Here is a 72,089-nt window from a genome sequence, read left to right as displayed (position 1 = left end):
TCGTTACATTAAAATTTTGTATTTTTTAAACAGATAGAGAAAGAAACTCACATATTTTAAATAGATAGCGAGAGAAATTCATAGATTTTGAAGAGATAAGAGGAAAAAATTCAACATATAAATATAAATTTAAAAAGATAGTGAAATTTTTTTGAACAAATAGTCAAAAACATTTGAACAGATAAAAAAATAGTCAACAGAAAAATTGAAGGGGTAAAATTGGAAACAAAATGTCTGCCACAACTAATAAAAGGACTTTTCACCAAATTATTTCATAAAAGGTGGACCTCTCACTAATAAAAAATATTCACTGGACCTAATGCCTTATATCCTCCTTAGATTAAATTTATCACTAATTTTCTCTTTTAAAAATTCACTAAATATGAAAGGAAAATACAAAAATTTAGAAAAAAAAATTTCTCAGATCTTTTTATACAATTTGTAGATACATTTAGGCTAGGTGCATCTAAAAGAAGGTTTAAAAAAATGACTAAAATATTGGGGGGAGAGAGGGAGAGAGAGAGAGAGAGAGAGAGAGAGAAATCTAAAGACAACATAACACAAAAAATAAAAAACTCAAAACCAAACAAAATATTATTTAGTTTAAAAGATGTTTTTCTTTATAGAATTTGCAAAACTTAAACTTGTAGAAGTGACCCATCTATAAAAATTTATAAAGTTGCTTGTTAATTTTTAACTCAGAAGCTTCTAACAAAATTTGCACTAAACACTTTGGCACAAGCTTTCAACATATATTATATATATGAGTAGCTCCATAAGTTGGACTACCATTTTAACTTCTAGGGTCTTTCAAGACTATTTATGGAAAAAATCAATTTGATCAGATAATCATAGCATTATTGGGATTCTGAATCCCACCCATGCCAACAAAAAGTTAGGGATCATGAAAAAACTTTCATGAAAATAATCATGAAAGATTTATGACTCTTGGATTAGCTTGATTAATGTGTGGTGCTTTGTTTTAAGTGTAATCCAAGGATCATAAATCTTTCATGATTATTTTCATGAAAATTTTTTCATGATACCTAGCATTGCTCATAAATAAGACACCAATATTTAGGTGGTTTGGCACCAATTTCCTACATCCACGGGTATGAGAAATCCACTAAAATATGGGTGATTATAAATATGAGATTAAAAAAAAAAAAAACCAAACCCAAAACCCTTTGCTTGTTTGTAATTTTTCGCTCATCTCCTACCACTCTCTTGATTCTCACCACCTAAATCCATTCCGCCCCCTCCCCCCTCCACCAATTTAGTTATTTATAAACAATTCCAAAGAATCCTAATCCCATATAATTAGGAAACTAAATCTTACACATATTGGATTCATAGTAAATTTCAAACTCTACTATCACACACCAAATACATGTATAAACCAAACAAATAACTAATGAACCCCACTTGGGTAGACTAATTCTAACAATCACTCCCACCACACATGTGGGGTGATCTACGTTTGCACCTCCAAACCTAGGCACCTTGTACCCTTTTGCCTAGGTTGCCCTACAAAGCTCACTTTGCAAATTGTAGTGACTTCTTATGCACATTTGGAGCGATCACCACCCGAATCGTCAAGATTAAATCATGTCCATAGTTCAATTCTCATTATCCATATAATTAACATGTGAATGCAATAAGTATTCTTGACAAGTCATTGATCAACATTACTACTAAAACTCTGTATTTCATTCATGAATTTTAATTGAGATTTACAAAAGAGAATCACATGCAATTATATATTTACAATTCTTAAGACTTGAATCTATAGCATGTGATTACAAGGGATAAGATTGAAATAAGTACAAAGAAATGCCATACAGGCTACAAGTTCCAAGGGCTTTGCTTCGTTGAAACAAAAGTGGATTTTAAATCCAAGACAAATTAGCCCTTGGCTTTACAAAACATAAAGTAAAAGAGATGAGCTTCACGCTCCAAAATCCGCCCAAGTCATCACCTTAGCAAAGGCATACCGCCAGCACTTGAAAATAGTTTTTCATATAAGGATGAGTATAAAACCCAGCAGAGATAATCTTAATAAAGTGCATAAAGTTTAACAATATCGCAAGGTGAATGCAATGAGATGTCATGCCAAAAATATAAGTTTTCTTTTTGAAACTTCATGTCGTGCACTTTTCCAAAACTATAAACCAACAATTCTTTCATTTCAATAAAAATACGCTACAACAAATACGACTCTAACAATCTCTAGATACGTGTATGCAAGCAGTCTCATAGAGGACTACCAAAACTACATTACATGTTCGTAACTGAAAGGAAATTAGAGAGTGTTTTAAGACTTTTACCATGGACCTCAAGACAACTTAATTCTAAACAAACTACACCCCCTAATCAGATTCACCAAGGTATTTACCTCATTTCTCAGTGCATTTCTCAAAATGCGATAAAAGTTGAAGTCATGAAATCATGCGATGCTCAATGATATGTATGTCTTTGTAAGAGTTTCAATGTCCTTAATTCGCATGCAATTTCTACAACACGTCAATGTAATCCTCCACCGATTGTTAAAACAATTATCTCAAATTCAATATTCCAAAATAGGCAATATATAAAGCATAATTTAATAATTCTCAACAATTTCAACATAGGAGTGATTTTCCAAAATCATAATCTCATCATTCACAATATACCTAATGCTTATAATTTCTCAAGAATTCGATAGATTTTGCAATACACAATTAATCTATGAATCTCAACATTCTAGGGTATAGGAAAATTGGGAATTTCTCATTTTGAATGTAATTTTTCCCAAATTCAAGTATTACACAACCACTATAAGCATACCAATTGAAAACTTAAAAAATATTTATGAGTTTTCCCCCTTCTATGCATTAGATATCAAATCAATAAAGCCCTAATCTCCAAATATCTATAACTATCAAAATAGCAAATAATAGAGCTAAAATACACACACAACACTAAGAAAATTATACCTCAAAGCTTAGAAGAGAAAGGAGAGAGAAGCCCCGAATTCGATGTCGCCAAAAATTTGATTTGATCAGTCAAAATGTAGCCCTCAATGTGCTCGTCAATTTGGTCTCAAGAACTAGGGTCTAAAACTTGATAGATTTTGGTAGATGAAGGAATTTGTGAGTTTGGTAAGACTTTGCAGAGAGAAGAGGGAGAGAAATGGTTTTAGAGAGAGAGAGAGAGACAGAGAGAGAGAGAAATAAAAAGTGAGGGAAAAGAGAAGATGAAATCAAATTTTAGTGTTTGGGTCCAAAAATCGAGGCAAAAACATGAAAGACCGCACATATGGAGCCTTTAGCTGCACGTGCAGAGGACCCTTGCCTCACATGCAGGAGCCTCCCACCCCATGTATGGTTTGTTGTAGTATGATCCAAACTATGTTGTACCCCCTAACACGTGCTGCCCCAACTCCCGCACATGTTGGCCCAAACCCAAAATTTCAATCTTGAGCCTACACCAAATCGCACATGCAGGCCCACCTACCGTACGTGCAGGACTACTCCTTATGGTCAAAATTCTCCTAAGGCATTCCCACACTATTCCGTTTCGTTCTTATGTCCAAAACTCAAAAATTCAACTCACCAAAACATTTGAAACCACGAGGTGCAACTCTAGCTGTGATTACTCAACATAAAACAATGTATATGGGTTTCGAAAACAAGATGATAAGTCTAAATAGACGTAAACAAGCTAGCAATCATTAACCCAAAAATACCGAATTTAAATTACAAGCAATTAAAGAAATAAGCCCAATAGATTGCCTAAACCACACATGGAAATACAAGTATAAACCTAAACCAAATGTGAATAGAATCTGTATGAGCATGAAAGCACGAAATAATCTTCTCATATAATCCTGTTGATCAAGTTTGTACTCCTCCAAACGTCGTCGCTTTGTCACCTGAAAACACAAACGTGAGCTAGTCGGCGGGTGTGTGTGCCGGAAACCTCTCTGATGCCTAAATCAACAAATAGACAATAGACACAAAAACTCTGTGTATTCTAGGATGAGAATTGTGATACCTGTACAAAGGTCTGTCATGAGCTTTTGTAGATTATGCCTGACACAATCCTAGTAGGATTCCAAGTCTTCACATACGAGTCCTTCTAGGAATCACACTTCCAAGGATAATGCCTATTCTGACAACACCCTACTCACTGTTGACCAAATGAGACCGTTTTTACCTTGGCATAGTTGGTACGGTTTTAACCGAGCTAGCCTGTCTTCACCGTGCTCTCAACAAAGCAATGAGGTAGATAACGTTCGGTCGAGCTAAACTTAGCTCGGCCCTTACCACTGATGCGTACCTCGGTTGGCTACAAGGCTTCCTTTTGGGCAGTTTAAGTCGAAGCGTGGGCAGCGCAACCGGCCGAATTGACGTCAGTCCGCCCAAAACCGAGCTACCAAAGCCCCTACTATAGCCTATAACCTGGTCATTAGCACGGCCCAATTTACCTATATAAATTACCCTCTCAATTGCCTCTTAATTCCCTCTGCGAAACATGAACGGGATTAGACTTCTCAATTCAAACCAACCGAACCAAAATAATCAACCCAACCGAGCTAAAAAACAATCCATTCCACCGAACTAAAGACGCTCCTACTATTAAGAAGCTCAGCCTTCAAGGATCACACCGGTCGTACAGCCCGTCCTTCTGTGTAACTGACATCGTGTCCTTACTGGGACACGTGGCATGCGCCCATTGCCTCTTCGTACAATGACAGTCATCTCACACTAACCAAAAAATTTCTAAAAGTCCTGCCATTGTGCTTCTATGTCATACAAAACCCATTTTTTCTTCAAACAATAATCCTTATTGTTCATCTTCTAGCTTGCAAACCCCCGTCTTCTTGAGCTCTCATCCAAAAACTACTCATCCCAATCGCAAGTGCTCCTTCTGACGACTGGACTCCGATTTACACCTTAAAACCGTAAGTTCCTCATGCCATTTTCTCTTTTCTACTGTTACACGTCTATTTATTTCTTTAAGAATTGCATTTCTGCACCACATATACATTTAAGGATTGAACCAGTATTAAGAACTTTGAAACTCCATGCGTAACCGTGGGAACACATTTAACTGGGACTAAACTCAGTCTTAGAGCTATGTTTTCAATCCAAAACCACGCTACGACTGAAATAAAATCCCGTTCGCGGCTTTACGCTCAATTTTGACTGGACTAAAGAACACTTGCTGAACAAACCGAGCTAAGATGCTGCCCAAGTTCCTTAACCGAACTGATTATACCCCGGTTCTCCTAACTTGCTTCTAGAACCAAAATATTTTTGTTTTCCAACTGTTCCTTAGCTGAACACAAACCCATTATATGCCCACATTCTGCCGAGCTTAGACTTCATTAGTCTTAACTTGTTATTTAGCCCGGTTTAATGACTTGGGCATAACCCCTTTCTATTTCCACTTTGCAGACTTGACTAGGTTGGCCAGGCACACCCTTGCACTTTGCCCCTTGGCGATATTGCTCAACCGAGCCCACCTCCGTTTGTCTCATTGCCGCACTAGGCCACCGTATAGCCTCCTAGAACACTAAATTTGAACACATGAGCAAGTACTGATTTATGGTAAGCTCACCAGGCGCGATAGTTGAGTTTTGGAGGGAATATAGCATCCCTAATAACATCTAATTCACACTAGCCGAGCTAGAAACCACACCATGGGGCAAGCCCGATTTTGTCCCTTTCACCTTTTTATCCATTATTGAACTTTGGTTCCCCATCCAGCCTTTAATATGCAAGTTCCTAAGACAAACCCGATTATGCCCCACCTAGTTATCCACCAATAGCTATAGAATAATCAATGGCTTGCCCAAACTAAACCGCCATCTAGGCCTCAACCTAGGATTGGCCGAGCTTTTCCACCAATATTCTCTCATTCAAAATGATGATGGTTGGGTCTACTACCTACGAATCAGAAAAGGCCAAGAGAAAATTATCAAAGGCACACCAAACAAGGATTTGAACGATGATGATTTTCTTTACGTCAGAGGTAACTTTGAGAACAACGAAGCCCCCATACTGGGCCGAAATATTAACTGGAACAAGGGGACCGCCGGTAAGAACAATTCAGTTTGGTTCCTTCGTTACTTCGCGTACTACTACCATACTAACACTTGGCTATTTTAATTTTTGCATATTTGAACCACCTTAAGTCTACCTACGCTTACGTGAACCAAGACGCCCTTTGCACCGCGCTACGTTACCTCAACCGAGAATGGACCGAGCTTTTAAATTTTGAGCCGACCTACCGGTACAGTGGAAAAAGAAAAACCAAAATTACTGATTTTCTCCTTGAACCATTACTTGAACCGGACCCAAATCTTTCCCAAATCAACCTTATTCCTCTTACTGAAGAGCAAGAAATGGCCAAGCAACGAGTCGTTTGTGTCCTTATCACCGAGCAAACCTCAACTTCCACTACTGAGGTTCAAGCTGAGATACCACCAGCCGGTCAGTCACGCGATGCTATGGTGGCCCTTCCAACTACCTGAGCTACCTTATCTCAGCCAAACAAATGGCCCCGTAGCAGCTCTACTGCACCACAACGCCTAACGAACAAAAATGACATCGAGCCGTTGGAAATCGAGCTACCAGAAGTCAGTCTACCCTAAAGTCACAACCTGCCAAGCCATTCCAATCCTCCATCCCCTCCGGTGTGGGCACCAACCGTATCCTTCAAGGGTCATGTTGTAACCGCCCAAGACTCTGCCAGTTCTGAGAAGGATCACCTTCTAGCTTTCAATTTAGCAAAAAGCGTCTGTCTGCCGGCCGACATGGAGTGGCACAAGGGTTTGACCAAGCTGAAGGCCATTCGCTCGACGTCCAAGTCTATGATATTGATAAAATCTGAAATCCCTACAACTCAATAATTGATACCGACATTGACCCAATGCTTGGTTTTTATATAACCTCTTTGAATGTTGTGCAGGCCCTATAAAAGAGCCAAGTGGCTCACAAACGTGTTCTTGGTCTACAAAAAATGGCTCGATTAGCCATCACTAATGCTGATGCTAAAGCGGCCGAGCTAAATGAGGCAAAAGCGAAGCTAGCCGAGGTGAATGCTGAAAATGAACGACTGGCTGAGCTTGTCAACATGGCGGAGATTTTTAAGAAAAAAGCTTTGGCCGATAAAAAGAACGCTACCTATGAGAGCTCGCCAAACTAGAAAAGAAATTGAAGGCCGAGGTGCGAGAGTGGAAGAAGATGCCGAAGATCGAGGTTTCAAATAGGGTGAAGAGACATATGTTTAACAGTGTGATACAGCAAAGGACATTTTCTTCAAATGTGGCTAGAAGGCTACGACTGCCAAGCTCAGTCAGGGATACGACTCTGAAATCTTTCTGAACCCTCCCCCTCACTTTATTCCGAGCTACATGACAGACTACGCTAACGCGGTCCAATAGAAGTTTCTCCAAGAGGGGGAGGAAGAAGAGGAGACCCCTGATCTAGTTGATGCCCCTCCTGTTATCACTGATCTCGGTCTTCAGCCTTCCCCTCCTGCTCGGGTGGATCAGCTCAACCAAACTTTACCCAACATGGTTGATGGAGTGCCCGTCATCGATCTTACCCAAGAGGCTAAAATCGGAGTCGGCCTGTCCAACGTTGAAGCACGTGGTGACCTAGATGTAATGACTCAGATTCTAATTCACATCGGATTGGTGTAAAGTGGTGCCCTTCACCTTAAAACTTGTATGGTTGTCGGACTCTTGGTATTGATGGGTTGGCAAGTGAACTCTAAATATAATAATTGAGGACCCTTGGGTGATGTTTGGAACCCTGATTGAAGCCTTAACAAGGTATTTAGGCAAGACTAGATCAAAAGCCCCAAGTTTGAGTTTTCATTTTTGACCAACCTTCACTCTTTTGCTCTTTTCTCCTTCCAAATTTAAATATGAGGCTAAAACCATTGGAAATCTTTTTTTCGGGGCTTCGATTTGGACACAAGAATGACCTAAAACGGAGTCTGAACAAGAGAGTTATACCTGTTTGAATTTTGAGTTTCTGTGCTGAAAGCATGCTCGCTCAAGCAAGTTTTTCTTCACTCGAGTGAACTGCACGATTTTCAAAAATTCTGGGAGCTTGTTTTCTATGCTCGAGCCAAGCTTCCTTGGCTCGAGCGACCAAGTCACTAACAGGCATTATAAAGTGACTTTTTGGCCCAAAAACCTTACTTTTTCATCCTCTCTTCTTCTCCCCTCCTCTATGTCCGAAATCCTAGCCCTTAAAACTTTGATTTCATCCATTTTTACCAACAATCCATCATGGATCTTGCATCAAAGATGAAGAACAAGAGAAGATCAACATTTTCAACTGATTAGATTTTGGATTTTCGAAAGAATGCTCTTGATCTAGCTTTCTTGCTTCCAATCTTGAGGTAGGGATACTTTTACCCTAGTATTTCTTTATTTTGAAGAGATTTCATAGTATTGTTGTGACCTATGAGCTAATTTCAGGATATTGTTGGGTTAAACCCATGTTTTACATAAATAAACAATTTTACTTGATATTGCTTGAAATTTCTTAAATCCAATGTTGTTGAAACCCATATCTATGATGAAGGAGAAAAACCCCCAAATTTGGTAAAACCCTAAATTTTCAATTTGAGTAGAAAACACTAAATTGAATGGAATTTCCTTTGATTCAAGGAATACTATGAACAATAAAGAGATGAAAAATGTGAATGTTGATATAGTAGAGGAATTGTGGTTTGGATGTTATTATTCTTTGAATATTATGTGTTATTTCATCTATTGTGATACTGGATGCTTGTTGATGAAATTGAAATGTGGTAAAATTGTTAATTGGGCACGAGTCTGGGTAAGAGTCGGTTTTGGAAAAATGTGGTGTTGTGTTGGTACCCGTACGGGGAGTTTAAAAAGGTGCCCAAATGCCCTGTCTAGACTTATCGCTGGACAAATGTGGGAAAGATGCTTTTGGGTGTCCACACAGTCCTGCCGTATTGTAGTCGGCGAAAGTAAAAAAACGGATGGTTTTCTTGAGAAGCCCACTTCCCGCCATATAATGGCCGACAAATGTGGGGATGGTTTTTGAAACTAAAGCAACTTGTGTTGGACTCTTTGTAGACCCGACTTTCTTCGCACGCCCCCTTTCGGAGAGGCGCGAATTGGTCCTACAGTTCGGACTCCTGTCACGGTTCTGAATCTAATCTCACAAAGTGCAATGTGAGACTAATAAACACGAAAGAGTCCAATCCGGCAAATCATTTTGGAAAATCAGATTTCGAATCAAATAATGCCAAAGCTGGACTGCTTTGCCAGATTACAGAGTCACCATCTAAATATTTTATTTTTGAAAAATTTAGGAAACCCTGACTCGTGCCAAAGGCCACGTGTCCGTCATCACCAAAGTTACCTCGGCTCGGGAACTTGGGTACGAGAGGGAAAGGTCATGAAATGAGCACCCCTGCTCGCCCGATCGAAGGATCGGCCTCTACTAAGTATGATATGTTGTTTTATAAATACATGTGTTCTTGTTCTGATTATTAATCTAACTTTACTATGTGATGCATACATACAAGTATAGACTAAAATCGCGAGAATTGGAACAACTCAATTCATGTTTGTTTTCGAAAATGGATTGAAAGTGCCACCCTCAAGTGGGCTAAAGCGCGGATTTGCCACCCTCAAGTGGGCTTAAAACATGATGATTTGCCACTTCGTAAAGTGGGCTTAAAACTCACATTTATCGAATTGTTCCAATTCAAGCAACAAAGACTTCATCCACAGGCATTCATGCAGTTAATCACTTTAGCAAATAGCCTCATGGCAAGCATGCTATCATGGCATCGCTTACACTCATGCAAGTATGCTAAAGCGTAAAACTTACAATGTACTCCAAGCCAAAACAAAAGCTAGTTAGAAATATGCATGATCCTAACCATACAAGATGCCCAATGCAACACATGCAATAGTGCAACTAATAGGCTCGGTTACCTAAGATGGCATATGAATGCAATAATTTGATACACGTATTCAAAGAAATATTGAAATACGATGCAGTTTGCATGATGCGCCGAGCCCGGTGCATGCAAGACAAATGAATGAATACAAACATGCAAGCATAAGGTATGCTAATCAAAACATGCCCTAATCTAACCATCGAAAGCAGTTAAACAAAAGGAAAAAAGACGTGGGGTTGGGAGACATGCACACACGCACGCACGCATATTACAACATTGCGCCCTCGCAAAGGAGGGTCCGAATAAATAAGCTAAGCTAAGCTAATTATTACAAAATCAACTAATTAACTATTTTAGCTAATTAATTACAACATAACTAGCTATGCTAAACTAATTAAAATATTACAGAACAGATTAAGCTAATTAATTACAACACATGTATTAATTAACTACAACTAGCTAATAAAGTAATAAAAATGGCCTCGCGGGCGAGGGATGCATGCATGCTCGGTTGGTTTCCTTCCGAAAATCCACCGCCTTGCCTTTGGATGCCTTTGTTTGCACTTTGCTTTGATCTCTGAACCTTACATCAATTAACAGACTGCCTTTGCTCCAAAACAAAAACACTTTGAACAACTTTTCAACTGGTGGCCGGTCGGCTACCATAGGTGGTTGTTGGCCACTACCACTGGCCAGTTGGCCATTATTTGTGGATGTCAGCCACCACTGGTGACCGGTCGGCCACCCTTTCCCTGGAATTCTTTTTTTGTTGCAATGGAGAGCAAACAGAGGCAAAGTAGTGTATTCTTCAAGGAATGTGTGTACTGCCACCCTCCTTATCATGTCTCAAGCTCAAAGGAGTATGGCACTTGACTCTCAAGCCACCAGTCAAGCATTTTCATGCATGGTGGCCGAATAGTCAAGCTTGTACAAGCTTAATGAATACGCACATAGGACTCAAACAACCATCATCCTATCATGCATGATCAAGGATGATGGCGACCAAGAAACGTGACACGTTTCATCACTTCGAGTATGAACGTCCCATATTTCTTGTGTTTGGATTAACGTCCGATCCAAACACATGCACTACAACACAAATGCTTATCTTGTTCATGTTTTACTTTGCTCATTTTATTTACACATTTTAGCATTACCAAGCCATTCTTTAGTCAATTTGTCCAAAGTGATTGTCCTTTAATGAGAGAGGGGTCAACCAAAGGATGGTTTAGGACATGAGAGAGATCATGCCTTTGGCTAGGAGGAACCCTCAAAAGAGAGTTAAAGCCATTGAGCACAAGCTCTATCTTAAGCTTAAACACAATCATAAGGTCAACCAACCCTCAAAACAAATAGAAAAATGAAGAAATGAGGAAGGTTGCAGAATTTTCAGTGTTGAAATGGCATGAAAAATAATGCTAAAACATGCAAGCAACACATGCACAACATGTTAAAAGCCAAAGACATCAAAGCTAGTGAAGAGCATTACACTAGAGGCATGTAATACTAAGCTTAAATGACCAAACTAGCTCTGGACAGAGCTAAAACATGCCAAAACAGTAGCCAAAACATGTTGAAATTTAGACACGAAAGGCAAGAAAAACATGCTCGCATATTGGCTTACAAACGAGACACAAAGCACAACTCTCAAAAGCAATGAAAGAGTGGAATATGTGAGAGTGTGACAGAGCTACATGCATTGAAATTACATGTTAAATGATGCTATAGCATGCAAACAACCCATGCAAAGCATGTTAGAGGCCTTGAAACACAAAGCTAGTGAAGCCCTTTACACTATAGCTATACAAAGCATGAGTCATATGACCAAGACCACCCAAAACAGAGTTAAAGCATGCTAAATCAGTGACTAAAACATGCTGAGATCAAGTCATAAGGAGGTAGAAAAATATGCTCACATGCTAGGCCAACTACACATGCAAACAAGACACAAGGAGGGGAGGCCACCCCCTCCTCTTTTGGACCTCAAAACCAACTTTTTACCACTGAAATTCCCTTGGAATTCAGTGGTTAAAAGGCTAAGAAAAGGGTGTTTCAAAAGCTTTGAAAGATGGCTCAAAAGGCTTTACAAGCCAAAGAGCAAAGGGAGGAAACCACCCCCTAACTAAACAAGGCTCAAACCACCATTTTCAAACCTTAAAAACAGAGTTTTTTTAGAAGTTAAAATCAGCCTAAAACTAGCATGCAAAGGTGGCCAAACAAGCTACTAAAACAAAGCTTTAAAGAGGTAAGCTTAATACCCTTGAAGCACAACAACAAACAGCACAATTTCTTAGCCAAAACCAAGCTTAAGGCCTCAAACCAAGCCACAAAGAACCTCAGCTCCAAGGTGAAGGTGTGGCCGGCCGGCCACCACTGATGACCGGCAGGCACAAGCCATGGCCGATGGACACTGGGGATGGCCAACAAGCCATCCTCTCCTCCAAATTCAAAGCAACAAGCTCTTGGTCCACAACCAAGCACAAAACAAGACAAGTTGAGAAGCCCCATGGCAAGGCGCTCAGCCAAGACCTTCAGAGACTCAAAACGAACACGAGCGAGCACAATCATCGGGTGTTCAAACGATGACGTCCAAGTCTTGAGAACGGTCAAAAATGGGGTGTCTACACTCTTATATAGGACTCATGGTTTGATTTTCATTGATGTGATTGTTTAAATGTTGTGTTGTAACGGTATGAAATTTAATTGTCCATGCTTAATCATTATGTATTTACATAATTGGTGAAGATTACATGTGTTCATAGCTCCTTATTATGTTTTGTCTCAAGGATGCCATAAATTTATTCGAATGATTATATACTTGGTTAAATGTATTCCTACTGGGCATATAACTCACCCCTATTTTATTTTTTAGGAAATATTGTTGTATAACTACAGTGGTAACTTGAAGGAAGCTCTGTTGGGATGGACAATTAAGAATATTTTGCTGTAAAGACTTATAGTTTTGTACTAGGACTGTTAGATCTATTTTGTTGTTGTTTTGTATACCCAAAGGGTTCTTCTTTGTAAATGTCATTTTGTTTGTTGACCTTGGAGTTGGGTACAAGGTTTCATGGACATGTAAACGAGGAAATTGTAAACATGAACCTTAGCTTAGTGAACAAGTTGGCTCTTGGAGTAAATTGTTATATTGGTTGTGATGGATTCATGTATGAAACAGCAAGGCATTACATTGATGCTGAGCTTGATGACCTCTTCGCTTGACTCTTTTCGGCCTCTCTGTTTCAGTTTTTTTTTTTTTTCTCTTTTTTGGTGAAAATGTAACTGGGCTAAAAGCCCCCTTTTTGTACTTAGTTTCTAATAATGAAACTTTTTCTATTTTTCTCATCTTTTTGTTCGGTTATTGCACTTTTTCGTTTTAAATTGTGCCATCTTTACTGCAAGCCTAGCCGGCCTAGCTATCGGCCATACCTTAACCTACCTATCTTTTTCGGCCAAGATAATTATCTTGACTGAAGAACTCTTGTAATTGAGATTTTTGTTTTGATTTTTATTTCGGCTATAGAAAAACCTTATTGAGCCTAGATCCTTATCTCGGCTGAAGAAAGAAAAGTGTTTGTCAAACTTGCCAACCTTCTTGAGCTGTGATCCTTATCTCGGCTAAAGAATAACCTTCTTGAGCCTAGATCCTTATCTCGGCTAAAGAATGAAAAAGTGTTGGTCAAACCTGCCAACCTTCCTTAGCCGTGATCCTTGTCTTGGCTGAAAGAAGAAAAGTGTTGGTCAAACCTGCCAACCTTCTTGAGCCTAGATCCTTATCTCGGCTGAAGAATCAAAAAGTGTTGGTTAAACCTGCCAACTGTCCTAAGCCGTGATCCTTATCTTAGCTGAAGGAAGAAAAGTGCTGGTCAAACCTGCCAACCTCCTTGAGCCTAGATCCTTATCTCGGCTGAAGAGCGTACTAAGTGTTGGTCAAACCTACCAACTTGCTTGGTTGCCCCCAGCCGGGCTATCAACTTTTACAAACAGAGGAAAGAATTTTACCGGGAAAAAGTCTACTTATTTTATTGAAAAAGAAAAAATTACAAGTGTTTTAAAAAAAAAAGCTAAAAATAAAATATTTTGAGATTTGCCGTGTTCCATGGCCTTGGGATGGCCCTGCCATCCACATCTTCTAGGTGATATGCCCTTTTCCCAGCCATACTGACCACTCTGTATGGTCATTCCAATTAGGTCCTAATTTGCCATCTCCAGGCACCAAAGTGTTTCCCATTACTTTGCGCAGTACCCAATCTCCAATCTTGAATTGCCTTGGGTGCACTGCTTTGTTGTATTTCCTAGACAATTCTTGTTGATATGAGGCAACATGCACCAATGCTCGTTCTCTTCTTTCTTCTACCAGGTTGAGTTCTAGGAATATGGCCTCTCCATTCAAGTCTGAATCAAAATTTTCGCTTTTAATAGTGAGGAGGCCAACTTCTAGTAGGATTACTGCCTCTATGCCATAGGCCAATAAAAAAGGTGTTTCGCCAGTTGACCATAGAGGTGTGGTACGGTAGGCCCATAAAACATGGGAAAGCTCCTCAAGCCACTTGCCTTTTTCTCTTTCCACCCTCTTCTTCAAACCGTCTAAGACTACTTTGTTGGAGGCCTCAAACTGGCCATTAGCTTGGGGGTATGCTGGTGTAGAGTTGTAGAATTCTATTTTGTATTCTTCGCAAAAGCCCCTAAAGATTTTGCTATCAAACTGAGTGCTGTTGTCGGATATTAGTGCCTTGAGTATGCTGAACCAAGTCCTGATGTTCTGCCAGACGAATTTTTTGACGTCTTTTTCTTTTATGGTTACGAGTGCTTCTGCCTCTATCCACTTTGTGAACAAGTCTGTTGCCAGAAGAAAGAACTTTCTATTGCCTAGCGCAGTTGGGAGTGGTCCCACTATATCCAGGCCCCACATTGCAATAGGCCACGGGCTGGTCAAAGGTAGGAGCTCTCTAGCTAGTTGATGTATTTGATGTGCGAACTTCTGACATTTCTCACACTTCTTGATATATTTCTCTGAATCTACTGGCACGTACGGCCACTAATACCCTTATGAAATTGCTCGATAGGCCAGCAATCTTCCCTCTTGGTGGCTTCTGCGAACGCCTTCGTGTATTTCGAACAAAAATGCCTCAACTTTACTGAGATGGACACACTTCAAGTAAGGTCCTGTGAAGGATTTTTATACAATGCTAGTAATGGGGAGAGCCAAAATTGCTGTGGCTTTGCTTTAATTTTGTTGGCTTCTTTCTTTTATTCAGGTAAGATGCCATCTTTTAAAAACACTATGATGAGATCCATCCAAGAAGGGCCTAGCTCGACACAACATGCTTCGGCTACTTCGGGCTCTTTAATACTTGGTCTGGGTAGAAAGTCAATCAACAATGGGTGCAGGATAAATGTATCTGCCATCGACGCAAAACCAGCCAGCTTATCTACTTTACTATTTTCCCCTCGAACCAATTTGCTCTACTCGAACTACTTGAAACTTCATGATCTCCTTTCTGACCAGTTCTTGGTACTTAGCCATCTATCATCCTTTGCTTTGTAGTCGCCCAAAATTTGGTTGACTACCAGTTAGGAATCACTGTATACCATTAGCTCGGTGGCCTTTATGCGAAATGCTTATTCAAACTTGCTAATAATGCTTATACTCCGCCTCGTTGTTGGATGCTGGGAAGCCAAGGTTGACTGCCTGTTCAATTGTTAGGCCATCCAGTGAGATGAGGACTATGCCTAGTCCTACAATGTGCCTATTGGATGCTCTGTCCATGAAGAGTTTCCACATCTCTCTGACAAATAGCTTCCAGCAAGTAGAGGGATCTGATGATGTCTTGGGCGAGTGTTGTATTCCTTCAACTCGTACCAACACTACGCTAACTACATGCTGGAAAACTGCTAAGTACAAAAAGAGCACCTGTCCTAATACTGGGGTCACTAACAACGGAGGAGAGGTCATGTAGTCTTTCAAGCTTTCCAGGGCGCGGTCGCACTTATCATCCCACTCAAACTTGGCCTTCAGCGCCTGGAAGAACGGTTGACACCTGTCTGACAACCGACTTATGAATTGGTTTAGCGCGACTGCTAGGCCAGTGAGATACTGCACCTCCTTGACTATGTTGGGCCTCTCAAGAGCTTGGATGGCTTTGATCTAAGAGGGATCAGCTTCTATACCCAGGTTGGTCACTAGAAAGCCTAAGAATTTTCCTGACCCTACGCTGAATGCCCACTTAGATGTGTTCAATCACAACTTGTGGGACTTCAAAATTTGAAACATCTCATCTAGGTCCTTGAGATGGTCCCTCTCATCTCTGCTTTTGACCACCATATCATCTATGTATGCCTCCATTGTTCTGTCTAACAATGGTTCAAACATTTTGGTGATCATCCGTTGGAATGTAGCCCCTGCATTTTTTAGGCCACAAGGCATGACCTTGTAGCAATATAGTTCTCTGGGTGTTGTAAATGACGTGACCTCCTAATCCAGTTCATACATAGCGATCTGAAGGTAACCGCGATACATGTCAAGAAAGCTAAGTCGGTTATGCCCTGCTGTTAGGTCCACCAGTTGGTCTATTCATGGTAGGGGAAAGCTGCCTTTCGGGCATGCTTTGCTAACTGTTTTATAGTCCATGCAAATGCTCCATTTGCCGTTCTTTTTGGGCACTACTACAGTGTTGAAAATCCACCTAGGATAGTGTACTTCTCTAATTGCCCTTGCTTCTAGCAAGTTTCCCACTTCTTCCGCCACTATCTCTGCATAGTGGAGTGCCGATCGGCGAGTTCACTGTATAATTGGTCTGGCGGTTGGATGGACATTGAGTTAATGGCAGATGAAATTAGGGTCAATGCCAGGCATGTCATACGGCGTCCTAGCGAACACTTCGATGTTAGAGGTCAAGAATTCCATGATCTCTATTCTCAGTGCTGGACAGACACAAGCCGAGTCAAAAGAACTTTTCTGGGTTTTTTTCATGTATCCGTACCTCTACCAAGTCTTCCACTGCCTTCTGTTCGGCTGCTTTGCCGACGTCTATGAACAGCTCATCGCTTTCTGGTTCTTCTACCATCTGTACAAACTTTTTTGCAGCACGGCTACCGTTTACTGTAACGAAGCACTATTTTGACATGATTTGGTCCCCTAAGACTTCTTCGATCATTCCAGTTTCGTTGGGAAACCGTAACACCTGATGGTAGGTCGATGCCACTGCTCGCATGGCTTGCAACCATGCTCTTCCAAGATTATGTTGTAAGTGGAAAGGACTTTCAATACGCAAAATTCCACCTATTTCATCATCGTTCCTACCTTGACTGGCAAAATTATCTTTCCCACTGGCCATTCTGGCATTAAGTTGAAGCTGACTAAGGGAGATATTGCGGGTGCCAAGTCTTTGTCCTCTAATTTTAGTTGCTTGAAGGTCTCATAGTACATTATCTCGCAGGAGCTCCCTTGGTAGAGTAATCACCAGTGCGTCGTTGTAAGGGCTTTGTAACCTTGCTAAGTCTTTGTCAGAAAAAGAGATGACGTTCGTTGCCTCCGTTTTTCCGCTTTTGATGGTAGGTTATGCATTTAGCACCTCTCTCAAGTGCTCAACCTTTTTGATAATCCCTAAGTTCACATATCCATTCAGGTTTGATGATCCCATGTATTACGTTGATTATGCCTTGGGGTGGACCGTCGAACGACATCCTATCCGGCCTGTTGCAGTCTTGGGGGCCGACTGTGTTCCCCCCTCAATATATTAGTCCAAATGGCCTATGGCTACTAACTCCAGATGCTGCCTTAATGGCATACAATTTTCAGTTCAGTGCCCCTTTTTATCATGGAAGGTGCAATGATACCTATCATCATAGCCCCTCTATGCTTCTCCCAACTTGGCTGGCCGCCAAACGAAAAGTTCATCACGTATCTCGTTAAGAATCTGGTAGACAGGTTTATTGAATACTGTGGTAATGGCAGTGCGGACTCTCAACTTCTTTGCTTAAGGGTCCTCTCTGTTGGCTCGTCTGCATCGCCTATTTTTGTTTGATTGCTCTTCACGTTCGACCATGTTCACTTTTGCCGTAGGTTTTTTGTCTGACATCACTGTTGTGCCAGCTTTTCCTTTGGTGCGCATGACATCTTCTTCTACCCGGATGTGTTGATGCACTCTTTCAATTAGGGCCTCCATTGTGAGGGGTGAAGTCATTGTCATGGAATTCCTCAATTTATTGCCAGCCGGCAAACCTCGTTTGTATTATGCTATAGCTAGGTTTGTGGGGCAATCTCCAATCTAATTAAAAGTCTCCCAATACTGGTTATTGTAAGACCTCAATGTTTCTTTCTTGCCCATGTCAATGGAGAGAAGCTGATCAATCTCCATTGGCGTCTTGGTGTTCGTTCTGAATCTGGTCACAAATGCTTCCGCTAGTTGTGCCCATGAAGCTATACTACCTTCTGGAAACCTTTCAAACCATGTTAAACCCAAATCACCAAGGCTGAAAAGAAGCAGGATACACATTAGAGCCTCGTTTTGCCAATATACAGCCATAACCTAGCGAAAGTGGCGAAAGTGCATGTAGGGGTCCGACTTTCCCTCATAAGTAGTAAATTTGGGCTGGTGGAAGCCTGAGGGTAATGGTGCATTCTCTATCACCGGAACGAACGGTGAGCTTTGCAACCTGGCTAACGGTTTGTCTGCTGGTTCATAGGCAAGGCGCGGCTCTGGCATTCCAACCTCGACACTCCCATGTGTTCTAGGAGCCAAGCGTTGTAGTGAGGAGACTCTGCAGGGGTTGCAAGCCTAAATGTCTTCTCTCCTTCGGGCCCTTTCCTTAAGCACTGTCTGCAGGTCCATTGACCTAGGCAACTCCGTGTGCCTAGATGTGTTTGGTGCAAATGCGAGGGCCGATAACTACTTCCCTCCGTGTAAGACCTTTCAGTCCTCGTTCTCTCAGACCTGGAGTAACGAGTCCTGGAAGTCTTTGATTGTATATCGTCTGTCCTGAGGCTTCTACTTTCAGCTTGTGACGGTGTGACTTGTCTGTCACGATCTTCTAAGTGGTAAGAGTGTGTGCTGCCTTTGCACCCCTCTTCTGTTGCCACCTTTTTGCCTTTTATCCGACGCTTCATTGTCTCCATGTCTGCCGCCATCCTCTGTATCAATTCGTCTTGCTCTCTTACGCGATCTTCCAGAACCTGAGGATCCAACCTCAGCCTCTGCCTTTCAGGGCTTTGGGAGTGACGAGGACTGGAGCTCCGTCTTTCTCGTGTGTCCCTCCGCAGGTTCCGTTACTAGGGATCTAACTCTGCCATGGGCGGGATAAAAGGTAAGCCTTCACGCCTCTCTCCCATCTCTAAGGTTTGCCCATCAATATCGGAGTGTGGCAAGTATTCATTGTGTGCCATAGAAATTCAATTAAAGAGGAAACTCAATCAAAAGGTTTGTTATTTGTGTGATTTCCCACAAACAGCGCCAATTGTACGAGCACGAAATAATCTTCTCGTATAATCTTGTTGATCTAGTTTGTACTTCTCCAAAGGTCGTCGTTTTGTCACCTGAAAACACAAACGTGAGCTAGCTAGCGAGTATGTGCCAGAAACCTCTCCGATGCCAAAGTCAGCAAATAGACAATAGACACAAAACCTCTATGTATTCTAGGATGAGAATTGTGATACCTGTACATAGGTCTGTCATGAGCTTTTGTAGATTCCGTATGGCACAACCCTAGTAGGATTCCAACTCTTCACATACAAGTCCTCCTAAGAATCACATTTCCAAGGTAATGTCTATCCTGATAACACCCTACTCACTGCTGTCCAAATGAGACGGTTTTTACCACGACTTAGTTGGTGCGGTTTTAACTGAGCTAGCCTATCTCCGCCGTGCTCTCAACAAAGCAATGAGGTAGATAATGTTCTGTTGCGACCCAAACCTGCCCCTATAGGTTTAGCATCATGACCGTCCAGCAATCATAGATCACCTACGGCCTCCATACAAATAAACCTTTAATATAAAGTACGGGGCTTAGCGGAAGTCTAAAATGTTATAGAATTAATCCATTGAGCCGTGCATATATGAGGAGAGCAAATATGTTAAGCAAAGTTTTGTTTCAAGTTACACCCAACATAAGTACAAATTCATGTCTTACAAAAATACAACCCCAACTATGTAAAAATACAAAACCATTAAACCACACAAAAGGGGTTCGACAAGCATGGCTCCACCCAAGCCTGATTACTTCACTTGGAAGCTCCACAAAAGGCTGACCCGGGTAAACTCGAGGCTATCTAACTCTAATGTTCAATTTGCCCACCTACAATTACATATATAAATAAATAGTGAGCTAGAGCCCAATGAGTAATAACAGAATAAAGAGGTTAAATGAATGAAGTTTGACAATCGTACAAAAACATGTCTTACAATTTTGAAATGAATCTTAAATCATTTTCAAAGGAGGCATTCGCCATATTAGATCAAATTCACCACAAAACATTTTGACTAGCAATAATAGCATCTCTTTGTAGAAACAAAAGCCATTCGTAATATTATATGTGGTACATCCATGAAGTGACAAATATTATTCCAATGATAACGTACCATACTAGCTATGGTATTGTTACCCCCAAGCAAGGGCCTAGCCATGGTATTATTACCCCCAAGTAAGGGCCTAGCCATGGTACTATTACCCCAGGCAAGGGCATTGCAAGGGCCTAGCCATGGTACTATTACCCCTAGGCAAGGGCCTAGCCATGGTACTATTACCCCCAGGCAAGGGCCTATATTCAATGGATGCCACAATATCGTCTCAAAATAGAACTTCATTCATTAGAGGACATAACATTTCAATAAGCCATGCTATCAATTATCAAATCACTTTAAGAATTCATTCAATCAATCACATATCCGATTTGATAGCAATAACATTTTCGAAAGTATATAAATTGAACATATCTTTATAAGGTTATTACTCAGAGTAGTTTGTGGTGACACTAAGCCTCGGACGTCCACCTAAATGAAGCACATAACAAAGTACAAATGAAATTCCATTTTATTTTAATTTAATTCTCTTTACGCATCTCTAACTTATTGTATGATTATCAGAGTCCAAATGGTGCCTAAGAATGCTTGGAGTGGCATGAGGATGCAAATATGCACTTAAAAGAGTTGGTAAAATTTTGCTGAAAACAGGGTCTCCGCTCGAGCGCAACTTCCTACACTCGAGCGGGGGTTCAAAAACAAAGGTGGTCGCTCGAGCGTAACTTCTGTCGCTCGAGCAGTCTGTAAAAGTACTGGATACATGAAATTCCCACTCGATGGTCGCTCGAGCTAAAGACTGAGAAAAAGGGTCCTCGCTCGAGCGCCACTTTGGTCGCTCGAGCGGACTGTAAAATTTTAGATACTTCTGGGAGCCCGAATTCCACGCTCGAGCGTGGACTCCCTCACTCGAGCAGACAGCACGAATTCTGAAATTTTCAGAACTGTGTTTAAAGTTCAAAGATGGTACTCAAAGCTTCAAATCTTATGTTTTTGGTATAAAAACACGGAGCGTCACTATATAACACGAAAACACTTCCAATTTGAACCCACTTATTCAAAATCATGGTAATTTCCCAACCAATGACTCCAACCTCAATTTATAAAATAAGTTTAACTCAATTTGAGTGTAAATTTCTTCAAAACATGCTCAAAATATGATCAAGTGACACGAGAAGCATGAAAACATGAAGGATTCTCCAAAACAAGGTATAGTTGTGCCATGCATGTATGAATTTCATGGAGCTTAACTCAAAATTTGCATGCATGTAAGCAATTTAACTCCATTCTTCCATTTTTATGATATTCATAGCTTCTTTTCTTCAATAACATGCCAATGAGTTCAAAAATGAGAGGAATTCAACTACTATATGTCATAACTACATGAATTAGTAATGAATGCCATACCTAGTGTTGAATTCAAGTGTATTATGGCTCCAATCTTTGAATCTTCCACTAATTTTCTACAATTCTCCTCCTTCTCTCTCTAAATGTTGAACTCTCCTCTCCTCTCTCTCAATTCTCAGCTAAGTGTGCATATAAAATGAGATCATAAGCTCAATTTGGGTCTTATATAGGATGTGATTAAGTTAGCCTAATCAAATATGGTTAGGATTAATTAATTAGGCTTAACTCTAACTAATTCAATCAGTATATTCTAATTATTTTGATCCAAATCAAACATTAATTAAAGTTGCCATAAAATTCTAAATATTCTAATTAGCCAATTGGGCTAGTCAGTTTCAGTTTCTGAAGCCGTTTAGGCTCCCAATTTCCGACTCTAAGTTATCGATTTAAACAGATATTCCATATATCAACACATAATTGTAGAATCAAACATGTAATCACACAATCAAGAACATAATCATGCAATTAAACTTATTTAAATTATATAATGTACCAGTTTGGAGGTCAGGGTCGTTCAGTCTCTCTCCCCCTTAGAAAGTTTGGTCCTCCAAACTTAAGTTACCTTGAGACAGAAACAAATGTGGATACTGTTGCTGCATCTCTTCCTCTTTCTCCTAAGTGGCCTCCTTCCCATAATGTTCTCTCCACTCGACCTTCACCATAGGGATAGTTTTATTCCTCAATTACTTCACGTGCCGATCAATGATTTGCACGGGCCATTCCTCATACATCATATCCTCGTCCAGAGCAATCCGGTGGTAATCAATCACATGGAACGGATCTTTAAGATAACCACGAAGCATGGATACATGGAAAACGTTATGCATTTGTTCCATTCCCAGTGGCAAGGCAATATGATAAGCAACAAGACCCAACCTCTCAAGGATTTTAAACGGTCCAATGTAGCGAGGAGTCAATTTTCCCTTTTTACCAAATCTCATATGCCCCTTCATTGGGGTCACCTTGATGAATACATGATCTCCCACCTCGTACTCTAAATCCCTTCTTCGCTGATCGGCGTAGCTTTTCTGTCAGCTCTGTGCAGTTTTGAGCCTTTGCTGGATGATTTTGATCTTCTCAGTCATTTCTTGCACAAGTTCAGTCCCATAAATAGCTCTATTACCAACCTCTGTCCAACAAACTGGCGATCTACACTTTCTGCCATATAGTGCCTCATATGGTGCCATACCGATACTCGCGTGAAAACTATTATTATAAGCAAATTCGGTTAATGGCAAATAAGTTTCCCAACTTCCCTGAAAATCCAATACACACATGCGAAGTATATCTTCTAAGGTCTGAATAGTCCTCTCAGTTTGCCCATCGGTTTGTGGATGAAATGTTGTACTAAATCTCAATTCTATTCCCATTGCCTCCTGCAAACTATGCTAAAATCTAGAAACAAATTTAGGATCCCTATCTGATACAATAGACACTGGAACCCCATGCAGTCGAATAATCTCATCAATGTAGATAGTAGCAAGTCTATAAGCAGTAAGTGAAGTCTTTATAGCAAGGAAGTGGGCATATTTAGTAAATCTATCAACTATAACCCAAATAGAGTCCATACCTCTAGGTGTTCGAGGTAGGCCAACAACAAAGTCCATGGTGATATGTTCCCATTTCCATTCCGGAATAGGAAAAGACTGAAGCAGACCTACTGGTTTCTAATGTTCTGCTTTTACCTGCTGGCATCGTAAGCATTTAGAGTTGAAGTCAGCAATCTCCCTTTTCATGTTAGGCCATCAATATACTAACTTCAAATCTTGGTACATTTTGGTGTTTCCTAGATGTATACTAAACATTGACTTGTGAGCTTCCTCTAAAATTTTCCTTTTCAAATCCGCATCATTCGGGACACACAACCTCCCCTGATATTTCAATACAGAGTTTCAATTATGAACCCCAGTCTAGGCTTGGTGTCAAGTTCATCACAAAGCTTTTTCAAGAACTCATCATTCATCTGTTTCTACTTAATTTCCTTGATAATAGCAGGCTGGGCAGACATTGCAGCCATCATGCTACTTTGTTCAAAAGGCACCACTTCAATTTCGAGTTTTTCAAACTCTAGTAGCAGCTCTCTTTGATCTGTGAGTAAACAAGCAAGATTCCCCATATTGTTTTTACTAAGTGCATCTGCTACAGTATTAGCTTTTCCGGATGATAGTGAATCTGTAAGTCATAATCTTTGATTAACTCAAGCCATCGTCTTTGACGCATGTTCAGTTCCTTCTAAGTAAAGAGGTATTTCAAGCTCTTATGATCTGTATACACTTCACATTTGGCTCCATACAAATAGTGACGCCATATCTTTAGTGCAAACACCACTGCAGCAAGTTCTAGGTCATGTGTAGGGTAGTTCTTTTCATGTGATCTCAATTGTCGAGAGGCATATGCAATAACCTTGCCATTCTGCATTAAAACACAACCCAAGCCCTTATAGGATGCATCACTAAAAATCACAAAATTTTCGATACCTAAGGGAATAGAAAGGATTGGGGCTGTAGTCAATCTTGTCTTCAACTCTTGAAAAGTTGTTTCTCTCTGATTCGTCCACTCAAATGGTTTCCCTTTTCGAGTCAACTGAGTCAATGACACGACTATTTTGGAAAAGTCTCTGACAAATCTTCGGTAATACCCTGCCAATCCCATAAAACTACGACCTTCTGATACATTAGTTAGGGTAGGCCAATTAATAATAGCTTCAATTTTATGAGGATCCACAGATATACCATCCCTATTAATAATGTGTCCCAAAAATGCAATTTCATCAAGCCAAAATTCACACTTTTTGAATTTCCCATACAACTGTCTTTCTCTAAGTGTTTGAAAAGTCAATTTCAAATGTCGTTCATGCTCATCTTTACTTTCAAATAGATCAAAATGTCATCAATGAATACAACAACGAAGTCATCTAGGAAAGGTTTGAAAATTCTGTTCATTAAATCCATAAATGCTGCAGGCGCATTTGTAACCCCAAATGGCATGACTAAAAACTCATAATGTCCATACCTGGTTTGGAAGGCAGTCTTTTCAACATCCTCAGCCTTAACCTTCAATTGATGATATCCCGATCTCAAGTCAATTTTTGAAAATATATGTGCCCCCTGCAACTGGTCAAATGGGTCATCAATACGCGGTAAAGGGTATTTATTTTTCATTGTTACCTTGTTGAGCTCTCAGTAATCAATGCATAATCGAAGAGTGCATCCTTCTTTTTAACAAAAAGTACCAGTGCGCCCCATGGAGAGGTACTTGGTCTGATAAATCCTTTATCCAGCAATTCCTGCAACTGAATTTTCAATTCTTTTATTTCAGTGGTAAACATATAGTAGGGAGTTTTAGAAATTGGTCGAGTTCCTGGTATTACTTCAATTGTGAATTCGATTTCTCTATCAACAAGTTGGCCAGGTAATTCATCCGTAAACACAACAAGAAAATCTCTCACCACTGGTATATTGTCTAAAGTAATGTCTACCGTTGGTTCGGTTATCACACTACCTAAATACCCTTGACAACCCTTATTCATTAGTTTTCGGGCTTTCATGACAGATATAAGGTATGGTGGTAAGACTACCCCTTTTCCCTCAAAATAAAATTCCTCTTGCCCGAGAGGTCGGAATATTACTCGTTTCAAGGCACAATCAATTGTTGCATGGTATTTAGCTAGCCAATCCATACCCAAAATAACATTGAAATCTCCCATGTCTAAAGGTATTAAATCAGCATACAAAGTGGCATTCCCGAGAAATAATTCACATGCAATAAACATAGTTGAACATAGCATGGTTTCCCCAGTAGATGATGTAACACATAGTATATAATTCAATGTTTCTATATGTCTATTCAAAGTTTCAGCAAAGACCATAGAAATAAATGAGTGTGTAGACCCGGAATCAATTAAAGCATAAGCAGGTTTACCACAAATGGAGATTGTACTTGACACCACAGCCTCAGTATTCTAAGTATCCCCCAGAATCAATGCAAAAACCCTTCCTTGTCTTTGATCATTTCTTGTGGTGGGTGATGCTGCAGCTGGTTTCGTTGTGGGAGTTAACCCAATTGAGCTTGTGGCACCTCGGTTGCCACCCTGACATGGTTGTGTACAATCCTTGGCAATGTGCCCAAACTTCCCACAGTGATAACAAGCCCCTGTCGCACGATAACATACACCTCCATGTTTCTTTCCACATGTAGTACAAGCTGGTGTTGAATTACCACTTTGGCTTGAACCAGTATTAGTAGAATTCCCCGACTTGAACTTCTTGTTCGTTGACATAGTTCCCTTACTAAAATTTTGTTTTCTACCTTTCCATTCGAAGTTTTGTTTACGGCTGGCCACATTTCTCTCTACTATTAGTGTCCTATCAAGTACATCCACATACGTCAGCAATTTGAGTACATTAATCTTATCTAGAATCGAGTCACGTAAACCTCCTTCGAATTGTCTAGCCTTCATGTAATCTGTGTCTACCATGTGGGGTGCAAAGCGAGCTAATTCTGTAAACTGAGCCTCATATTCAGCAATTGATTTATTTCTCTACTTGAGTTCCATGAATTCAGTTGCCTTTCTATCCTGCACACAGTGGGGAAAATATTTCTCATAGAAACTTTCCAGAAAACGAGCCCAAGTAACATCCTTATTATCATCTCGCACTAACATCCACCAACGTCTGGCATCATCTTCTAGGGTGAATGGTGCTAGTTGCACTTTCTGAGTTTCGGTACATGGGAATACTTCAAACAACTTTTCAATGCCCAAGACCCAAGCTTCGGCCTTCAACGGTTCAATTCTGCCATGAAATACTGGTGGCTTCATCTTTTTAAATTCCCTGGTCAAGGCAATAGTACAAGTCTCCGGCTGACACCCTGGAGCTGGAGGTGGTACGGGCATTAGAGGTGTGGGAGGTGGTTATTGTTGTTGTTGTTGCTATTGTTGTTGTTGTCTTATGGCTTCAGCCATGTCTTGCATCATTCGTTCTATTCTATCCAGCCTTAAGGAGGTTGCCTCCTCTATTTCATCACCTCTGGTTCTCACCATTTTCTATATGAAACTTTGTATTATAACAAACACAATTTATATATATGCATATAGTCATGTACGCAGTTGCATGTATAATCACAAGGTTATCTCACTCAACATATCAAATGTGTATGAATGCATTCCTGAAGCCTCTTCTAGACCCTCTATAACTCAATGGACAAGTGAGTGAGATGTAACTCGGGCTTTGATACCACTCTGTCGCGACCCAAACCTGCCCCTATAGGTTTAGCGTCATGGCAGGCCAGCAATCGTAGATCACCTACGGTCTCCATACAAATAAACCTTTAATATAAAGTACGAGGCTTAGCGGAAGTCTAAAATGTTATAGAATTCATCCATTGAGCTATGCATATATGAGGAGAGCAAATATGTTAAGCAAAGTTTTCTTTCAAGTTACACCTAACATAAGTACAAATTCATGTCTTACAAAAATACAACCCCAACTATGTACGAATACAAAACCATTAAACCACACAAAAGGGGTTCAACAAGCATGGCTCCACCCAAGCCTGATTACTTCACTTGGAAGCTCCACAAAAGGCTGACCCGGGTAAACTCGACGCTATCTAACTCTGATGTTCAGTTTGCCCACCTACAATTACATATATAAATAAATAAAGCCCAATGAGTAATAACAGAATAAAGAGGTTAAATGAATGAAGTTTGACAATAGTATAAAAACATGTCTTACAATTTCGAAATGAATCTTAAATCATTTTCAAGGGAGCATTCGCCATATTAGATCAAATTCACCACAAAACATTTTGACTAGCAATAATAGCATCTCTTTGTAGAAACAAAAGCCATTCGTAATATTATATGTGGTGCATCCATGAAGTGACAAATATTATTCCAATGATAACATATCATACTAGCCATGGTATTGTTACCCCCAGGCAAGGGCCTAGCCAAGGTATTATTACCCCCAGGCAAGGGCCTAGCCATGGTACTATTACCCCCAAGCAAGGGCCTATATTCAATGGATGCCACAATATTGTTTCAAAATAGAACTTCATTCATTAGAGGACATAACATTTCAATAAGCCATGCAATCAATTATCAAATCACTTTAAGAATTCATTCAATCAATCACATATCTGTTTTGATAGCAATAACATTTTCGAAAGTAAAGATAAATTGAACATCTCTTTATAAGGTTATTACTCACAGTGGTTTGCGGTGACACTAAGCCTCGGACGTCCACCTAAATGAAGCACATAACAAAGTACAAATGAAATTCCATTTTACTTTAATTTAATTCCCTTTATGCGTCTCTAACTTATTGAATGATTATCGGAGTCCAAATGGTGCCTAAGAATGCTTGGAGTGGCATGAGGATGCAAATATGCAATTAAAAGAGTTGGTAAAATTTTGCTGAAAACAGAGTCTCTGCTCGAGCGTAACTCCCTACGCTCGAGCAGGGGTTCAAAAACAAAGGTGGTCGCTCGAGCGTAACTTCTGTCGCTCGAGCAGTCTATAAAAGTACTAGATACATGAAATTCCCGCTCAATGGTCGCTCGAGCGGAAGACTGAGAAAAAGGGTCCTCGTTCGAACGCCACTTTGGTCGCTCGAGCAGACTGTAAAATTTTAGAAACTTTTGGGAGCCCAAATTCCACGCTCAAGTGTGGACTCCCTCGCTCGAGCGGACATCACGAATTCTGGAATTTTCAGAACTATGCTTGAAGTTCAAACATGGTACTCAAAGCTTCAAATCTTAGGTTTTTAGTATAAAAACATAGAGAGTCACTATATAACATGAAAACAATTCCAATTTGAACCCACTTATTCAAAATCATGGTAATTTCCCAACCAATGACTCTAACCTAAATTTATAAAATAAGTTTAACTCAATTTGAGTGTATATTTCTCCAAAACATGCTCAAAATATGATCAAGTGACACGAGAAGTATGAAAACATGAAGGATTCTCCAAAATGAGGTATAATTGTGCCATGCATGTATGAATTTCATGGAGCTTAACTCAAAATATGCATGCATGCATGTAAACAATTGAACTCCAGTCTTCCATTTTTATGATATTCATAGCTTCTTTTCTTCAATAACATGCCAATGAGTTCAAAAATGAGAGGAATTCAACTACTATATGCCATAACTACATGAATTAGTGATGAATGTCATCCCTAGTGTTGAATTCAAGTGTATTGTGGCTCCAATCTTTGAATCTTCCACTAATTTTCTACAATTCTCCTCTTTCTCTCTCTAAATGTTGAACTCTTCTCTCCTCTCTCTCAATTCTCAGCTAAGTGTGCATATAAAATGAGATCATAAGCTCAATTTGGGTCTTATATAGGATGTGATTAAGTTAGCCTAATCAAATATCGTTAGGATTAATTAATTAGGCTTAACTCTAACTAATTCAATCAGTTTATTCTAATTATTTTGATCCAAATCAAACATCAATTAAAGTTGCCATAAAATTCTAAATATTCTAATTAGCCCATTGGGCTAGTCAATTTCAGTTTCTGAAGCCGTTTAGGCTACCAATTTCGGATTCGAAGTTATCGATTTAAACAGATATTTCATATATCAACACATAATTGTAGAATCAAACATGTAATCACACAATCAAGCACATAATCATGCAATTAAACTTATTTAAATTATATAATATACTAGTTTGGAGGTCAGGGTCGTCACACGTTCGGCCAACTAAACTTGCTTGGCCCTTACCACTGATGCGTACCTTGGTTGGCTACAAGACTTCCTTTTGGGCAGTTTAAGTTGAAGCGTGGGCAGCGTAGCCAACCGGATCGACGTCGGTCTGCCCAAAACTAAGCTACTGAAGCCCCTACTATGGCCCATAACCCGGTTCTTAGCACGGCCCAATTTACCTATATAAATTACCCTTTCGGGATCTATACATAGAAGATAAGAGTGATTTATCAAATTTTCATGAAAAAAATACTAGAGACCCCAAATATTTTACCAACATTTTTGCCAAATGTCTCACACGTGTCAGACATTTGGTAAAAATGTTAATAAAATATTTGGGGTTCCTAACATTACTCTTTCATGAAAGCAAACTAACTGACACATAGGAAAAAGAGATGAGGTTTAAATATTTTATTCCAAATCTGCGATATTGACACAGAGTATTGGATTTTTTATTTTTACTTATTTATTTATTTATTTGATAAGTAAGTCATATTATAACCAAAAAAGAAAGATATATAATGAAGTTCAATACACATCTTTTGTAGAGAGAACAAAAATAAACAAAAACAAACTATTCCATCAAAAGAAACGAAACTAAGCCTATAAAAGACAAACACAACATCACAACAAAAAAGATTCACAATTTTGCTCTAACACACTTCAAGTTCTGAAGTTTCACTTTGAGTTTTCTTCTGTTATCCCCTTTTGTAGTCTTCCCATTACTAGGGTCACTTGGAGATAGGAGGATAGAGAAAAGAAAACGAATAAAAACATTAAAAGAGAATAGAGAAGGCGCTGACTACTAGTACAATGGTGGTAAGGGGCGGAGCTATTCATTGCTTAGTCTCACTGACCTTTCAAATTTTGTTTAAATATATATGGAATTTTGTCCAACAGTATTTTGCGTTTTAGCAAAATGACCCTGTGAATCTAGAAGCAAAATATTAAATTTTGAATTTTTACAAATTGACCCAATGAAGTTTATATATATACATAATTTTAGTATTTCAGGAGGATAATGTCATACAAATTTTTTATTAACCAATGCATTATGCAATGATGAAACTTTTAGAAATTAAACATAACTCACTTCAATGACATAATAAGTGTCAAAATTTTATTACTCCGTATAACATTATTCTTTATGAAACAACCTAAGTGTTTATTCATATTCATTCGCTCCATCAACACTTCATTATCTAACAATCATTGTTACATTGCCATTGATGCATTCCTTCGTTTGTTCTCTCTCACAGAGTGAAATTAAATAATAATATATATAATTAATAATATAACAATACTATTTCTATTATACCTAGGAAAACTTAAAAAAAAAATGGTTGGAACAACAACTGCTATTGACATCTTTGATTTTCTATTCACTCATGATCTGGCCTAATCGACCCGATCATGATATTGAGGGAAGAGACCCTTTCTCGAAAAAACTCTGGGCTACGCCACTAATGGCAGTGGTCGTTGGTCTACAGCAGCATAAAATAATAATAAATAAATAATTGCAAATAAGTGACATTCTATAAAATATTTACAAATTCAAAAAAAAAATTTACAATTTTAATTATTAAAATTTATAAATTTTTCTACTGATTTGTAATTTTATTTTATTTTTTTAGAAACTTGCACTAAAGTGCAATTTCTCAAAAAAAAGAAAAAAAAAAACAAAGGGAATGAAGGAGATTGATGGGGAAAAAAATAATAGAATAAAAAAAGGAAAAGGAAGTATGGGCACTTTGATAAAAATTGAGAAGGAAAGTGTAGAGCGAGAGAGTGTATGTGCACAAAGAAAATAGGAATAAGCTCATCTTTATATCTTGTCTCTTCATATTTTTTTCATACTTCTTTTGTGGGTTTTAATTCGAATTTGCATTGATGATCCAAACCGTCTATTTCGTAAGCCCTGCAATGAAGATCATCCATGTAAAAAAATTAGTTTCATCGAACAATTATTTTTTTTAAAAAAAAATGGGAACAAATCGCATTTTGCAGGTATGACCTTTATTGTGAGGCCTACGAGATAGGCGGTTCGGGTCATCGATATGGGTTTAGATTGAAATCTACAAGAAGAGTATAGAGAGGTATAGAAAGATGAGGTATGAAAGATAGCTTATCCATAGAAAATGAGATTTGAGAGACCACTTGCTACAAAAGTAGAAGATGAAATAGGGGTTGTGATCCAATGTGGTCACGCCCCGAGTGATATGATGCTATATATGGAATTTTAGTATTAGTTAAGGGTAAGATTGGTATTTTAACAGCTAATTTGCTGATGTTGTTTGGGAGCTTCTATTTACACACACTCATTTCCCTCTTTACACATCTTTTTCAATAAATAATTGGTTCGGAAGTAGATTTTCGAAAATAAACAATTGGTTCGGAAGTAGCATTCCGAAAATAAATAACTTGTTTGGAAGTAGAGTTCCAAATTTTTTTTATTTTTTCGACATTCAACTTCCGAATGAGTTTATTTAATGTCCATAATAGTAATTTCACTTGAAAATAAAATTATAATAAAAATAATTTTTATTAAATGTGTGTAAAGAGGGGATTGTGGATGTGTAAATAGAAGCTCCCATGTTGTTCACTTCTGTCAAGCTTTTGAACAATTACAAATGTAAGGGAGATTAATGTAATTATTGAAACTATAAAGGAGGTTAATGTAATTTATCCAAGAAGTAAATAACTACCATTTGCTGATAAGCAAGGAAAACCATGGGATACTAAGAAAGCAAGCTTCCTGTTTCGACGTAAAATATTTTTATACAAAATAATATCTTTGTGTAAAATACTTAGGCTCCATTTGTTTCGATGCAAAATATTTTACACAAAAAAAATTATTTTTGTTTTTGCTTTTTGGCATTTGATTGACATTTGAAACAAAAATATTTTATTGTCTAAAAGAGAAATTTTGATTCAATAAAATGTCATTTATGATTTTTTAGTGAGATAAGATACTTATTTGAAAAGACTAAATATGTTAAAAAAATAGTGAGTGAGTCAACTTTGTAAAAACTGACTTGCGGAATCTTTAAAGGTAAGTCATTTTTGAAAAATGATACAAAGATATTTTCCTTAAAAAAAACATTTTACTTATTTTTTGTTAAACAAACAACGAAAAATGAGTAAAATACAACAAAACAAACAGAGCCTATTTAAAAAGGCTAAACGTGTTGAGAATGTAGTGAGTGGAAGTTGACTTTGTAAAAATTGACTTGTGAAATTTTTAAAAGTAAATCATTTTTAGAAAAATGACACAAAAATATTTTTTTTTTTTAAAAATATTTTACTTACTTTTTGATTAACCAAACAACGAAAAATGAATAAAATATTTTTTTTAAAAAAACATTTTGCATCAAAATAAACAGAACCTAAAACAAGAACAAGGAAAATAAAAATAAAAAATAGAAACATGCAATTTTTTGATATATTGGTACGATTGTTTCACTTTCAAAGAATAGTAGTAATTCAAACATCCACAAGAGTAGTAGTAATTCAAACAGAATAAATGTGCACACTACATTTTTCACTTTCACTTTCAAGCATCCACAAGAGTAGTAGTAATTCAAACAGAATAAATGTGCACACTACATTTTTCAAAAGCCCAAAATTCATCTTCCATTCAAACCATCATTTCCTACTCTTTGTTATTATTATACATCACTATTTTGTAACTCATTATATCACCACACTCAATATTAAAAATATGAAGAGAGAGAGAGAGAGAGGGGAAAAAAAAAACCAATAGTCAAAACACAGGGTTAAAAAAATGTGAAATGAAAAGAAAAAAAAATCCAATCACACAAATCGGTTAAATGGTTTCCTCCCAACAGCAGCAGGCATAGAAACAGTTGAATCAATGCTTAAATCCCCCACAGATTGCAAAGACTGGTCTTTTTCCGACACCCTTTGTGAAGTTGAATCCTTGGTAGAGCCTTTGTTCCACTTGAAAGAGCCAATGTTGGGTGTGAGAGGGAATGAAAACCTCCTCTTCGAATTGGAATCACCACTCAGAGTCCCTGGAAACCTGTTTGGGTTGCTATTTGTTCTCACTTTAGCTTTAGCTGAAACTGTCGGTGTCATGTAGTTTGGAACAGAAAATGGAGGGCAGCTCATGAGGCTGTCGTCGTCCCTTAGTGGCACATCAGAAGCAGAATCAGCAGCAACACTACTTCTTGGTTTCAAATATTTTTTCGCTGGAACTGCTGATCTTGTTGACGTTGGTGTGAGCAATTCCAGACGGTCCAACCCACTAGTAATATTATCTTGCTTGTAGTTGCTTGTGGCAGGTTGTGGGCTTGGTTTTGTCTCTGACATTAATGTTGGCCTAGGAGGTGTTGGAAGAAAGCTCTTCGTGGTTTGGGTATTACTAGGATTTGCAGGAGGTAGATGATGACGTTCCAACCAGTTCCACCACCAGGGAAACCCACCAGATCGGATGTCCATTGCCCATGTTGGAGCTGATTTGGGATTGCCTTTCAGTAACTGATTATTGCACATAGATTTCAAAATGAGAATACATGGGAAAAAATAAAAATAATCAATGAAACTAGAATGTGTTACTTAGACCATTCAGTTATTTGGGATCAATGCAGTGGCGACAAGAAATTTGTATGTGTTTGCATAATTTTTCTTTGCCTGCACCTTATCCAAAAGAAAAAGAATTTCCTATAAAACTAGAACTACTGGGCTAGCATCTTTGTGTGTGGAAGCTTGTATCAGTGGATTTCATTCCATGCCAAATTAACTTGCCTATTTTTTATTTTCTTTTTCGATCTCATTTACTGTGGACTACAAATATATATATAATGTTGTTGAGAATTAAATTTATTTACAAGGTGCATAAGCTTGTGAGACATGGGATGCTGTTACCTTTCAAGCAGAAGATGCAAGAAATTGGATAAAACACTACTTCATACTAGACATTATTCAAAATTGATAGCAATTTTAGGATGAAATTTAAGATTTCTAATGCGACTACAGTCATAGATCCTAAGGTAGTATTTGGTTCATTAGAATGATCATTCTGTTAGAATGTCTATTCATACATTTGGTTCACTAAAAAATGATGAAAATCACATTTCAAATTGAATCATCATTCACCATTCTAAGTGAATGGTCATTCCATAAGGAGACTAGGGAATGAGCATTTCATTTCTTTCCATTTTCATTCCAATGAGCCAAATATATCCTTAAACGAGTGGGAAAATAGTGTGGAAAAGGGGAAGTGTAGGATAGAACAGTGGAAAATCGAATTGCGATCTGTTAGGGAAGGGGGAAAAAGAAAGAAAAGAGGCAAAAAAACCAATCAAAAAAATCAACTTGGGAATATGTGAAGCCAAAACAAGCATTGAATGAATCCAGTTCCATGACGAAAAAAATTGCCTAAAAATGGGCCAAACCAAACACCAAATGGGTTGCCACATGATCGAATCAAAGATGTTCTGGGCAAAAAAAACCCAAACTATGGTTACCTGGTGTGCATGTGCATAAGCCATGACTCTTTCTCTCTTGATTATTGCTTCCATTTTTCTATGCATCCTTGCCTCTATTTCCTCTTTTGTCAGCAAGCTATCATCCCATTCCTCCTGGAGACCTGCCTCAGACTGTACCAACAACAACAACAACAACAACACTCCCATTTAATTAATAACTGTCGCACTTAATTAGCTTACTAGATCAAATTGACAGTAAATTCTAATAGCAGAAGTGTTCTGATTTAGATTATTTCTGCTTGACTCTCAAACATTTAAATGATCCTTTTGATGAGTTTGGAGTTTGTCTTTAGTGCCTTCCATCTAATAAGATAAACATAAGAGTCCAACAAACAACATGGTTACTTCAAGTTCCTAGTGTCGATTTTCAGTGGAGCCGAACAAAAAATATGCAATATGTGGAAGGGACGCACCATAATTTGCATAAGAATCTGTACATAATTATCATCAAATTAATATCAGGGGATGAAATCTAAGAAGCACAAACACTTCTAAGAAGGTAATGTGTCGTGTCCAACACCGACACGACACTCGTTGGACACTTCCTAACACTTAGACACACATAAAGCACATTACAAGTTTGTATAAAATAACTTGAAATTCAATAATAAAACACAAATAATGTAAATTAATACATATTCTCCTCCTTTTGACTATCAAAATTATTATATTTGACTTAAATACTCATATTTGCACGTGTCCTTCACGTGTCGTCTCCTACAAATTTTGAAAATTTATGTGTCGGCATGTCCGTGACCATGCTTCTTAAGATGAGATTAATCTAATCCATGTACGTGGCATATTCACAAGGTCATCGCCAATTGGGTCAGGTCGGAGGCAAATTTTGGTAGATTGGTGCTGGGTTTTGTTAGGTATACCTCCTTAGTAGAGTATGAGATCCAATTGATTTATTAAAAATATTTAATTTGGTTTGGTGTTGGTTATCTGACTTTTGGAGGCCCAATCGGTGTTTAACAATCTATTTAGTGGCAGCTAAGGTATTCATAAAAAGCCCAAGAATCAACACCATATTTATATATATTGTTTTTGTTCTTCCAAATATGTTGTAGCAACTATAAGATTGATGATCCATTCGGTGGGTGCTTGAAAAATTAATTTGGTGGGTTGAATTAATTTGGGTGTTGTGTTCATGCAGTGTTGTGGTTGATTATTTGGATTTAGCAGTAGTGTGCGGATTGATTTGGGTTATTATTTTGGATCTTCTACAATTCTGTTTCGAAAACTTTTGTTCATCTATTTGGTGAAATCTTTCCTCTTGTTTATTTGTGATTATTTGGAATTCAGCTAAAGGTGGTTTGTGAGGCCATTCGTGTCTCGTTTATAATCGTTTGGAAACTTTTGATTGATAATAGAATCAGATTTCGATCCCGTGGATGGCATTGAGGGAACCACGTAAAAATTCTTGTGTCGTTGTTGATTTAATTTTTCTGCATTAGTTTTTATTTCCATTGATTGATTTACTTGTAGGAAATCATCTATTTTCCCTAACAATTAACAAATAGTATCAGAGCATATGGTTTATTTGGGTTTATTTATTTGTGTAATCAATGGAGGGAAATGTGGGTCATATGTCTAGCTTCAATGGAAGCAATTGGATAACTTGAAAAACTAAAATAGAGGACTTATTATTTTGTAAAGATTTGTATGGGCTTATTGAGGGTGATAGTGGCAAATCCGATGGTATGAAAGATGATGAATGGAAGAGGCTTAATCGAAAAGCCGTTGGTGTTATCCGTCAATGGATTGATAACAGTGTGTTTCATCATATTGCTACTGAAATTTCAGTACATGATTTATAAAAAAAAATTAGGTTTTTATGACAGAAAATCAATCACAAATAAAGTCTTTCTGTTTCAAAAGTTGGTTAATTTAAAATATAAAGATGGTAGCCTTATTCCGGAACATTTGAATAAAATAAAGAATATTGTTAACTAGCTTGCTTCTATGAAAATTATTTTTGATGATGAGTTGCAGGCTTTGATGCTACTTAGTTCTTTGCCCGAAGGTTGAGAGACTTTGGTCGTGATGGTTAGTAATTCGGCGCCCAATGGAGTTGTCACAATGAGCCAAGTCCCTAGTAGCTTGTTAAATGAAGAAACTAGAAGAAAATCAGCAGGTTCTGCTCATTCGGAGGCATTTGTTGTGAGAGGCTGAAACAAAACAAGAGGGAGGAGTAAGACTCCTCATGGCCGTGATCAAAGCCGTGACAAATCAAGCGATGAATCTTTTTCAAAGAAAGACATTGAGTGCCATTATTGCCATGAGAAAGGGCACGTGAAGCGGGAACGCCAAAAGCTCAAGAACAAAGAGAGAAGGAGTGACAAAAGTGTGGATAAAAAGCAAGAAGACACAACGGCGGTTATTACCGATGGTGATCTCATGGTTGTTTGTGAAGATGATTGTGTTAATTTTGTGGGCCAAGAGAGTAATTGGGTGAGATTGATTCTGGTGCTTCTTTTCATGTGACTTCTTCAGTTGATTTCTTCACTACCTACACCAAAGGAGATAATGGGTGTGTTCGAATAGGTAATGAAGGTTTGTCCAAAATTGTTGGCATGGGTGATATTTGCGTGGAAACAAATTTGGGTTGCAAGTTGTTTCTTAAAGATGTAAGGCATGTTCCAGACGTTCGCCTCAATTTGATCTCTACCGGGGAAGCTAGATGATGAAGACTACAACAACAAATTTGGTGATGGAAAATGAAAGCTTACAAAGGGATCTTTGGTGGTGGCTAAACTCACACACTTGATTCGATGCAAGAAAAAATTTGTAAAGGTGTTATCAATGCATTTGAGGATTATACTTTTACCGAATTGTGACACAAGCGGCTTGGGCACATGAGTGAAAAAAGACTGCAAGTTTTGTTCAAGAAAGAGGTTTTATTCGGTTTGAAAGGCACGTCTTGTTGTAAAAGGCTTTGGACAAACGAAATGTGTTGACTTTGATGAAATTTTGTCACTAGTTGTGAAGATGTCTTCTATTCGGGTTGTACTCTATGTTACACGGACTCGGGTGTGGGTGTCGAGTGTGGGTGCGTATCTAAGGGTTGGACACTTCAAAATTAAAAATTGAGGATACGTGGATATGGATCCAAATTTGGATAATAATTATTTTTTAAAATATATTTATTATATGAAGATGAGTTAAAAAAAGTTAAGGAATAACAAATTTTGTTAAAACAATAACAAATAAAATATAAATAAAAAATAAAAATTATTTTAGATATAAAATAAATTATATTATATGATAAAATAAATTATTTTTATTTTAGACATAAAAATTATAATATTTATAATATATTATATTATACAATATTTTTTTGAGTGAATATTATATAACATGAATACTATTATATATTATATATTATTATATTAATATCATTTATAAATAGAAAGCAGAGAAATAGAACGGAGAGGAAGAGAAGTCAGATTCAAAGAAGAAGAGAGAGAGAGACCAAAAGGGAATCGAAGCCCTAGGGTGGAATCGACTTTGAGATGTTGGTTTTCAAATCTCCTTCGATTCGGTCTAGTTCGCAACTAGGGTTCGCACTTTGATCTTGTTTTGCGACTCAACTTGCTTCGTAAAGGTGAGTTTCAACCTCTCTCTCTCTCTCCCTCAACAACCCTTCTTCTTTCTCCTCTCATGTCAGCCGTGTTCGAGAAAACCATGTCGAATCCAACACATATCTCACACCTGCACCCATGTCGTGTCGTGTCGACATAGGTGCTCTGCCCTAAACCGGCGAGTCCATGTAACTTAGGTTGTACTTGGCATAGCCGCAAGTATGAACCCTGAAGTTGAGTAACTTGATATGAAGACTGCATTTCTTCATGATGATCTTGAAGAAGAAATTTACATGGAGCAACCGGAGAGTTTTGTGGAAAAAAGGAAAGAGAAATTTGTTTGCAAATTGAAGAAAAATTTGTATGGTCTCAAGCAAGCCCCGCAGCAATGTTAAAAATTTTTTTGACTCTTTCATGATAAATAATGATTTTACTAAAACCACTTCAGACCATTGTGTGTTTGTGAAAAAAATTTCAGATAGCAAAATATTATTCTTTTGCTTTATGTTGATGACATGTTAATTGTGGGTCAAGATTTTATCATGATTAACAAGTTGAAGTTAAAGTTGAGCAAGTCTTTTACTATGAAAGATTTGGGGCCGGTAAAGTAAATACTTGGTATGAAAATTGTTCGTGATCGAAAGAAGGGATTGATCTGGTTGTCTTAAGAAAGCTACATTGAGAAGGTTCTTGAGAGGTTCAACATGGGTAAAGCAAAGCCGGTTGGTTGTCCACTTGCGGGTCACTTTAAGCTTAGTTCAAATCAATGCCCCATAAATGAGAAAGACAAGGAAGAGATGCTAAAAATTCTTTATGCTTCAACGATTTGTTCCTTGATGTACGCTATGATTTGTATAAGGCCGGATATTGCTCACGTTGTTGGTGTGGTGAGTCGGTTTCTCTCTAATCCGGGTAAAGAACATTTGGTAGCGATAAAATGGATTCTAAAGTATATTTGAGGGACTTCGAAAGTATGTTTGTGTTTTGGGAATGGTAAGCCGATACTTGATGTAGGTTCACCGATTCTAACATGGCCGGTGATGTTGATTCTAGGAAATATACTTCGGGATATTTGATGACATTTGTAGGAGAGCTGTGGCATAGCAATCTAAATTACAAAAATGTGTTGCTTTCTCAACTACCGAAGCTGAATTTATTGCCATTACGATAGCTTGCAAAGAAGAATTATGGTTGAAGAAATTTTTGCAAGAGTTAGGTTTGAAACAAGAAAGGTACGTGCTTTATTGTGATAGTCAAAGTGTTATTCATTTGAGTAAAAATTTCACTTTTCATTCGAGATCGAAACACATTGATGTGAGATACCATCGGATTCGTGATGTGCTAGATTCGAAATTGTTACAACTCGAAAAGGTTCACACGGATGATAATATTTCAGATATATTGACTATGACTTTGTCGAGGGACAAACATTTGTAGTGTCAAACTTTGGCAGGTATGGTTGATGTCTCCACCTAAGACGGTAGGAAAAGAATTGTTGGGTATGCCTCCTCAGTGGCGTATGGGACCCAATTGGTTTATTAAAAATATTTAATTTGGTTTGGTGTTGACTATAATATATTTTCAATATATTATATCTGACTTTTGGAGGCCCAATGGGTGTTTAATAATCTGTTTGGTAGCAGCTAGGATTTTCATAAAATGCCCAAGAATCAACACTATATTTATTGTACGAGCATGATTCTTCTCGTATAATCCTGTTGATCAAGTCTGCGCTCCTCCAAAACGTCGTCGCTTTACTCCCTGAAAACACAAACGTGAGCTAGCCGGCGGGTGTGTGCCGGATACCTCTCCAATGTCTAAGTCAGCAAAATAGACAAATAGACAAAAGCTCTGTGTATTCGGGAATCAAAGTTGTGTTACCTCTCCATAGGTTCTGTTATGAGCTTTTTATAGGTTCCGTGTGGCACAATCCTAGTAGGACTCTTATTCCTCCATGTAGAGTCCTCCTAGGAATCACACTCTTAAAAGATAATGCTTATCCTTCAACACCCCCCTCACTGCTTAAACCAAGTGAGATGGTTTTACCATGGTTGGATGATAGTACGACCGAGCTAACGCTCTCTTTCATACTTATCCCGACGCCTTTATATGCAACATGTATCTCGGCTCATGTTTTACTTTTACCTTGATTTTCACCTGTTTGGACCGGGCTAATCTGTAGCAAGCTTTAACCGGGCTAAAGAGGCGAGGTCTAGCTTAAGGAGCCCACCGTCCCGACCGCGGTGACTGTAACCATTTGGACCGAGCTAAAGACTAACACCATGGTTCACTTCACAAAGCCCTTTTTACCTCGGCCCATAAAACGGCCCATTATTACGCCTGGGTCTAGCTCGGCCCTAATGCACATATAAAACTCCCTCTCAATTGCCCCTTAATTCCATCTGCGTAGCATGATTGGGATTACCTTTCAGTCTGCCGAGCCAAAAAATGGTCTTTAACCGAGCTGAATCCACACGGGCTACTAAACTGTACGGTCATAACGTCTTTTCAGTCACTGTAACTGAATCGCTTTCTATTCCATGGACACGTGGCTAGCTCTCATTGGCCCAGCGTAGCTGTCACGCCGTCTTCGTACTCCGAAAAATTTGAGCAGTCCCGCCTTTCTCCTATACCTTTATACAAAAAACCCTAGGTTTCGAACCCACCACTACTACTATTCATCTTCTCTCTCCACCTTCTGAGTTTCTTCTCTCTTGTTCACTGCATCTGCGAAGCTTTGCATTTTTGGCCAACACCTTTGTTGCTCCAATCTCTGATCTTCCATTTCGTAGTGGTAAGTAACTGAATCTCTGGCCTTTGTTTTATTTTTTCCTTTCATCTTGCAAATATATACATAATATGGATATATATACACTCATATGTATTAGAAAACATACTCTGTAGTTTTGATGATAATGGGAAGAACAGATAGCACCAAAAATTAGACCCCCAAACCATAGGTTTTAAGAACACACCCTCTGGATTCAAAAAACATGAAGTTTGAATCTAGAATCGTTGTGTGACCGAGCTAAAAACCTGTTTGGGCAACTCAAGGCTTAGGCACAACCGAACTAAAACTTCACGCCGTACCTGGAGTTCCAATAGGTCTAAGCACCTTCTGTTTCATTTAGCCGAGCTAGCGAACTGTATTAGATTCGCGCAATACCGTGCTAGAAAGTCTCAACCACCGACCGAGCTATAACTTGGGGCTAAACCAACTCTCTTAGTCAAAACCGAACTAAGAATGTTGCACCATAAGCTTCAACCGGGCTACGAACTTCTTATTTACTTAACTGAGCTAAAATCCCTCGCTCAAACCGAGCTGAGAATGAACAGTGTCCCACGTAGCCGAGCTAAGACAATATTTATTTTACCTTCGTTACTTTTAGCACGGTCCATCGATCTGTGCTTTACACTTTTCCTTTGCACTTTGCAGACTGACTTAGGTTAGCCAGGCACAACTTTGCACGCTCAACCGAGATACTGAAGGTCATCTCAACATCGAGCTAAATTATACGTAATTTAATCCCACATGGGGAAGTATCGATTTTTAGTGAACTCTCTAGGGGCCATAGCCGAGTTCCGAAAGGATTACCAAATTCCAAACGACGTTCACCTCACACTAGCCGAACTAGACACCATTCCTTGGGAAAAATCGGGCTTCATTCCTTTCAACGTTATTTCCATCGTTGAGGCTAGTCTCCGATTCCCTGTACAGTCCCTTCTTTGTGAATTCCTCAGACAAATCAGACTCTGCCCTACCCAGCTTAGCACCAACTCATATAGGATAATAAATGGCATCGTTGAGCTAAACCGTCAGCTTGGCCTCAACCTCGGTTTGGCCGAGCTATTTCACCAGTACTCTCTAGGCCAGAACGAAGATGACTGGGTTTATTATTTAAGAATACGACGCCGCCGAGAAAAGATAATAAAGAACATCCCAGATAAAGATGTAAATGACGACGATTTTTTCTGGGTTTCTGGGAATTTTGAAGACCAGGAGGCCCAGATCCCAGCCGACCGAATTAACTGAAACAAAGGAGTCGCCGGCATAAATACCTCCGCTCAGTGTCGTGCTTTCTCTACTTCGTTGTTCTTATTTTCAACCGTACTAACCGTTGTCTTTTTCCTTTATGCAGACTTGAACCATCTAAAGTCGTATAGTTAGCCCAACCTTGACACACTCCGCGCCGCACTGAGATATCCCAATCAAGGTTAGGCCAAGCTACTCAACTTTGAGCCGACGTATAGATACAGCAGCAGGCGAAAGACCAGGGTGACAGACTTCCTGTTGGAGCCTTCGCCAGAACTAGATCCAACCTTGCCTCAAATCAACCTGATCCCTTTAACTGCAGAACAAGAAATGGCTAAGAAGAGAGCAGTAAGGGCCCTTATCACCGAGACAAACCAACCTGAGGTACCACAAGCCGGTCACACACAGCCGGCCGTGGTAGCCCTCCCAACGGCTCAACCGTCCTCATCCCGACCAAGCAAGCGCGCTCGGACTTCCACAACCGAGCCACGCCTTGTGGACGAGGATGAAGCCGTGCTTCCTCAATCAACCCAGCTAAGCTCAGAACCAGTACGTTCAAACCGGGCTAGCCCTTCAGAATGGGTGCCCAAAGTCATATACAAGAACCGTGCTATCACTGACTCCGACTCAGTGGTTGCAAAAAAAGACCATTCACTGGCCTTCAATCTCGCTAAGAACGTCTGTCTTCCAGCCAATATGGAGCACCACGACCACCTTATCGAGCTGAAAGCCATTCGCTCGGCCACAAAATCAATGGTGCTGGTAAGTTTTTCCTTTCTCTTGCCCTAATTTCTATATTTGTTTGCTCGATTTAGCTCAAAACAGTTCCTCTTTTTGCAGGCCCTACAGAAGAACCACGTCGCTCACAAGCACGTGTTGGAGCTTCGAAAAACTACAAGGCAGGCCGTGGTAGAAGCCAATGCTAAATCAGCCGAGCTAGAAGAGGCCAAGAAGAAAATGGCCGAGCTACATACCGAGGTCGCCCACCTGACCGGTCTTGTCAGCTCGGCAGAAGCAGATAAGCAAAAGGCTACGACCGTGTTGAAAGACAAATATCTGCGCGAGCTGGCCAAGCTCGAGGAAAAGAAGAATGCTGAGATCGCCCGGTTGGAGAAGAGCGTAGAAGACGCTGAAGACCGGGGACACAAGGAGGGGAAGGCCACTTACATCCAACAATGCGAAGCAACAAAAGATATTTTCTTCAAGTGTGGGTGGAAAGCCGTTGTGTCGTAGTTCGGTCATAGCCAAGAGACCGAGGTCTTCCTAAACCCTCCTCCACATTTTATACCGAGCTACATGGTGGAGTATGCAAATGCCATTAAGCAGAAATTTCTGCAAGTTGAGGACGAAGAAGAGTCTCCAGAACCCAACAATACCCCGGTCGTCGCCAATGATCCCGTGGTTCAGTCAGCTCGGGTGGAGCCACCGGTGGAAAACGTGGTGGAAAATGTGACCGAGCTACCTGTTGAAACCGGGCTTCGAGTTGATCTGGATACGGATCTTGACGACCTCTTTCCTTGATGCTGTGTTTTCTTCTTTTTATTTTTGGAAAGAATGTGTAACCGGGCTGAAGTCCCACTACTTTGTAACTCTTTTGCATCTTGAATGAAATCTTTTTCTTTTTTTTTCTCGGTTTATTCCATTCCTGCATTTACTTTTCAACTAAGATTTGTATGAAGTATAATACTTTCTGGCCGAGATACCTATCTCGGTTTTAACCTTGTAATCTGGTTTGGTTATTCCAGCCGACCACTCTTCAGCATAGATCCTTATCTCGGCTGAAGAGTACTTAAAGTTGGTTTTTCCAGCCAACCACTCTTCAGCCTAGATCCTTTTCTCGGCTGAAGAGTACTTAAAGTTGGTTTTTCCAGCCAACCTCTTCAGTCTAGATCATAATCTTAGCTGAAGAGGGCTCAAAGTTGGTTATTCTTGCCAACTTAGAGCGAAGTGTTTGGTTATTCCTGTCAAACGTCCTGCAGCCTAGATCCTTATCTTGGCTTAGGAGAAGTGTTGGTTTTTCCAGCCAACCTCTTCAGCCTAGATCCTAATCTTAGCTGAAGAGAGCTCAAAGTTGGTTATTCCTGACCAACTTAGAGCGAAGTGTTTGGTTATTCCTGCCAAACGTCCTGTAGCCTAGATCCTTATCTTGGCTTAGGAGAAGTGTTGGTTTTTCCAGCCAACCTCTTCAGCCTAGATCCTGATCTTGGTTGAAGAGAGCTCAAAGTTGGTTATTCTTGCCAACTTAGAGCGAAGTGTTTGGTTATTCCTGCCAAACGTCCTTCAGCCTAGATCCTTATCTTGGCTTAGGAGAAGTGTTGGTTTTTCCAGCCAACCTCTTCAGCCTAGATCCTGATCTTGGCTGAAGAGAGCGCAAAGTTGGTTATTCCGGCCAACTCTGCTTTCAATGCCCCTAGCTCACTAAAATAACTTTTACAGCAAAAAACAATTATATTGAAAAAATTACTTGTTTTATTGAAAAAGAAAAAATTACAAGTACTTTAAAGAAAAGCTAAAAATAAAATAATTTGAGATTGGCAGTGTTCCATGGCTTGGGAATGGCTTTGTTGTCTCTGTCTTGCAAGTGGTATGCCCCTTTTACTGCTAATCCTACCACTTTGTAAGGTCCTTCCCAATTAAGCCCTAACTTGCCATCTCCGGGTACCAGGGTGTTTCCCATTACTTTGCGTAGCACTCAATCTCCAATCTTGAATTGCCTCAGATGTACTGTTTTGTTATATTTTCTGGATAACTCTTGCTGGTATGAGGCGATGTGAACCAGTGCTCTTTCTCTTCTTTCTTCCGCAAGGTCGAGTTCCAAGGCTATGGCTTCTCCATTTAACTCTGGGTCAAAATTTTCGCTTCGGATGGTGGAGAGGCCAATTTCCAGTGGGATTACTGCTTCCATGCCGTAGGCTAAGGAGAATGGTGTTTCTCCAGTTGATCGCCGAGGTATGGTACGGTAAGCCCATAAAACATAAGGAAGATCTTCAGCCCACTTTCCTTTTGCTTTCTCTAACCTTTTCTTCAATCCATCCAAGACAACTTTGTTTGATGCTTCCGCCTGGCCATTTGCTTGGGGGTATGCCGGTGTAGAATTGTAGAATTCTATCTTGTATTCTTCACAAAAGCCTTTAAAAATTTTGCCATTGAACTGAGTGCCGTTGTTAGATATTAGAGCTTTTGGTATGCCTAATCGAGTGATGATATTCCGCCAGACGAACTTCATCACGTCTTTCTCCTTAATTGATGCGAGTGCTTCTGCCTCTACCCACTTTGTGAAGTAGTCTGTTGCTGCAAGAAAGAACTTTCAGTTGCCGGGCGCCGTTGGAAGTGGTCCTACTATGTCCAAGCCCCACATTGCAAAGGGTCATGGGCTAGTTAATGGTAGAAGCTCTCTGGCTGGTTGATGGATTTGGTGTGCAAACTTCTGACATTTCTCGCACTTCTTGACATACTTCTCTGAATCTGCTTGCATGTAAGACCACCAATATCCCTGCGAAATTGCTCTGTAGGCTAAAGATCTTCCTCCTTAGTGGCTTCCGCATACGCCTTCATGTATCTCGAACAGGAATGCTTCGACCTTGCTGGGATGAATACATTTTAGGTAAGGTCCTGTGAAGGATTTTTTGTATAAGGCCATTGATGGGGAGAGCCAAAATCGCTGTGACTTTGCTCTTATTTTGTTGGCCTCTTTCTTCTCTTCGGGTAAGATGCCGTCCTTTAAGAACACTATAATGGGATCCATCCAAGAAGGGCCTAGCTCGGCACAACATACCTCGGCTTCTTCGGGTTTTTCAATGCTTGGTCGAGGTAGGAAGTCGATCAGTAATGGATGTGGGATGGATGTATCTGCTATCGAAGCGAAGCCTGCTAGTTCGTCTGCTCTGTTGTTTTCTTCACGGCCGATCTGCTCTATCCGCACTACTTCGAACTTCATGATCTCCTTTCTGACTAATTCTTGGTACTTAGCCATCCTCTCATCTTTTGCCTCGTAGTTGCCTGAGATCTAGTTTACTACTAGCTGGGAGTCACTGTAAACCATTAGCTCGGTGGCCTTCATGAAGAGTGCTGATTTTAGGCCTGCTAAGAGCGCTTCATACTCCGCCTCGTTGTTTGATGCTGGGAAGCCTAGGTCGACTGCTTGTTCCACTACTAGGCCATCTAGTGAGATGAGGACTATGCCAAGTCCTGCACCGTGCCTGTTAGATGCTCCATCCACAAAGAGCTTCCACATTTCTCCAACGAATAGCTTCCAGCAAGTTGAGGGGTTGGATGATGTCTTCGGGTCGTGAGTGTTGCTGATGTTTTCTTCCAAGTCCACACCTACTGTTTGCCCCTTACTATCTGACTGTACCAAGTTTTTGTTTGTTGATGAGTCTTTGTCTGGTGCAGCATGGTTTGCCTTTTCTGCACTTTCCTTAATCCGATATGCCTTGGGATGTGGCTGAGTATCCTGTATTAGGGGTTGCGCATTTCCTGCAGCATTTTCCGTCCCTATTTCGATTGTACCAATCAAGTCAACTAGGCAGAAGCGATGGCTTCCTGGCGTGAACTCTGCCACAAAGTCTGCCAAAGCTTGGGCTTTTATTGCGGTTCTTGGTTGAAACTTGATATCAAACTGTCCCAATACCACCGCCCATTTCAAGATTCGCCTAGAAAAATTCGCCCTCTCAAACAAAGCTTTTAGGGGAAAAGCTGTTAGGACAATTACCATGTGGGCGTAGAAGTAATGCGACAACTTCCTTAAGGCCATCATCAAGGCTAAGGCTAATTTTTCAAATGGTAAATACCTGGTTTCTGCGCCCAGCAAGGTCTTGCTAACATAAAAGATGGGCAGGTGTTGGATTCCTTCTGCTCTAACCAACACCGCGCTGACTGCGTGCTGTGAAACCGCCAGGTATAAAAGGAGCTCTTCTCCAGGTAATGCGGTTACTAGCAACGGTAGAGAAGACATGTACTCTTTTAGGCTTTCTAGGGTGCAGTCGCATTCTTCATCCCACTTAAATTTGGCTTTTAAGGCTTGGAAGAATGGTCGACATCTGTCTGACGACCGACTTATGAACCGGTTGAGTGCAGCTGCTAGGCTAGTGAGATGCTGCACTTCCTTGACTGTATTGGGCCTCTCAAGATCCTGGATTGCTTTGATCTGAGAAGTGTCTGCCTCTATACCTCGGTTGGTCACCAGGAACCCTAGGAATTTGCTTGATCCTACGCCGAACGCACACTTGGATGCATTTAGGTACAACTTGTTCTTCTTCAGAATCTGGAACATTTCATCTAGGTCCCTGAGATGGTCATTCTCATCCTTGCTTTTGACCACCATGTCGTCGATGTAAGCCTCCATTGTTCTGCCTAACAATGGTTCGAACATCTTGGTGACCATCCGTTGGAATGTTGCCCTTGCGTTTTTTAGGTCAAAGGGCATGACCTTGTAACAGTACAATCCTCTAGGCGTTGTAAAGGATGTGACCTCTTGGTCAGGCTCATACATAGCGATCTGATGGTAACCTCTATACGCATCAAGGAAGCTAAGTCAATTATGGCCTGCCGTCAAGTCTACCAATTGGTCTATCCTAGGTAAGGGAAAGCTATCTTTTGGGCATGCCTTGTTGACTGTTTTGTAGTCCACGCAAACACGCCATTTTTCATACTTTTTTGGCACCACTACTGTATTGGATATCCACTTGGGATAGTGCACTTCTCTGATAGCTCCTGCCTCCAGCAAGTTTCCTACTTCTTCCTCCATTATCTCGGCATGGTGAAGTGTTGATCTGCGGATGCGCTGTATAACTGGTCTGGCAGTTGGATGGACGTTCAGTTGGTGGCAGATGAAGTTTGGGTCAATGCCAGACGTGTCATACGGTGTCCAGGCAAACACTTCAATATTAGAGGCTAAGAATTCCATAACCTCTATTCTCTCAGTGCTGGACAATAACGAGCTGAGTAAAAAGAACTTTTCTGGGTCTTTTTCATCTATCCTTACCTGTACCAAGTCTTCCACCACCTTCTGTTCAACTGCCTTGCCAACATCCGCAAACAGTTCATTGCTCTCAGGTTCTTCCACCATCTGTACATATCCTTTTGCAGCGCGGCTGCCATTTACTGTGACAAAGCACTGTTTTGACATAATCTGGTCTCCAAAGACCTCTTCAATTACTCCGGCTTCGTTAGGGAACCGCAATACTTGATGGTAGGTTGAGGCCACCGATCGCATGGCGTGCAGCCATGTCCGCTCCAAGATTATGTTGTAGGTGGAAGGGACTTTCAATACCCAGAATTCCACCTGTTTCGTCATGGTTCCTGCCTTGACTGGGAGGATTATCTTATCCATTGGCCACTCTGGCATTGAGTTGAATCCGATTAGGGGAGATGTTGCTGGTGCCAAGTCTTTGTCTTCCAATTTCAGTTGTTTGAAGGTTTCATAATACATTATTTCACACGAGCTTCCTTGGTCGATCAAAATCCGCTTGACGTCGAAATCCTTGACGCGTAGAGTAACAACCAGTGTATCATTGTGAGGGCAATATATCCTTGCCAAGTCTCTGTCTGAAAAAGATATGACATTCGTGGCCTCTGTTCTCCCCTTTTTGATGGCAGGTTGCGCACTCAATACCTCCCTTAAGTGCTCAGCCTTTTTAATCATCCCCCTGAGCTCACATACCCACTCAGGCTCGAATACCCCATGTATAACGTTAATCACGCCTTGAGGTGGAGCGTCGACTGGCATCCCGTTTGGGTTGTTGTGGTTCTGGGGGGCTGGCTGCGTCCCTCCTTCTATGTACTGGTCCAGGTGCCCAGCTGTCACTAACTCCTCCAAATGCTGCCTCAACGGCGTGTAATTCTCAGTGCAGTGCCCCTTTTCATCATGGAAGGTGCACCGGGACCTCTCGTCATAGTCCTTTTGTGCTTCTCCTAACTTTGCTGGCCATCGGACGAAAGGTTCACTGCGTGTTTCATTGTAAATTTGATAGATCAGTTTTTTTAACACCGTGGTAATGGCAGTGCGAACTCTTAGCCACCTTTTGACTGAGTCCTCTTTGTTGGCCCGCCTGCCTCGCCCATTCCTGCTTGATCGTTCTACCGTGTTGACTTTTGCCGTAGTCTTTTTATCTGGCATTGCTGCTGTGCCAGATTTTGTTTTAGCACGGGTGCCATCTTCCTCCACGCGAATATGTTGATGTACTCTCTCCATTAAGGCCTCCATCATGAGTGGGGGAGTCATAGTGATCGAGTCCTTCAATTTGTTGCCGACTGGCAGGCCCCGTTTGTATTGTGCAATGGCGAGGTTCATAAGGCAATCCCCAATCTGGTTGAAGGTTTTCCAGTAACGACTGTTGTAGGACCTTAGCATCTCCCTTTCGCCCATGTCAATGGAGAGTAACTGGTCGATCTCCACTGGTGTTTTAGTGTTCGTCTTGAATCTAGTCACGAACGCCTCTACCAACTGTGCCCATGAGGTGATGCTGCCTTCTGGTAGCCTTTCAAACCAAGTTAAACCTAGGTTGCCCAGACTAGATGGGAACAGGATACACATTAAGGCCTCGTTCTGCCTGTACACTGCCATAACCTGGCGAAAGTGGCTTAGGTGCATGTAGGGATCTGTCTTCCCCTCATAAGTGGTGAATTTGGGCTGGAGAAAGCCCGAAGGTAGTGGTGCGTTCTCAATTGCCAGAACGAACGGCGAGCTTTGTAACCTTGCTAACGCTTTGTCTGTTGGTCCGTAAACAGGGCGCGGCATTGGCATTCCTACCTCGACGCTCCCATGTGACCGAGGGGCCAATCGCTGAAGGGCTGAAACTCTGCGCGGGTCGCGTGCCCTGGTATCCTCCTTCCATCGTGCCCTTTCTTCAAGCACAGTTCGCAAGTCAGATGATCTAGGCAACTCCGTGTGCCTAGATGACGTCTGGTGCGTGTGCGAAGGCCGATAGGTGCTTCCCTCAGTATATAACCTCTCAGTTCTCGTTCTCTCAAACCTGGAATAACGAGTCCTGGAAGTCCTTGATTGCGTATCGCTTGTTCTAAGGCTCCTACTTTCTGCTTGCGATGGTGTGGTACACTTACCACGATCTTCCGAGTGGCAATGAGGCGTGTTGCCTTTGCGTCTCTCTCCTATCGCCACCCATTTTCCTTTTATCTGGCGCTTCATCGACTCCATGTATGCCGCCATCTTCCTTATTAACTCGTCTTGTTCCTTCACGCGATCCTCCAGGACTTGAGGGTCCAACCTCCGCCTCTGTCTTTCTGGACTTTGGGAGCGACGAGGGAAATTAGCCCGCCTCCCCCTTGCATCCCTCCGGGGGTTCTGTCGCTGGGGTTCCAAATCTGCCATGGGAGGGATAGAGGGCAAACCTTCGCGCCTCCCACCCCCCTCTGGGGTTTGCCCATCAATGGCTGATTGCAGTAAGTCTTCATTGTGCACCATTGCTTCTAACTAGAGAGGAAAGCTTGATTAAGAGGTTTTGTTCTTTGTGGAATTCCCACAAATGACGCCAATTGTACGAGGACGAAATAATTCTTCTCGTATAATCCTGTTGATCAAGTCCGCGCTCCTCCAAAACGTCGTCGCTTTACTCCTTGAAAACACAAACGTGAGCTGGCCGGCGGGTGTGTGCCGGATACCTCTCCGATGCCTAAGTCAACAAAATAGACAAATAGACAAAAGCTCTGTGTATTCGGGAATCAAAGTTGTGTTACCTCCCCATAGATTCTATTATGAGCTTTTTATAGGTTACGTGTGGCACAATCTTAGTAGGACTCTTATTCCTCCATGTAGAGTCCTCCTAGGAATCACACTCCTAAAAGATAATGCTTATCCTTCAACACCCCCCTCACTACTTAAACCAAGTGAGATGGTTTTACCACAGTTGGATGATAGTACAACCGAGCTAACGCTCTCTTTCATACTCATCCCGGCGCCTTTATATGCAATATGTATCTCAGCTCATGTTTTACTTGTATCTCGGTTTTCGCCTGTTTGGACCGGGCTAATTTGTAGCAAGCTTTAACCGGGCTAAAGAGGCGAGGTCTAGCTTAAGGAGCCCACCGTCCCGACCGCGGTGACTGTAACCACCTGGACCGAGCTAAAGACTAACACCATGGTCCACTTCACAAAGCCCTTTTTACCTCGGCCCACAAAACGGCCCATATATTATTTTTGTTCTTCCAAATATGTTGCACCAGCTATAAGATTGATGATCCATTCGGTGGGTTGAATTAATTTGGGTGTTGTGTTCATGCAATGCTGTGGTTGATTATTTGGATTTAGCGACAGCATGTGGATTGATTTAAGTTATTATTTTGGGTTTTCTACAATTTTATTTCGAAAACTTGTGTTCATCTATATGGGGAGGTATTTCCTCTTGTTTATTTGTGATTATTTAGAATTCACCTAAATGTGGTTTGTGAGACCATTCGTGTCTCATTTGTAATCGTTTGGAAACTTTGGTCGATAGTGGAATTGGATTTCGATCCGTGGATGTACCTCACATTGAGGGAACTACGTAAAAATTCTTGTGTTGTTGATTTAATTTTTCTGCATTAGTTTTTATTTCCATTGATTGATTTACTTGTGAAAAATCATCTACTTTCCGTAACAAGTTTCAGGTCAAGTTTTAACAAATTAAATAATTATTAGAGTATTACTCAATATATGTCATTACCCTAATAAAAAATTATAAGAGTCTAATGTCAATTTAGATACGTTACTCACTTCTCATAAACTTATGTAATTATTTGAATATTAGCAATATTTTAGGCTTATAAAGCTTCAAAAATAGTTTAATTAAAAAATTATAGAAATCCACATAAAACACCAATCTCTTCTCTCTAACAAAATTTAACATTTTTATATTGTAAAATTTAACTATTTTTAAGCAAAGTTTTTATTTATTTATTTAAATATGATTTCACATCAATCAGGTAGACTAAGCTTTTTTTTTTTTTAGAAAGTAAGTAGACTATACATTTCAAAACAATAACAATAAAAAACATACTCTATTTTTTGTTTATCAGAAGGCTTTTTTAAATATTAGGTGACCAATGGCTTTTTAACAAGAGGTTAGATTAAATTTTTGGAAGCTGTAACTTGAGACATTAAATTTTGAAAGGCAACCCGAGTGAGCTTTCCAAAATATTTACGAATACCAGATTTAACTTGGGGGACCATTACAAAAGATACAATAATTTTTAAAAGCGTGTACACATACACAAATGGAATTCTTGAAAACATTGGAATGGTCACATTTTTTAGTCTAGCAAGAATCCATTCATCATATTAGACCAACTCGAACCCATAACCAGTAGGCCCACTAGATTTGTTGTAAATTTGATGCCAACACCCAACCAATGTTATACACATCAATCAAAAAGGTCCCATGAGGGGACAATATTGGAGGTCAATGAGTTGCGTTCATGGGTTTTACTTCAAGATGACCACCTAAAATAAGTAGGAAAGCAATCACTACAAAATGAACCAGAGTGAAATTTTACTACCTGGGTTGCAGTCCATTTGCCCAAGCTACTGTCCAAGTCCTTGTCATTCTTGCAAGCTTGGCGGCGTTGGATAGCCTGGTTTTCTAGCATCTGGGTCCTTCGTGACTGAATTTGAGTTTGAACTCGCACTAAGAGTTGCATCATTTTCATGGCATTGATCGTCTGTCGCTCCACGTTCTGGGCTCTCACTGCTCCTTGAAGCCTCACTAGACCCCTCAAAGCTGTAAAGCTCCTCCTTGCCTGTATTATGGAAATCTCAAAATGTCAATTTCCATGGGTGTCCAATACAAGAGCCATAAAACACAAATAAAATAAACAGTAATCCACAATTAGGGCCTAAAGACAAAAATAATCTTGTGCCAGTCTCAGATGGCTTTCTCTTTACTTGGTCTTAAATTTCACATTTGGTCAAAAAATTCTTTGGAAAGGGTTAGGAACAGAATTTATGGCCTAATTTGGTTCATTCATTAGCCATCTTCGTTGTTCTGTTCTATGTTACACGAACTCTTCAAAATAAATCAAATACCCGTATCAGACACCCGACACTCGGACAAGGGTATGGGATATGTATCGGATAATTTTCAACGGACACTTCTTATATAATTGTATATAACACTATTATTATATGTACATATTGTTGTATAATTGCTAGGAATGTCTTCTTGACACTGTAAGTTACATATAGCACAATTTTATCTCACATATTTGATTAAAAATATAAAAATATGATATTTTTTTACCGAGTCTGCGTACCCTTAAATTTATGATTTGATGAGTCTGATCTGTATATACATATCCGCATACGGCACCCGTACCCGAGTCCATGTAACATAGGTTCTATTTAACCATATCAGTTCAATCTTGACATTCATTTGAGACCCTTATAACTGAATGAACAATCACAGTACATAGATTGGATGGCTGAAGTCATTGGATCATTGCATTGGGCAATCACATAAACAAGGTAATTTTGCATTGATGTCTCCCAATGAATCCATGATATCACTTCATCAAATTGAGTCAAGTTGGATCTTTCTCGATTATTTTTCTCGTTACATTTTTCAATACTATCCATTATAAATGCATTAAAATCCAATAAGATAAAATTTCCAACAAACAAAGGAAAATTAGAGTCTTACCATGTAACCTCGATAGGCTGTTTGGATCCTGATGGCTGAAAGATGCTGGTATTTGAGAGTTGGTTCTGGTCGGTAGGTAACTTCCTTACGATGATGAACTGCTCTTGAAGAAGCACTGGGAGAAGTGGCTTGTGGAGAAGCAGCAGTGGGAGAAGAAGTGGCTGGTGCAGAAACAGCAGTGGGGGAAGAAGTGGCTGGTGCAGATACAGCAGTGGGGGAAGAAGTGGCTGGTGCAGAAGCATCAGTGGGAGAAGTGGCTTGTGCAGAAACAGCAGTGGGGGAAGAAGTGGCTCGTGCAGAAGCAGCAGCGGGAGAAAAAGACGTGGCTCGTAGAGAAGCAGCAGTGGAAGAAGTTGCTCGTGGAGAAGCAGCAGTGGGAGAAGTGGCTCGTGGAGAAGCAGCACTGTCGAGAACCAAAGGTGGTGTTTCTGGTTGGTCAGCAGCTGGAGTGGGGGCACTAGTGACATATATTTGTTGGTCTGCTTCACCCAATATTTTCTCGATACTGCTCGGCTCCCTGAAGAGGGGAATGAATGATTTGGTCTCTCCATCCCTCAATATTCCTTTCCCCTTCTTTTCCTTAGTACTATTCTTTTTATCCGATCCCTACAACAATAGGACCTGATTAAAAAGAACCCATGATATCAGCTGAAAATGTATTCAGGAAATTGTTTGTATGCTTTTCTGGCTGCAAAATCTGCTAATAGGGTTGTAAATGAGCCAATCCAAGTAGTGGCTTGTTTAAAAGCTTAGCTCCAAAACTTGTTGAGCTTTGAAATTTGTTAAAACTTGGCTTGTTCATCTTTCGAGCCGATCTCAAAGGTGACCATCACAAGTCAAGCTCAAGTACCTTAGTTTTTTACACAATCCAAAAATGTATATAAGCTTATCGAGCAAAAACTTATAAAATTGACTAGTTACAAAAATTGTTTCATGCTTGGCTTGTTTACATAATGAGCCAATCTCGAATGATAATTTAGCAAGTCAAATTTAAGTTGAGATCAAGTAGTTTGATTTGTTTGCCATGAGTTTTGCTCTCCTGATCAATAGAAGTACATCCGAACTCCTAAATAATACTCGAGTTGTCGTGCTGTCCAAATTTTGAACAAAGCAAGATTACAAAAGATGGGTTGCTATGCTATCTAACTTTCATCTGTTGGGCATGATGGTCACAAATTTGAATCCAACAAGCAATACAATTGTAACTAATTATCAGACACCTTGTTCTGATTGAATTATAAAAAATAAAAAAGCATCACAATTGAGCTTGCTCAATGATGTTCTAGGCCAAAAACCTCAAGCAAGTCCACCATTTTATCAGCTTTTCTGGAAAAGATAACATAAGCGATACTGGAAATTTGAAGTTCCCATTTCCATGGGTAACAAATAAATAAATAAGAAATAAACCATTAAGAAACATTTTTACGGCATTGTAATATGACTTTTAAGGTATCCACTTACATTCACCACCTTATCTTTGGAATTAGGTACGAAAACCCTCTTGATTGCTGCAAACCAACTCCCTTTCTTGCCCATGTTTCTAGCATCACTGTTCGTCCCTAAAACAAGATAAACAAATTAAAGAGCGAATTAGTGTTTTAGGTACGAGTACGAATTCACTTCAAATGATCCAAAATAATACATAATGTCGAGGGTTGCATTGTATCAGCAGATGAATTTTACCATTTTTTTTTTTCACATCCATCATGGATCCACAGAGGAGGCGGAAAAACAGTGAAATTCATCTGATGACAAATATCATTTTTTTACAATCTTATATGAAAATCACAGTTAGTGCATATGGCCTAGCAGCAAAATCTATCTATGAGGTATCAGTCTAATCTAAACACCAAAATGGTTAAGTTATTTGCTTTCATCAAACCCCCTTCTTGCAATTCTTTGTTTTTTCTCTATGTCGGTTAGAAATGAAATCACTTGCCTGTGTTTTCCTGTGTTGTATTAGTGATTTGTGCACGCAAAGGTTGAATACCTCAATAGTACAGTAAAAAACTGTCTCATTAATGTATGATCCTTGAGTTGTATATATTCTTTAACACTTTTTCTATATTGCAGCAATGTATTTGTTGGCACTTATTATCTTCTTGGTCTCATTTACACTGTGAACAACAGATATATAAGACAGACAATGAGACAAACACTTTGAGAGAGAGAGAGAGAGAGTTTGGGTTGCAGATGACTTGGTTAATCAGGGACAAGAAAATTTCTGTCCAAATGAAAAAATAAAATAAAATAAAAAAAATTCCTTGAATAGAGAAAATGAATTTGTTCATACATAAAACACATAATCTGACTGATTCAAAACTGTGGGCCTTTCATTTGGGATTGAAATTCCAATAAATAACCCACATACACTGTATTCTTTCCCATAACAGAATCAACTATAAAGTAGGAAAAGATTCAAATTTTGTTTACTCAGATTCAGAAAATGGTATCAAAAACCTGATACATATATGTAAAGATAAACATATACAAATATATGTCAACATTTATATATATTATAGATATACAACACAGATGAACTACAAAAGGGAAAATTCAAGAACATCTACCACTGAAGAACAGAACAGAACAGATAAAGACAAAGTAACAAGGAATTTAATTGGAGAATTAACCCAACAAAAAGATCAGTACCCACAAAAGGGAAAAACACACCAATCTTAGAAAAGGCCTAACCTTAAAGTCAATCTCAATAAATAACACAATTAGAACACATGGCCCAAAAATTAAATGATGTGTAATTGACAGTAATAATAATAATAAGAAAATAGTATATTAACTAAACAAGTTTTTCCAACCTTGCAAAAACCTTTCAGAAAGCTGCACCAAGCAGCAGGAGAGAGATGAACAAAGCTCCCTCCCTCTCTCCCTCTCTCTCTCTAGAACTGGTTTTTTTTTTTTTTTTTTTTCTTTTTCTTTTTCTCTAACCTCTCTTTCCTTTCCCAACCCACAACATGCTAGTTCTTCCCTTCATAGAGCTTTTCAGAATTTGCGTTTCACCCTTTGCTTTTGCATTCTTTCTTTAGAACTTTGAATATGGTTCAAGGTTTTACTTTTCTTCCTACTTTTTCACCTTTTTGTAATTTTTATAAATAATTTTGGTTTAGGGGGTTGATGATGGGGGAAGTTGGCTGCTTTTCTCAATCAAAGGATGGGTTTGGGCCAACAACCTCTTTTGTTTCAACTTTACTTGAATGGGAAGACTATTTTTGACAGCAATTCCCCACTTTAAACGGTTCGCTTGTTCTCTTTCTTATGATTATGATATCGTTATTACGTTTGTGTCTCTGTCACTGTGATAGTTTATCATTTCTTCGTTTGAATCGAAAAAAAAAAAAAAAATTATCATTTCTTCGTTTGAATCGATTTTTTTTTTTTTTATTATTGGTTTAAAGGTGCAGAAATTATACCTTTGCTCTGGAATTTTAGTTGCATTTGTTTGCTCTTGAGTGATCTGATTTTTTTCGGCGAATTTATCAGTAAATCTCATATACAAAATTCAAAACACATCTAATCTCGAAACAAAATACTTGTACCAATTAATTCAATATATTTTTAATTGTTATAAAAAAATTATTATTTTTTTTTTTTTTAATTTACAGACGTTGTTACATCCCACTACCGTCCGGCTTCCATCAGACGGTCACAAGAGACTTATCAGGATGTTCAATGTCATGCCCTCAAAATAAAGTGAGTAATTCAACCCAAGAGATCTATAAACATAATAGAAGATGTGATATTTTCATTCATCAGAGTTTATATTACAAGCGGTATTACATACTTTTATAAATGTTCATTCTGAAACTACAGCATGTAACACTAATTGATTACAACAAAATAAATGCCCTACGGGCTTACATCTTCTCAAGATATCACTTGGTTACAACAAAAGAGTCCTAAGCTCTATACATGTAAAGCCCTTGGCTTGAATTAATAGTTAAACACAAAAATAACAAAACAAAACCTCCAACTCCTAGGTCCTCCCAAGCTACGCCCTTGGAAGAGACATGTCGCCTATACCTGAAAATGGTTTCCCAAGCAGGGTGAGCTAAAACTCAGTAGAGATAAACTAACATAATATATGAGATGTAACTAAGATATAAATGTCAGATAAAAGTCCAACGATCAAGGCCAACTTATATTCTCTCCATTACCATTCAATTTTGATAACTACAATTTAATCCATTTCCATTTATTCATTTTAAATCAATGCATAGATATAGCTCCTTATCATTTAAACAATCTCAAATGAGACTACAACTCATTCATTCACATTTCCATAACATTCATTATTCAAACACTTCAAACTTCTTGCCATTTACGAATTCTCGTCCGAAAGAATTGGCACCCAAATATACACATATAAGGTTTCGAAATTTTTACCATGGACACTTTGGCCAACTTAATTTAAAATGTAGTTCATCCCCTATCTCCTCCCAAACAATGGAGTATATCCCCTATCTCCTCCCAAATAAAGATACATATACAATGTATTTAAAAGCGTTGTCATAAACAATGACTATCCAAATCACATATTCAATGGTTTAATTACACCGTCATATTCAATGACATAATTCAAATAACCAGTTTCAATTTATCTAGTTCTCATACAGTTTCTACAACAATCATAGCTATCCTCTACCGATAGCCCAAAACAGATATACAATCTTTTAAACAAATAATTTATCAAATTTTCATAGGTGAGTGATTTAACAAATCCGACTACACCATTCATTCATACACTCTTCCAATTTCATATTTCTCATATCAATCTCATTATTTAAACAAAATAATTTGTTTAATTCAAATTAGGGCAAATTTCTCCCTTTTTCAAATATTAACCCCAAGGCTAAATTTCACCATTTTAACCTAAGGTGACCTCATATTCAATACCTCATATTCATTTATGGAACCCAACATAGAAAAACCCTCTTTTAATTTGAGCTCAAACCCTAGTTTATCCAAATCACTCTCAAATCCCATCATTTATTCATAACAACAAATATCTAAATTAAAAATCATAACAAGGTGTAGAATATCCCTTACCTCAAGAGTAGAAGCTCAAAGGAGATGATGAAGAACTTCAAAAATGCTCCAAATTCGATTTTGTTTGGATCAAAAGGAAGCTCACAAGATGTTCTAACTCTTTAACAAAAGGACTAGGGTTGAGAGATACTTGGATCTTGAAGTGTTTGGAGAGAGAGAGAGAGAGAGAGAAAGCCAAATTAGGGTTTTGAGTGAAAAGAGATACAAAAAAGTGGTACAAAAATACTCTACTACGAACTAATATACGCGATTCTCGCTCGAGTGCAAAATACATACCTTCAGGTATTTTACAAACGCACACCCTCGCTCGAGCGCAAGAAGCCTCACTCGAGCAAAAAACTTCATATTCCCAGAAATGCTGCGTCTGGGAAGAAAACCTAAGAACCCTCAGAACTCGCTCGAGCACAATAAACCTTGCTCGAGTGAAGAAGCAAATTACACAAGGCTCGTTCGAGCGTAAGAAGCCTCGCTCGAGCAAAGAAGCCAAAATCTGGACAACAACAATCTAGACCAACTAACAACCAACCTGATCCAAACTCATCTAACATGTTTCAAAACTCAAATTCAAAGAGTTAAAGGAGGAAACAAAACATGGATACAATATACAACCACAGGACTCGAGTCCGTAACACAATGAAAGTCGGGTCAAAACCAGAATCGCTATATTCAACATCACCAGGAAGTCGCCGGAATATCATCGGAAGTTCACCGAAGTGTTATGAATGTCAATGGAAGTTGTTGGAATATCCAGAACGTTCATTAGACGTTAAGAATATCATTAGGAACTCAACGAAATATCCAAAATAGTGCCGGAAAAAAATAAATAAATGGAGAAATTAGAGCTAAAAAACATAGCAAAATGTGCTAAATATTGATAAACTAAAAGAAAAAAAATGTAATGATAAAAAACAGTAACAATGGGAAAAAACTTATGTTATTTTTCAATTTTTGTAAGGTTTAAGTAAATAATCTCCAATATTGATCAAACTGAAAAGCAAGCTCTGAAATTGTACAGTTTCAAAGCAAAATCTATTAAACATTTATCCTTATTAATCAAACTGAAAAACATGTTATGAAACTGCAAAACTTTACAATTCTAAAGAATGTTATGAAACAGCAAAATTTTGCAATTTTAAACCATGATTCATTTCAGCACCAAAAAAAATTAAAACTGTAAAATTTTACGATTTTCACCGCCTATAATTAAAATTCGAAAACAACCTACTCAGAACTTGAAAATTTTCTCCATTAAAACAGAAAAAGAGAAGTGTATAGCAGAGAAAATGTAAAAAAAAATTAAGAGATCGAAGGAGAGAGGCAGATATAAAGAGTGGATTGTATTCCAGCAACTATTTTTTTGTTTAGATCTAGCCGGATCTAATGTAGATCTACATCAGATCCAAGTAGATCTACTCATTTTCTTCGTCGAAAACATATCTTCTTTACTGTCGGTGAGAGTGAAGTAAGGAGTTGACGGTCGGTGATTGCCCATGAACCCAAACCGATGGTAGTCGTCGTCGGTGACTATATATCATAAAGAGAAAAAGAAAAAGTAAGATGTGGTTGCCGTCGACGATCGCTAGAAATCACAAAGAGCAAAAGAGGCAGAGAACAAGAAAAACATTATAGGACTTTTAAGTATAAACAAAAAGTTATGGGACTAAATAGGCTACATGTTTTTCAAAAAGACTTTTTGGTAATTTGCCCATTTTTTTAAGGATGTAGTTTATCTCTAGTTTGTTAGATTGATGAGTGTTTTTGGGCTGTAGTGAGTTTTGATCCGGACTATATCAATAATTTAAATTGTTTAATGTGTAGAGCACGGCAAATGTATTATTTTGCAAAAAATCTTATTGATTGAATATCGATAGACATTTCATGAAATCACAATTTTGCCAATAACAAGTATGATTTTTAAAATAAATTATGATAGAAATATGATATGATTAACACCATTTTTTACAATGATGATATATTCGACAATCTCTAAACATTGAGTTGCTTGAATTATCGAGATGGGCTCGAATTAGAGCGCACCATGGCCCAACAATACCCTTCAATCCAATAGTAGATAGGAGAAGAGCGAAATCCTTTTTTTAATTCCTGAGTTTTTATACTTTTCTTATTTTGTTAATTTTACGAAAATTTTAAAATATTTTTACATAATCAAAACATATTTAAAAAGTAAAATATGAGAGTTTTTTTTAAAAAAAGTTCAATAAATACAAAAATATATTCAATTTTTTATTTTTTTTATTTTGTAAATTTTTTAAATATTTTTTTCACAAATTTTATAGTTTTAAGCATATCTAAATTAAATAGATCTAAAAAATTATTAAAATATTTTTAAAAATTCACTAAAAACAAAAGCATATGAATTAAAAACTGGGAATACTATTTTTAAAAACTCCAAAATCAAACAAAGTTCATGGTTAAGCTTCTCTTAAGTTTAAATTTGAACTTAAGAGAATTATCCATGCCTATAGGACCCATCACTAATCTAATTTTAATAATTCGAACTATTCATTTTATAAGGTCCTTAATATGTATTATCTATGAAAAAAATTAAGTCGATTCGTAACCTTTTCATTTTATTGTGTTTGTTTGGAATTTTTATTTTATTTTATCTATTTTCAAAAATACATTTGTGATTCATTTTTTTGTGACAAGTGTGACAAAATAAAAGAAGTTATAATTATCAAATTAACTTAATTTTTTTTCATGAATAATACATAGAGAACTTACAAAATGAACTGTTTGAATTATCAAGTGGGACATATAGTGGGCTCATGGGCAGGAGCAAACTTCAGAAAAGTCTAACTTTTAATTTTTCATGTTATTTAAATTTTATCTAATCTATAACCGCTGCCAACTTAAAATAGTATATTTATTGTCTTTTAATATATATTTTTTTCGTATCACCTCTTTACTTTTTTACACATATTTTCGTAAAAAATAAAAAAATTACTAAAATAGTATATTTTCAAAAAAAAACTTTCAAGTTGGACAAAATCAATAGCAACATTATTCATTTAAAAACAAATAAATTATTTCAAATTGAACGTCAAATTTTCAATTATTTGACGAGTGTAAATGGTCTATTTTGCTCCTTAATTTTAGTTCAATTTTAAAAGAGAAATTATAAATGGGAAAAATTAACGATTCAATAATAAAATTGATCCAATTAAAATTAAATTGACAAACATGATAAATTATAAAAATTAAAAATGTAATTTAAAATTATAAAAACCAACAAATACCCCACACCACTATATTTGGCACATGATACACTACCATTTGAAAATGGAGAACATATTATACAAAAAAATTAAAATGGCATACGAACCAACAATTTAAATTTAAAAGTTTTAGAGCAATTATCCTAACTTCTATTATTTTTTTGTTCATAATAACAATAATAATTTGAAAAATTATGTTACTCCCACCTATATCTATCTTGCTACTTATTTGTCTATTTGTCCATGTGGGTCCACTTATCTATTCGCTGTTGTTAGGGGTGGACATGGTTCGGATTGGACCAGATTGGGGTAAAATTAGGACCAATCCGTTATTTACGGTTCCTGAAAAATTGAAACCAATCCAATCCGTTTAAATCATGGAACCAATCCGAACCAATCCTTTAAATACGGATTTGATCGGTTTAGGACCACGGATTCACATAATTAAATAACAAAAATATATATATATATATATATAACACTTTAATTTCATAAAAACATAAATATAGCGCTATATTAATTCCATAATAGCAACATGTCTTTCTATAATAGCGACATACTATTTTAGAATTTAAACAACCATAAGAAAATTGGTTTCACCATAAGTATTTAGACCATTACAAATAAAAACTAAAAACTAACAAACAAAAGTAATAAAAGAAGATATGATGCGGGTTTATGTTTGAGTTTAGTTTTATATAGAATAAGAGAAGATACTATGGGGGAGGATGTATAATAAAAATATAGACTATTTATATACGGTCCGGATCGGTTCCAATCTAGAACCGTGGGGTTTAATCCGGAACCAATCCGTGGACTACGGATTTTTAATTCTTCAATCCGGAACCGAACCTCGGATTCAAAAAATCAATCCAAACCTATCAGATTGGACTGGACTGGATCGGATTACGGATTTCACGGATTCTTTGCTCAGTCCTAACTGTTGTAGCTGATTGCTGACAACTTTTCCGATGACTTCTTTCTAGTCACCAGTGGCAACGATGGGCGACAATTGATAGTAATGTATGAGAATAGAGAAAAAGTGCATGGGTAAAATATATATATTCTTTGAAAATGATGATTTGTACTTCTCACCAATATATTTCTTTAAATGTCTTTAAAATCAAAACATAGCAATATCTGGAATTAATTTATATACACCCATAAAAGTAGACTCAGCATTTTTTTCAAAAAAAAAAATGAGGGAAATTTACTTGAAAATTGCATCCCAGAAAAGTATGTTCTCGAAAGTCTCATAAATTTTCTTGTAGATAATTAAGTCCCATTGAATTTGAAATAATACATCGCAAGATCATTTTATTATATTTTCTAGAGACTCTTAGGTGATATTACATTTTGTTTCCAATTGTGGGTATGTTTCATTTGAAATATTCTAAGATTAGGAATATTAAGCAACTATGTAATGCTTTTGATTTTATTTGTACTACAAAAGTTCCTAGGCATATATATATATACATATATATTTTTTGAGAATATGGAAAACATTTATATTAAAAACAACAACAGACCCCAAAAAGGGCCATACAAACCATACAACAAAACAAAAAAAAAAACAAAAACAAAAACAAAAAACAACAAATTCGATAAAAAGATCAGCTACGATCTAGAGAAAATTATATTCTAAAAAATGTGGCTTGGAAAGCAAAATCTGCTTGAAAGCTATCGTCGCTACCTAACTCTGCCACAGTCGCCGCTGTATTTCGAACATTGCTAGAAGCTAGAGTTAAGAAGGAGGTACACCCACAATGGTATGAGAGAAGGCTTAAGAGAATAAGGAACCATTGTGGGTGTAAAAAATTAAAATCTATGCCAAAAATGGGAAGAAAATTCTAAAACTCCTATTTCAGACATAAAAAGTCCAAATCTATACTATAATATTGCAGATCTGTACTCTAGGACTGTAAATTTACACTTTAAAATACAAAGGGAGTTGCCAAAATATTGCCTAAACATTGCCAGAATACCACCGAAAATCTTCTAGAGAGAACCTCTGCTGTCTCTCTTTGGAACTTAACAATTCCTAGGCATATTTTTGGTGTAACTAATATTGTGTATGAATGCTTTTATGCTTTCTCTTCTTTTTTATTTTAATTTTATTTTTATTTTTGAAAGGTAGATATAACTATGGGCTTTGGTTGTAAGCCAATTCACGAGGATGTGTTTGAATCTTGTTGACATTGATCCACAAGGAGTTTAGCAAAGTCTTAAAATAGAAGAAGTTAATTTGAAGAAAGTTGAAGGTAAGAGACAAATAATTGGTCCGTTGTTTTGAATTTTATTCTTCGCAACTCTTAAGTTCGAAGCAAGATTTTGTCTAATTAGACCATGAATTACAAATGTCTATAAAAGCTCTATTGCTATTTCACATGACAATCCACATCAATATAATAAAAGTGAATGACCCACAACAATAAATCATTATTTATTCTTTCTTTTAATTTTGGATGAGTTCTTAATTTTGGATGAGTTCTTCAAGAACACTTCATGCTTCATGAATTTATGGAAATAGTAAGAATGACAATGAATCATTATGTATTCTTTCTTTAAATTTTGGATTAGTTCTTCAAGAACACTTCATGCTTCATGAATTTATGGAAATAGTAAGAATCTCGATGAATATGGGAGTTTTGAATTGTCTACGAACTTTTAATCCAATGTGATAAGAGGTCAATCAAACTAGGCTAGTGAGAACTCACTTGTTCTTTTTTATTTGTACATAAGATTAAAGTTACAAATGAATTAAATTGTTCATAAATAATTTGAGTTCAATTCATTTGAACTTGGCTTGTTTACTAAATGAATGAGCTTGAATTTAATTTTTACGCTCGTTTATTGATCAAGCCGAGCTCGAGTAGTCTTAAGCTCAACTTCATAAGGCTTGTAAATATAAAAAATTAAAAAAAAAAATTAATAGTTACTTTGAATAATATACCAAATAAACTTTTATTAATTTATTTTATTTTTCTATTAATTTTTGGTGTCGTGTAAATTTACATATTTGGTTGATGAGATTTATTATTAATATAAGCATTCTTGTATATTTTTATCATATATATATATTTTTATTTTTTTATCTTAAAAAGTAAATTAATTGGGACAATTACAAATAAATAAATAAAAATTCCTAGAGTTTGCCTTGTAACAAAATAAATTTTTAATTTTTAATTTTATCAATTTAAATCCTAATTTTTTAATTTGTTTCAATATAAACCAATATAAACCATTTGTTTATTTTTGGTGAGTAAAACTAAAAAACATATATATATATATATATATATTTTAGTTATTAAACTTAATGTAGGGATACATAAAATATCTAAAATACACTTTTTATTTAGTTTAATAACTAAAATACTCATTTTTTATCGATATTACTTAATGAAAATAGACAAATAATTTAGATTGAAAATAAATCAAAAGATTAGGATTTAAATTGATAAACTTAAAAACTCAGAGTTTATTTTGTTATAAAGGCTTAAATCATAATTTTTTTGGGGGTAAATTACACTGACACCCCATGAGATTTATATTTATTACAGTTTTTCCCCTCACGTTTTGGAAATTACATCTCCCCCTGAGGTTTAAAGTTTCATTACAGATTCTTCCCTCAGCAATTTAATTTTTTTAAATATCAATTTTGCCCACGCTAGATAAATTACATTGACACCCCTCACATTTTAGAAATTACAATCCCCTCCCTAAGGTTTAAAGTAGCATTACCAATTGCCCCATCGGTTAGTATTTGTTGGAAAAAAAATTATTCGAAAAAAAAAATTAATTGGAAAAAAAATTAATTAAAAAAAAATAATTGAAAAAAAAATTATTTGAGAAAAAATTAATTGAAAAAAAATTTTGTTAGTAAAATTTTTAAATTTCTATTTAAAAACCAACATAAACTCATTTTTTGAATTTACTTTTTTTCCTCAAATTTACAAACTGAGACAACATTTTACAAACCAAAAAAATTATAAAATAAGTTTTTATGACAACTTTTTAAAGTTTTGCAAATATAAATTGAAAACTGAAAACGAAATAGTTACTAAACAGGTATCAGATAGTAAAAATGTCGTAAACTTAACAAATAATTAAATAAGTTACCAACATAAGACATGATTTATCAAAAGATTTGTAGGCTATGTATGGTTTGATTTTTAGAATTTTTTTTTTAAAAATTAAAAATTAATTTGGTTAAGAAATAAAAAATAAATATCATTTAAGGATAAAAAATAATTATCATTTTAACTTTTAGACATGTTATATATATACGTATGACTGTTTCAATTTAATTTGTAAAACATTATTTTTAACCACTCGAAAGATAAAAATTATATAAAAATAATATTTATTTTTTATTTTTTATTTCTTAACCAAATTAATTTTTAATTTTTTTAAAAAAAATCTAAAAATCAAACCATATATAGCCTAAGAATCTTTTAATCAGTCATTTCTTACGTTGTAACTTATTTAATTATTTGTCAATTTTACGATATTTTTACCATCTGAAACCTGTTTGGTAACCATTTCGTTTTCAATTTTCAATTTTTATTTACAAAAATTTTAAAAACTGTCATAAAAACTTGTTTGATAATTTTTTTGGTTTATAAATGGTTGTCTCAGTTTGTAAATTTGAGAAAAAAAATGTAAATTTAAAAAATGAGTTTACGTTGGTTATTAAACAGAAATTTAAAAATTTTACTAAAACTTTTTTTTTTCAATTAATTTTTTTCTAATTAATACTAACCGAGGGGGCAATTGGTAATGCTACTTTAAACCTTAGGGATGGGATTGTAATTTCTAAAATGTGAGCGGTGTCAATGTAATTTACTTAGTGAGGGAAAAATTGGTATTTAAAAAAATTAAAGGACTGGAGGGGGAATGTGTAATGAAACTTTAAATCTCAGGGGGAGATGTAATTTCCAAAACGTAAGGGGAAAACTGTAATAAATATAAATCTCAAGAGGTGGCAGTGTAATTTACCCATTTTCTTTTTATCCCAAATTAATTTAAGTTAATTTTTTTTTTTTTTTCAAACTCAATCTCGAGCTTGAATTGTAATTTAGTTGACTTTAACAGAACTCAATTATTTAAGCTTGATTAATTCTTAATAAATAAGTTTAAATACTTAAAATCTCAACTTATTTGCTGACCTAATAAAGTCAAACAGTGCTATATATTCTCCCTTGACCGCTATGTCTTTTTTGAAAACCATTGGCCTCCCCTTGTTGCTCTTACGCGTTTTTGAAGTCTAGCCTAATTGGATCACTTCTCTTTACCTCATAATGTAAGAATTGCTTAATTTCAATCATTAATTAATGTAATTGAGACTTGTCTAATCATTTAAATTCGATAGTATTACATGTATCAATTAATATACTAATTAGTGAACCAGCATTAGTTATAATATTATTATTGACTGCACCCATTATACAAATTACAAACACCAAAATTTTTTTAGATTATATCATATCATCAATTGATATATTAGTTAGTACACTAATTAATATATGTAGTATTATTCATTTAAGCTATAGTTAGGACCCAATTGAGTGGTAATATTTATTTCCCTGTGGTGATATTATCAAATTGTTTGTATAATATAATTATACTAGTGTATGCCCTTCCCCGAAGGTACGGTATAAATAATATGGGTAAATTACACTGACATCCCCTGAGGTTTAGGTTTATTACAATTCTCCCCTCACCTTTTGGAAATTACATCTCCCCCTCTAAGTTTAAAGATTCATTACAGATTCCCCCCTTCAGCAATTTAATTTTTTTAAATACCAATTTTGTCCTCATTGAGTAAATTACATTGACACCCCTCACATTTTAGAAATTACAATCCCCTCCCTAAGGTTTAAAATAGCATTACCAATTGCTCCCTCGGTTAGTATTAGTTGGAAAAAAAAATTCATTGAATAAAAATTAATTAGAAAAAAAATTTATTTGAAAAAACTATTAATTGAAAAAAGATTTTGTTAGTAAAATTTTTAAATTTCTGTTTAAAAACCAACGTAAGCTTATTTTTTGAATTTATGTTTTTTCCTCAAATTTACAAATTGAGACAACCATTTATAAACTAAAAAAATTATCAAACAAGTTTTTATGGTAGTTTTTAAAATTTTTGTAAATATAAATTGAAAACTGAAAACGAAATAGTTACCAAACAGGCTTCAGATGGTAAAAATATCGTAAAATTAACAAATAATTAAATAAGTTACCAACGTAAAAAATAACTTACCAAAAGATTCTTAGCCTATGTATGATTTGATTTTTAGAAATTTTTTAAAAAAATTAAAAATTAATTTGGTTAAGAAATAAAAAATAAAAAATAATTATCATTTTCATAATAATAATAATAATAATAATAATAATAATAATAATAATAATAATAATTGGTAAATTCATCTGATTGTAAATTTTCAGTTTAATAATAATTATCATGGTAATAAAAAAAATGAGTTTACGTTGAGGAAAAATGAAAATAATAATCATTTTCAACTGAGAATGATAATAAATAAATAAAAAAATTGAAAATCAGTTGGTAATAATTTTAACTTGAAATTTTCATTATTATCATTTTCCCGTTGATAATAATAAACTGATGAAAATGATAATAATAATTTTAAAACTGATTGTAAATTCAACTGATTCTAATAATAATAATTATCATTTTTTTAAATTGAAAATTATTATTATTATCAGTTGAATTTACATTATTATCATTTGGTTAAGAATTAAATTTTTTTTCAAATAATTTTTTTTCCAGCTAATACTGTGATACCCCTGTTCTGTAGTATGCTAATTGGTCCTTAATATGAGTATGATTATGTGTTTAGTACGATTTTGTGTGCTATTATGTAAAAATATGTGGTTTTGAATTTTTATCTGTTCACCGTAGGAATATCTGTTTGACTATCTGCTTTGGAAATTAAATTGAAGGTCTTATCGGCCACAGAACCCGGAATTGATTACGCCATTGTGATTGACATAATTTTTAGAGCCTACGGTGACGTTTAATTGAAAAATTGATCCGGACTAGATTAAATCGATTAAATTGATGAATTAGTGCCCAATTACTTTATTATTATTATATTGGCATTAGTAGGTTATGTTGTAAAGGCATTACACCCTCAAATTCCTTCCTTTAGTGCATTTTGGCTGATTTTTGGACTTAGAGCAGGAGAGAGGGTCGGCTAAGAGAGAGAGAGTGAAAGAAATTGAGAGTTTGATCATTGAAGCTTGATTTTGGAGGCCAACTCTAGAATTGACCATAGATAGGAGGAATTGAACCTCTAGGTAAGCATTGATTCTTGAATTCATGAGTTTAATATGTAATCTTGTGTATTCAAAGTTAATTAATGGTCAAGACCATGTTTTGAGTTGGTTTTGTTGAATTGGAAGATTATATATGCATGCATGTATGTAATTGTTTGGAATTTGCATATTTGAGCTTGAACTACATGACTCATGTTGCAATTTGGTTGAAATCCATGTATTTGTCCACCTTTCCATCATATGGGATGAGAATGAAGGTTATGTGTCACATGCATGTACAATCCATGGGAGTAGAAGCTTTGAATGCATGAAATTGTTATATTGATAATGAGTTTGGTGGAAAATGAGCCATACATGTGTTTGATTCATGAAATTGAGCTCCATGTTAATGTATTTTAGTATTGGTGCCATGTTAGTACAAAGTATATGTGAAATTGGAGCCATAATGTGTAAGAAAAGTGGTTGAAATGTCAAGTTTGAACTCAAGAGAGTGTTCTGGAAAACCCAGAATTTTTGTCGTCCGCTCGAGCGGGAGAAGTGCCGTTCGAGCGGGGAATACGTGCTCCCAGTACTTTTTGCAGACTTGGTGTCCGCTCGAGCGGGATATTTCATGCTCGAGCGGGGAGCTTTTGTAGATAGGCCTTCCGCTCGAGTGCCCTAATTCACGCTCGAGCGTATTTTTGATAAAAATACAAAACTACAGCATTATACTTTTATAAAAATGTTCATTCTGAAACTACAGCATGTAACACTAATTGATTATAACAAAATAAATGCTCTACGGGCTTACATCTTCCCAAGATATCACTTGGTTACAACAAAAGAGTCTTAAGCTCTATACATGTAAAGCCATTGGCTTGAATTAACATTTAAACACAAAAATAACAAAACAAAGCCTCCAACTCCTAGGTCCTCCCAAGCTACGCCCTTAGAAGAGACATGTCGCCTATACTTGAAAATGGTTTCCCAAGCAGGGTGAGCCAAAACTCAGTAGAGATAAACTAACATAATAATGAGATGTAACTAAGATATAAGCGTCAGATAAAAGTCCAACGCTCAAGGCCAATTTATATTCTCTCCATTACCATTCAATTTTGATAACTACAATTTAATCCATTTCCATTCATTCATTTTAAATCAATGCATAGATATAGCTCCTTATCATTTAAACAATCTCAAATCAGACTACAACTCATTCATTCACATTTCCATAACATTCATTATTCAAACACTTCAAACTTCTTGCCATTAACGAATTCTCGTCCGAAAGAATTGGCACCCAAATATACACATAGAAGGTTTCGGAATTTTTACCATGGACACTCTGGCCAACTTAATTTAAAATGTAGTTCATCCCCTATCTCCTCCCAAATAAAGATGCATATACAATGTATTTAAAAGCGTTGTCATAAACAATGACTATCCAAATCACATATTCAATGGTTTAATCACACCGTCATATTCAATGACATAATTCAAATAACCAGTTTCAATTTATCTAGTCCTCATACAGTTTCTACAACAATCATAGCTATCCTCTACCGATAGCCCAAAACAGATATACAATCTTTTAAACAAATAATTTATCAAATTTTCATAGGTGAGTGATTTAACAAATCCGACTACACCATTCATTCATACACTCTTCCAATTTCATATTTCTCATATCAATCTCATTATTTAAACAAAATAATTTGTTTAACTCAAATTAGGGCAAATTTCTCTCTTTTTCAAATATTAACCCCAAGGCCAAATTTCACCATTTTAACCTCAGGTGACCTCATATTCAATACATCATATTCATTTATGGAACCCAACATAGAAAAACCCTCTTTTAATTTGAGCTCAAACCCTAGTTTATCCAAATCACTCTCAAATCCCATCATTTATTTATAACAACAAATATCTAGATTAAAAATCATAACAAGGTGTAGAATATCCCTTACCTCAAGAGTAGAAGCTCAAAGGAGATGATGAAGAACTTCAAAAATGCTCCAAATTCGATTTTGTTCGGATCAAAAGGAAGCTCACAAGATACTCTAACTCTTTAACAAAAGGACTAAGGTTGAGAGATACTTGGATCTTAAAGTGTTTGGAGAAAGAGAGAGAGAGAGAGCCAAATTAGGGTTTTGAGTGAAAAGAGA

At 37.5% G+C, this 72,089-nt stretch overlaps 1 protein-coding gene across 3 annotated transcripts; it reads right to left on the bottom strand.

Annotated features, from left to right (window-relative positions):
* Positions 1-33,193: 33,193 nt before the first annotated feature.
* Positions 33,194-57,701, bottom strand: LOC114267222 (protein IQ-DOMAIN 13). Of its 3 annotated transcripts, XM_082878202.1 has the most exons (7): positions 57,160-57,424; positions 56,334-56,460; positions 55,805-55,902; positions 54,344-54,949; positions 53,205-53,444; positions 35,076-35,207; positions 33,194-34,086 (listed from the first exon to the last, which is right to left on the bottom strand). In XM_082878202.1, exons 3-7 carry the CDS (start codon positions 55,877-55,879, stop codon positions 33,400-33,402), a joined length of 1,740 nt encoding a protein of 579 aa, XP_082734328.1. In that variant the 5' UTR covers positions 55,880-55,902; positions 56,334-56,460; positions 57,160-57,424; the 3' UTR covers positions 33,194-33,399. The 3 variants fall into 3 exon arrangements, with proteins under 3 accessions (XP_082734328.1, XP_028064030.2, XP_028064029.2); XM_028208229.2 differs by lacking the exon at positions 56,334-56,460 and having other exon boundaries at positions 55,805-55,892; positions 57,160-57,701; XM_028208228.2 differs by lacking the exon at positions 56,334-56,460 and having other exon boundaries at positions 57,160-57,653.
* Positions 57,702-72,089: the final 14,388 nt, after the last annotated feature.

This window comes from Camellia sinensis, chromosome 7 (genome assembly GCF_055761805.1).
Source record: "Camellia sinensis isolate YWXY chromosome 7, ASM5576180v1, whole genome shotgun sequence".
NCBI lineage: Eukaryota > Viridiplantae > Streptophyta > Magnoliopsida > Ericales > Theaceae > Camellia > Camellia sinensis.
The sequence above is the reverse complement of the archived record's forward strand: the minus strand, read 5'-3'. Positions and strand labels throughout refer to the sequence as shown.

What these genes read in the sequence shown, in the direction of transcription:
- LOC114267222 (XM_028208229.2), bottom strand. Translation starts at nt 55,879, where the DNA reads ATGGGCAAGAAAGGGAGTTGGTTTGCAGCAATCAAGAGGGTTTTCGTA. An exon ending in CCAAAGATAAGGTGGTGAAT is followed by an intron (nt 54,950 to 55,804) that starts GTAAGTGGATAC and finishes CTATTGTTGTAG; the next exon opens with GGATCGGATAAAAAGAATAG. An exon ending in GCAAATGGACTGCAACCCAG is followed by an intron (nt 35,208 to 53,204) that starts GTAGTAAAATTT and finishes TTGTTGGTACAG; the next exon opens with TCTGAGGCAGGTCTCCAGGA.